The 51840-nt window shown below is 54.5% G+C and overlaps 2 protein-coding genes and 1 long non-coding RNA gene across 4 annotated transcripts in view; all 3 read left to right on the forward strand.

Annotated features, from left to right (window-relative positions):
- The first annotated feature begins 8229 nt into the window (after positions 1–8229).
- Positions 8230–37505, forward strand: PDXK (pyridoxal kinase). The gene is made up of 11 exons (XM_081088019.1): positions 8230–8450; positions 21700–21754; positions 25538–25642; positions 26205–26288; positions 26964–27010; positions 27583–27668; positions 28879–28924; positions 30164–30275; positions 31474–31610; positions 32931–32997; positions 33439–37505. The coding sequence occupies exons 1-11, from the start codon at positions 8364–8366 to the stop codon at positions 33549–33551; spliced, it is 939 nt and encodes a 312-aa protein (XP_080944145.1). The 5' UTR covers positions 8230–8363; the 3' UTR covers positions 33552–37505.
- Positions 37506–39400: 1895 nt separating this feature from the next.
- LOC308516649 (protein jagunal homolog 1-like) lies at positions 39401–39790 on the forward strand (the record flags this gene model as incomplete). The annotated part of the gene is made up of 1 exon (XM_081087698.1): positions 39401–39790. One exon carries the CDS (start codon positions 39401–39403, stop codon positions 39788–39790), a length of 390 nt encoding a protein of 129 aa, XP_080943824.1.
- Positions 39791–47750: 7960 nt separating this feature from the next.
- The window catches only part of LOC308516977, a 15998-nt gene continuing 11908 nt past the window's right edge, over positions 47751–51840 (forward strand). The window contains exons 1-2 of one of the 2 annotated variants that reach the window (XR_013995792.1): positions 47751–47970; positions 48286–48343. This is a non-coding gene — a long non-coding RNA (uncharacterized lncRNA). Of the gene's footprint in view, positions 47971–48279; positions 48344–51840 lie in introns of both variants that reach the window. The other variant, XR_013995793.1, reaches the window with a different exon arrangement.

Here is a 51840-nt window from a genome sequence, read left to right on the forward strand (position 1 = left end):
CCAAATGCTGCCACACGGTGGGGGGTGGGGGGTGGGGGGTGGGGGGTGGGGGGTGGGGGGTGGGGGAGAGTGAGGGCATGTGCCAGTGGGTAGGGGAGGCCGGGGTAAGGTCAATGGGGGAAAAAAGGAGGCATATGTACTACTATTTGTAATACTTTAAACAAGAAAATAAATTTTTTTAAAAAATGCTGCCACACTGGGAGTTAGGGCCTCAACATGTGGATTCAGGGGGGAACACAATTCAGTCCACAACAGTGGTTTGGTGTAAAACACCTTAAGTTCTAGATTGGGGTCATCATTAATAGGTTTTCACCCCCTTGAATGAATGCCAGCTCTTTTTGTACAAATCATCCCCGTACTTTGCTGGGTGGAAAGCCTGTCTCACCCAGCACACAAGCCACTAGAGCACCCTAACCCTGGGACAATCAAAGGTGGGCAGAGACCCGAATCACCCCAAGCTGTGGTCAACCAACTGAGGGCTACTGTCCCTGGAGGTCGCGGAGACCCTTTGTGGGAATGACATGTACTGGAGAGGATGTCAGCAGTTTTTCTAGGATGTGGCTCCAAAGAGTTTCCTTTATATTTGTCCTCCTTGGGAATCACTGTGTCTCTTCAGTTGGTGGGGTCTTTCGGAAGATTCTCAGCTACCACATCTTCAAATACCGTTTCAACCCCATTCTCTCTTTCCTCTCCACCTGGGACTCTAACTACACAGGCGTTAGAACTTCCATTATGTTCCAAGTGTCGTTTATGCTCTTTCTATGATTTTTTAAAATTCATTTTCTCTGTGGTTTGGTTTGCTATTTCTGATTAATCACTCTTCCAGTTCACTCATTCTGTCTGTGTCCAGTCTCCCATCAAACCCACCGCTGACTGGTTCATTTCAGATGTGTTTTTCTCCACATTCTCATACATTCTGGTAGGTGTTTCCCTGGCATACCTTTATACAAGCACCGTTTGACAATTTGCATCCAAATTCTTGGAAATGTGCCCACCCATTAGTCCCCAAATCCCACTGCTAGAAACCTGACCTTAGGAGATATTAGTAATTAGGTGAGTGTGTAGGTTGTGTACCAGAATGCACTCCCAGAGCTGTTCATAAGGCAGGAGTTGGGTCCCCAGTTACCCCAGAGGTGAATCTCAGGTAGAGCCAATTGCCAGCGGAGCTCCACCAGGCGCTCTGTCCAGTCCAATGAAACGGCTCTTGCCCCAGTGCTGGAACAGAGCACTGTTGCTCTGACTGAGCGCCAGAAAAAACACTGACTTGGGGTTAGAGGCCACATTGTTAAAAAAAAATGCCTGTGAGAACCAAGATGGCAGCATTGGTAAACACCGGAGAATGCTTCCTCGCACAACCACTTCAAAAATACAACTAAAAGACGGAACGGACATCACCCAGAACCACAGGAAAGCTGGCTGAGGGGAAATTCTTCAACTAGAAGGAAAGAGAACAGCATACCGAAACTCAGAGGAGGCGCAGGGCGGAAAATGCGGAGTGGGCTGGTGGCTGAGGGCGCGGTTGTCATTTTCAATTGGGAGGGAGGCTTAGGCCCTGAGCTCCAGTTCTTCTCCCAGACTCAATCGGGAGAAGCGGGACTGTCTGGCATCAGTCGGAACGCGAGCGCAGCTTTCTCTCCGAGGTTTGCAGCAGTTGCTGGGACTCTGAGAGGCAGAGCCTCTGGGGACGGGACTGAGAGCAGCCATAACTGCTCCCTCCTCCCACCCTGTTGATCCGTGCGACCCACCCCGCCCAAGCGCTACACAGAGCCATTTGCCGGATAGCCTCAGGCAAAGGCTAGATTAGCACCTCCCCAGAGGACAGAAGTTTTCCCACTGCAGACACAGCAGACTCTCACAGCCAGTTGGCCTGGAGGTCAAATCCCCCCAGTATTAACTACAACAATCAAGGATTAACTACAACAACACTGCACACAAAGACCACTAGGGGGTGCACCAAGAAAGCATAAAAAAAATGCGGAGACAAAGATACAGGACAAAATTGTCAATGGAAGATATAGAGTTCAGAACCACACTTTTAAGGTCTCTCAAGAACTGTCTAGAAGCCGCCGATAAACTTAATGAGATCTACAAGAAATCTAATGAGACCCTCGATGTTATGATAAAGAACCAACTAGAAATTAAGCATACACTGACTGAAATAAAGAATACTATACAGACTCCCAACAGCAGACCGGAGGAGCGCAAGAATCAAGTCAAAGATTTGAAATGCGAAGAAGCAAAAAACACCCAACTGGGAAAGCAAAATGAAAAAAAGAATCCAAAAATATGAAGATAGTGTAAGGAGCCTCTGGTACAGCTTCAAGCGTACCAACATCAGAATTATAGGGGTGCCAGAAGATGAGAGAGAGCAAGATATTGAAAACCTATTTGAAGAAATAATGACAGAAAACTTCCCCCACCTGGTGAAAGAAATAGACTTACAACTCCAGGAAGCACAGAGAACCCCAAACAAAAGGAATCCAAAGAGGACCACACCAAGACACATCATAATTAAAATGCCAAGAGCAAAAGACAAAGAGAGAATCTTAAAAGCAGCAAGAGAAAGAAACTCAGTTACCTACAAGAGAATACCCATACGACTGTCAGCTGATTTCTCAACAGAAACTTTGCAGGCCAGAAGGGAGTGGCAAGAAATATTCAAAGTAATGAATGCCAAGAACCTACAACCAAGATTACTTTATCCAGCAAAGCTATCATTCAGAATTGAAGGTCAGATAAAGAGCTTCACAGATAAGGAAAAGCTAAAGGAGTTCATCACCACCAAACCAGTATTATATGAAATGCTGAAACGTATCCTTTAAGAAGAGGAAGAAGAAGAAAAAGGTAAAGATACAAATTATGAACAACAAATATGCATCTATCAACAAGTGAATCTAAGAATCAAGTGAATAAATAATCTGATGAACAGAATGAACTGGTGATTATAATAGAATCAGGGACATAGAAAGGGAATGGACTGACTATTCTTGGGGGGGGAAGGGATGTGGGAGATGCGGGAAGAGACTGGACAAAAATTGTGCACCTATGGATGAGGACAGTGGGTGGGGAGTGAGGGCGGAGGGTGGGTTGGGAACTGGAAGGAGGGGAGTTATGGGGGGGAAAAAAGAGGAACAAATGTTATCATCTGAACAATAAAGATTTAATTAAAAAAAAAAATGCCTGTGAACATTGGAGGCTGGTTCATTTGACAGCACTCCAGCTACAAGCATAGAGAGTGAGCTGAGCTGAGCGGAGGAGCCAGTGAGCTTCCTTTCCATGGGAACCCTGATCCCCAATCCCACGCAACCAGCCCCACCTCAGCCAGTGGCGGTTAAATGAGACTCTGCTGTAGTGAAACATCCATTCACTGAAATAATCCACTCTTTAAGTTTTTATTTATTTTAGAGAGAGAGAAAGGGAGAGATAGGAACATCAATGATGAGAGAGAATCATTGATCTGCTGCCTCCTGCACGCCCCCTATTGGGGATGGAACCCACAACCCGGGTATGTGCCCTGACCGGGAATTGAACCATGACCTCCTGGTTCATAGGTCAACGCTCAACCACTGAGCCACACCGGTGGAGCTTTAGAAATAATTTTAATGAAAAATGAACTTAGAAAAAAATAAGTAAATTTCAACAGAAAATACACTGGCCCTCCTTTACTAGTATAATCCTAGTGTTGACCCAGTGCCCCCTTCTAGTTGCTGGATGAGAAGCTGCTTGATTCATAAATCAATTAATAAAGCTAATTAGGTCTTCAAATTTATTCGGTTGAATTTTGTTGTTTTTTTTTTAACAAGATTGCCCAAACTTGTAGAGCATTTTTATGACTTTATTTGAGCCAAACTAATAACAATTGCTGGAAAGTAAAATCCTAACAACTGAGAATATGCTCTGGAAAAGGGCAGCTCTACAGCTCATTTTACGCATTAGAATCAAATGAGACCTAAGGAGGCTCACACGAAATCCATTGGTGGCCAAGTGGCAAGATGGGAGGAAGCAAAGCCGGGAACTCTCTGGGATTGGATGAAGAGGGAAATTAAGAGACACATGCTTCTTTTATGTTGGTGGGTACGTGGTACGCAGTTAGACAGACTTGAGCAGAGCCAGGACGATGAATGGGCTGGGTACAAGAAGGTCACTAGAGCGGACAGCCTTGTGGGCCTATCAAAGGACAGTTGCAGGGCAGGACCTCGCCCCAGGGTGACCTTTCCTCCCCTAGCATATCACTGGTCACGTGGTTTGGAACCCCCCCACCTTTCCTCCCTAGAGATAACATCCAGGCCTCAGTTGTATTTCAGCTCCAGGCCCAGAAAAGCAGCAAAACCAGATAAGCAATGCCATGGCTGCCTCAGGACCAGCTGCATTGGATAACGACCATCAATCAGTGGAGACCTAGACCCTGAAAGGACATCCCTGGAAAGCTGCTGAACATTCTATTGAGATCTTCCCCTGGAACCTCCCCTAATAGCTCCCCTAAGGGCACCCTTAGGGTACCCTGGCCTTTCCCTTTCACCTCCCCCTCCCTATCCCCCCAGGTGCCTCAGCTTTACCGTCCCCACTTCAAGCTCCAAGGGCCCTTCCTTTGCCCCTATAACTTGTTTCCTAAGCCCACCTCTTCTACGAATCACTTCTTCTACCTCTGTAATTTTCCAAATAAACGTTTTCTTGTAGTTTGGGTCTTGGCTCTGAAGTCTTTCCTAGCCAGAACTCTAGTACCGAGGTTGCTGAACCCAGGTCCAGTCTGACCTCACAGGTCTGACCCCCATTGCTGTTCCAGCCGCCTACCACAGGTATAAGACAGTTAATAAATATTTACTGCACATAGAGATGATATTTGGGCAAGAAAATAACAATGAGGGGATCCTCATTGGTCTTGTGCTCTGGCGGTCTGGTGGGACATTGTGCTCTGAGGGGGTCTTGAAAAAAAGATTATTCTGACATTCCAAAGATATACTATCTTGGATGCAAATAAATAATAGACCGTCTCACTTAAGATCAAGATTGACTTTGCCCGGCCAGCAAGGCTCGGTGGTTGAGTGTCGAACCAGGAGGTCACGACCTATGAACCAGGAGGTCATGGTTCAATTCCCAGTTAAGGCATATGCTGGCTCTATCCCCAGTGTGGGGCATGCAGGAGGCAGCCAATCAATGATTCTCTCTCATCACTGATGTTTCTCTCTCTCCCTCTTCCTTCCTCTCTGAAATCAATTAAAAAAAAAAAAAAAAGTACTTTTTAAAAAGATAAAGATTGACCTTTGTCAAGGAAGCTACAGGCCTAAGCTGTAACTATCACCATGGCCTGCTTTTAGTTAAGAATTTTGTGTTGAGATCACTCTGTGTTGTTACTTGCAGTTTCTCTTTTCATTTTACTTTATTTTACTTTCAGTCTCTGAGTTTGCAGGGCCTGTCATGCTGGCCCCTCCTTAGCTTGTCAGGTTTAGTCTGTCGCTCCTTTTACAACTGAAATGTTACAGGACAAAAGGGGTCCCTTTGCCTGTGAGCATCAAAGCCCAGTAAGACATAAACAGGAGCTTGCAGCAAGGGAAGTAAGGGTTTATTTTCAGGAAGTGGTCCAGCCGGAGAAACACAGGTGAGCTAATGCTCAAAGGCCTGGCTCCCCGGGGGTGCGGTATGTAGAGGAAAAATCATGAATTATGGTGAGTAGGGAGCCCGGGTTGTGGTAGGATTATGGCCTCCACTGATTGGTCGGTGCTAGGCTGTACCGATGAGTGCGTCTGGTCCTGATGTCAGCCAGGGTGTTGCTTCCTCTGGTTCCCCCTTTTCTGGGCCTGCAGCTGAAACACAACTGAGGCCTAACTGTTATCTCCAGTTTGACTGAAACTCTGTCTCTGTGGCCAAGGGACCCGAGGCTCTGCTCCTAAGATTATTTGATGCGGGTGAGAGCCTCATGGTCCTGCCCTGGCTGGTGTGGCTCAGGGTTGGCCCATGCACCCAGAGGTCACCCGTTAGATTCCTGGTCTTTTTTTTAAAATTTAATATATTTTTATTGATTTCAGAGAGGAAGGGAGAGGGAGAGAAAGAGAAACATCAATGATGAGAGAGAGATTCCTGGTCTTATGGGCTGGATCCCAATCGATATTTTGCTCTCACATCAATATTTCTCTCCCTCTCTCCCACTGCTGTCCTCTCTCTCTAAAAATAATAAAAATATATATTTATTAAAAAAGAACCTTTGGGTGGTGGGCACACAGTGTAATATACAGATCTTGTAACATAGAAACCTACACCTGAAACCTGTATATTCATGCTGACCAATGCCACCCTATATGTATTCTCTCTTTACCGCGACCAGCACGGCTAGAGAGCAGACCGAGTCTCTGAGTGGGGGTGGCGGGGGATTGAGAAGAAGAAAGAGACACAGAGACAGTAGGGAAAGCTGGGACCGGGTGGGACGCTGCCCTCTGGAGGGACAGTGACCCAGAGCTGGTGCAGCGAGTTTATTATATACAGCATGATTCCAGGAAGTTTTATTAGAGTTTAAAACAAAGGGAATTATGTGAAATCATGGTTAAGGATCAAGCTGCAATTCTTCATTCTTGTGGCTTCTTTGTAATTGTCACTCCTGACTGAGCCCGGATAATTGAGTCTGTTCCTTGCACCTGGCTGAACTTGGATAATGAAACCCACCCCCTGCCACCTGAGCTAAGGGTCAGCCTGACAACATACCTGCCTCTGGCATGGTATGTTTCTAGGACGTGGCTCTGCCGACACCACTGGACTCAGCCGAAAATCAGCTCACGTGCTTTCCCAGGCGCTCTCTACATCACCCCAATACATTTAATAAATAAATTAAAAAAAACTCATTGTCATGAGGGCTTAATATTAAGGGAGTGGATGTGCAAGGGAGGAGGCAGGTGAGTCAGGGTGCTAGATGAGGCCAGGGTGAATCAAAAGAAAAGGAGAAAAGATCATATGAAAGAAATGAAGTTTCTATGTGGTTACAACAGGATTCAGCGTGTTAATGTGAGAAATGTGTTTAGCACATAGTAAGTGCTCAATAAACATGAGCTATTATTAATCAACTATTATTAACTTCCTCTTCAAAACCTGAACAGCTATGGCACTGCCCTTCTTCCTCATCATCCCAGCCCTTGCCAGTCACTGCTTACCAGGCTAGAGAGGTCTAAACATGTTGCCTTGAGTCCCCATGAGGGACCCAAATCACCACGTCTGATGGTCTGAAAGGGGGGTCTGGGGGAGGGGGGGGGAAGCTGTGACAAGGATGACAGTGGGGAGGTGAAGGGCAGAAGAGGGAAGGCCAGGCTGAGTCCCCACCCCATGGAAGACCGGTTTTGAAAGAGGAGACAGACCAAAAAAAAGCAAAGAAATAAAAAAAAAAAGAAGAAGAAGAAAGAAAGACAGGGCACGGGTGGTAGAGCCAGGACACCCTGAGGCTGAGAGCCTGCGACACGGCCAGGACTGAGGGTGGGCGCCCTGGTGTCTCCTGGCGTGGCGGAGATGTCTGCCCTAGTCGGCTCCTAGTCCCATGGGCAAGTGCGCCCCGGCGGCGAGGGGAGCTGGGCCTGGGACCTTGGTTCCAGGACGGGTGTGGAGCTCACGGGTCCTCTCGCGGGTCTGCGAGGCGAGACCAGGCGTGGATCGGACGCCGGTTCCCGGCCCTCCAGGGGGCTCGGCGGAACTGTCGCCACCGGAGCGCGGACCTGGCCCTGCAAGTGCCGCGGGGCAGTCCGGTCACTTCCAGCCCCGCCCGCCTCCGCGGTCACCGGGCCCGCGCCATCTCCCGTGGAGCTGCGCCCGCGCGTCGCCGGCGTGGCTGTTTCTGGCAGAGGCGCTGGTGGTCCCGGGGCGCCCGGAGCGCGGGGCCGGAGGTTGGCTGCGGGGCGCGAGCTGGCGGTCCGGATGAATGAGTCAATGAATGAATCGATGACTCGAATGAATGGGCGCCGCTCGGTGCCCTTCCTGGTAAAATTACTAGTAAAAGGGCAAACCCAGCATTTTGGGGGGGTAGTTGCCCCCCTCCACGAGGCAGGAGCGCGGAGTGACGTCGGTTGCCAAGATCCGGAGCGGGGAGTAGGAAAAAGGGAATGGCGGGGGGCCGGGTGGGAGTGCGGTTCCGCTTTTTCCTGTCCCAGGGGCGGGGCCTGAGGGGCCCTAGGGGCGGGGCCTGCCCGCAGCCCCGCCCCAGCCCCGCCCCCGCGCAGCGCCAGACCCGCGGGTTTCCAGCCGCGCTGAGGTCACAGGCAGGCGGCCTGGCGTCCGAGCCGAACGCCTGCGCCGAGCGGGGCCGCCGCGGAACCCGGACCGGAGGAGAGCCCGAGTCCCTCAAGCAGGGAGAGCCCGCCGCGCACGGCCCCGCGCCAACCCTGCAGGCCGGCATGGAGGAGGAATGCCGGGTGCTCTCCATCCAGAGCCATGTCGTCCGCGGCTACGTGGGGAACCGGGCGGCCACGTTCCCGCTGCAGGTACGCTTACGTAACCCGCGGTGTCCCGCGAGCCGCCGTGCGGACCGAGGCGGGTGACCACGGCCGGCCCGCGTGACCTTGGCGGGTCCCCGTCTGGCTAGGAGCGCCTGGTGGGTTCCTGCGGGTGGGCCGGCTCGGGCGCGCTGAGCTCGGCTGCAGCCTCCGTGCTTGGCTCGCGCACCCGGCGGTTCCCACCCCTTCCCGCCGCCTGACCGCAGCCGACGGGTTCTCCGGGGGCGAGAAGCTGCCGCGCCGTCGCCCGGACCATGCCCCAGGGGATGAGACAGGAAGGGCAGGTGTTTGCAGTGCTCACCTGCCGGGCGCTGTGTTCTGCCCTTGCCCGCGGTGGGGTCAGGTTGCCGGGATGGAGGAGGAGAAGGAAGCTCACAGTTAGTGAGGCCCCGCCAGCTAGGATGCCTCTTCTCCCCTAGTGAGCCCCCACCTTGCCGCTGACCATTCCGGGAGGTGGTCGCTGGAGGGAGATGGGGCAGGGAAGGGCTCCCTGCAGGTGCTGGCTCTGAAGACGAAGAGCCCACAGACCAGTTCAGGACCCGGCAGGGTTTGGCTTTAGAAGCTGCTCTTTCAACGTGTCCATCTTTCTATCTGGCTTTCCCCCTGGGCCGTTCTTGCTGAGGGGCTCACCATTTCCTGTGACTCACTGGGCATTCACTGCTTCATACTGCAGCCCTTGGAGGGCAGGAGGAGGCCTGGGTGCAGGGAGGTGTGCTGCTGGGCACCTGGCCTGTGGCCAAGCAGGAGCACTGGGCACCTTGGCAAGGTGGTGACTCTCCTGGACTGTCCGCCTTTGGCTTGATGTTTGAGCAAAGGAACAGGCATGGCAGGTCCCAGGGCTGGCCCCACAGGGCATAAAGGGCCACCTGCAGGGGTGCAGGCTGGCCAGAAAGACCATAGGAAGCGCCAGAGCTTCCGAGTAGAATGTGAGGCTGACCTGAGGCTGCCATACCTAAAGCCTGAATAGGAAATAGTGGAGCAAAAACTTGAAGGTGGAGAGGTACAAAGGTTCAAGTTCAAAGTGACCAGCCAGATCTGATGTGTAAGCAGCTCCACAGGTCTGGTCCTCATCCCTCCTGTTCTGGCCAGCAGAGGGCAGACTCGTGGGGTAGTCACCCTGCAAACTTGGGTGTGTCCCACTGTCCCCGCTCCTGGTCACTGCTCTGGAATGCCTCTTCACTCCTAGCTTGTGGGGGGATAGGGTGGGGAGACTTGGCAGGTAGGTGCAAGTCTGCATAGGGCCACTGGGGTGGGACGGGGGGGGGGGGGGGGCGGGGGCGAAGCTGCAGGGTCCCTGGGGCAGAGCAGGGGCAGCCCAGGGAGGTGGAAGCAGGATGGCTTTGAGAACAGGTTCTACTCGCTGTCCAAGGGCAGCAGCAGCTCCAGCCTGGCCTTGGCCGGGGAGCCATGGGAACCGCCCTTGGCAGAAAGTGTCCAGTGAGTTCCCTGCTGGCTTCTTTGTGCCCTCTGCCCCGTCCCACCTCCCTTCGTCTTTCCACAGGGCAGACTGTTCCCTTCCTCTGCTCAGCAGGGTCCTGCAGTGATGTCCCTTGTTCTTGAACTCCCAGGCACATGCCTCAACTTCCATACCAAAACCATGCTTTCCAAGTTATTCAAGAGAGGCTGCTCCTCCAGGCCACCAACCTGGAGAAGTGCCTCTTAAAGACAGAGCTGCGGTTTTTAACCCGGGGTTTCCTCAGGGCCCAGCATCTTCACTTATGGGCACGTGTTCTGGGGCTTATGGGACGTAGACTGGGGGGCAAGGGTCATGTCATTTCCTTCCTCCTGTCATGGGCGGGGGTTGCTGACACGTATCTCCCAGCCCTGCACTTCCTCCCCTTAAGATTTCTGAGGCTTAGGAGGAGCATGGCAGGATAGGGGTCATGGAAAGCAGGGACCGTTAGGTTAGTGACCTTGAAGAGGCAACCAAAGATGTGTGTCTCTCACATCGATGTTTCTTTCTCTCTTTCTTTTTAAAAAAATATATTTTATTGATTTTTTACAGAGAGGAAGGGAGGAGGATAGAGAGTTAGAAACATCGATGAGAGAGAAACATCGATCAGCTGCCTCCTGCACACCCACTACTGGGGATGTGCCTCAACCAAGGTACATGCCCTTGACCGGAATCAAACCTGGGACCCTTCAGTCCACAGGCCGATGCTCTAGCCACTGAGCCAAACTGGTCAGGGCTCTTTCTCTCTTTCTCTCCCTTCCTGCCTCCCTCTCTTCCACTCTCTAAAAAAAAAAAATCAATGGAAAAAAAATATCTTCGATTGAGGATTAACAACAACAAAAAATAAATAAAAAATAAAGAACATGCTCCCTGCACACCTGGAACTCAAACAGAACTGTGTTAGTTCAAGTGGCTGTAACAGATACCGCAGACTGGGGGGCTCAGGCACAGATGTCTCTTCTTTCCCAGTCCTGGAGGCTGGAAGTCTGAGATCAAAGTGTGGGAAGGGCTGGTTTCTCCCAAGGCCGCTCTCCTTGGCGTGTGGAGGGGGCCTTCTTCCTGTGTCCTCACGTGGTTGTCCCTCTGTGTGCCTGTGCCCTAATCTCTTTCTCTTATGAGCTTTCCAATCATGCTGGATCAGGGCCCACCCTTGTGGCTTTGTTTAACCTCAGTCACCTCTGTCATGGCTCCATCTATAGTATTAAAAGAGTAATATGCTAATTGGACCGGACGCCATTCCGGACGTCCTTCCTGACGAAGCCAGGGCTGGAGGGAAGCCAGCTGGGCCCCGGGTGCCTGCAGGTGGCTGGAGGGAAGCCAGTGCTGGCAGCCGGGGAAAGGAAGGCCTACCCTTAACGAATTTTCCTTCCAGACAAAGCCACAGCGGGTGGGGGCTGCAGCAGAGGCCCCCCCCCGCCCACGGCAGCGGCGGCGGGCGGGAGGCCAGGGCCACGGCCCATGCATGAATTTCGAGCCTCGGTCCTCTAGGCTCTAAATAATGTACCATTCTGAGATGTACCACATATGGATTTTGGGGGACACAGTTCAGCCCATGACAAGAACAGTTTCCAGAAATATCGTCGTTCATTGGACTCTCTCTGCACTTGCCCACTTAGTGCTTCTTTGAGCAGAGCCTGTGCAGGCCTGTTTTGGCCTCGGCTTAGCTCTTGTGGCTTGATCTGTTAGTGCTATGGGGTGCTCCCCACCCCCACACCCGAGCACCGCTGGAGCAGGGAGAAGCAGGGAGATGGGTGGGGATGGCCTACTGATGGGGCTTGAACCAGCCTTTGCCACCGCAGGACAGAGGCATCCCCTACTACCGACCCCTGGCAGCTAGAGACGCCAAACGCAGGCTCTTCCACAGCCGAGTGTGGAAAGACAACTTGGAAATGACTGGGGAAGGGTTGGCTCCGGCTGGGCCGCACAGATTTGCCCTCATGCCACTCAGAGACTGGAAAATGGGTGTGGCGGGGGCTGGAGAGGCTGCCTGTGGGGCCTGATTTGGTGTCCCCTGTCTCGCAGTTCTGGCCTTCTGAGCCTTCCTCAGCCTCACGTGCAGAGTGAGGCCAGCAGAACCTTTGTAGGTTTAAGCGTCGAGTTTCTCACTTGGGCCCAACTGAGGACGGGGAAGGGCAGCTGTGGACAGCAGTTCCAGGGGCTACACACGCCAAGGGCTCAGCTTTACGGCAGGTGGAGAACGTTCCGATACGGCGGGGGCATCAAGCTCCTGAGCCGGGAGTCATGGGAAGGTCTGGAAGCAGTTACTTCTACAGATTTACCGGGATGGAGGGAGAACAGGTATGCCTTCTCTCATCGCTGTCTTTTCCGTTGGAACTGCTGGAAATATAGGTGGCAGCCCCTCGGAGACCGCGGTCAGGCACTGGCTGTGCTCCCTGGGTTACTGATCAAGCTGGAGCAGCTTAGACACCCTTTCCTTTCTCCGCGAGAACAGTCCTCGTGGTGATCAGAGGGTGCCTGGCTCCCAGGGCGCCCCCTGGCCAGAGCTCGGCCCAGGTGCTCCTCGGTCGGCAGTCCGCCTGGTGCTGATTTGTGCCCGCTGGATGCCTGTGAGTCTTCGGGGCTGAGGTTCCCAGACCGCTTTTTGTCAGGGCCTGAAGCGCACCTCTCACAGTCTCAGGCAGGCCGGCCCATAGGCTGCACCTTCCACAGGCAGAGAAAAATGTTATAGAAGAAAGAGAAGGGCCCTGGCTGCTTTGGCTCAGTGGTTAGTTGGCCCTTGGACCAAGGGTCTTGGGTTTGATTCCCAGTCAAGGGCACATACATGGGTTGCAGGTTTGCTCATCACCCTGATAGGAGTGCGGTAGAGGTACGCGTAGGAGACAACCAGTCGATGTATCTCTCACATAGATGTCTCGCTCTCTCGCTCTCTCCCTCTCTCCTCCCTCCCTCTCTTCCACTCTTTCTGAAAAAGCAATGGAAAAAATGTCCTCTGGTGAGGATTAACAACAACAACAACAAAGGGGGGTGGGGAGAGAGAAGAGAACAGAACCTTGATCCTGCTTTTGGATTCGTTTCAGCACTCTGGTGCAGCAAGTCCATAGTGCATTTTAATATTGAGGGGAACATGTTAATGTGACCAGCAACAGAGGAGGTAGCCTTAGCTGAAAATCCATTTAAATGTGGTGTCACCGAAACAGGAAGGCAAGACCACAGGAGGCCCCAAAGACACTTTCTCTTCTTTTTCTTTTCTTTTTTTTATATATATATATATATTTTTAAATATATTTTATTGATTTTTTACAGAGAGGAAGGGAGAGAGAGATAGAGAGTCAGAAACATCGATGAGAGAGAAACATCGATCAGCTGCCTCCTGCATATCCCCCACTGGGGATATGCCCGCAACCCAGGTACATGCCCTTGACCGGAATCGAACCCGGGACCCCTCAGTCCGCAGACCGACACTCTATCCACTGAGCCAAACCGGTTTCGGCTTTTTTTTTTTTAATATTTTTATTGATTTCAGAGAGGAAGGGAGAGGGATAGAGAGATAGAAACATCAATGATGAGAGAGAATTATTGATTGGCTGCCTCCTGTACGCCCCCTCCTGGGGGGTGGGGGGATCGAGGCTGCAACCCAGGCATGTGTCCTTGGCTGGAATCAAACCTGGGACCCTTTAGTCCACAGGCCCATGCTCTATCCACTGAGCAAGACCAGCTAGGGCCCCAAAGACACTCTGGGGAGGCTGGGGGTGGTGACTCAGTTTGGGGCCTGCAGAAATCAGCCTCACTCTCTGGCTGTTCTGGCCCATCTGTGCAGGAGAGGTCAGCCGCAGGTGTGTTGCGAGGCACCGGCGGGGAAACCTGGATTCAGATTCCTTTGGCCACAATAGCTGGAGCAGAGGTTGGGGTTCCCAGGGGGCTGCTGGAGCCCAACAGAAGCTACAGAGCTACAGGGACCTGGGCGTGTGAGCCCACATGTTCCTGTGGGCGGCTCACTCCAGCTTCTCCTGGAGCCACCACTGGGTCCCCAGGGACCGCCACAGGGCCGCAAGGAGCCACGTCCACCTCTCACCTTTGGTGTCCTGGGGTGAACTTCAAGGGGTCTCTGATCAGTCCCTTGGAAGATCTTACATTTTTTCCTTAGAGTCCCCAGGATACAAGGGACCTTCTCCAGCAGAGTTGCATTTGGAAGATGCTGGAAGAATGGCATCCTACCCTTTAAAAAAAAAAAAAAGTTGCCGCTGTGACGAGGGTGGATCACAGAGCTGCGTCTGCCTCGCTGTTAGCACAGTGCGTGGATGATTCAGCCGCGAGGTGGGTATGCAGCCACTGGGGCCTGTGTCACCCACCGAGGCTGACACGGGAGCCCTGCTTCATGTCCCCAGCAGGTGCAGCTATCCCTGAGGAGGGGTGCTGTGTCCGGAAAGGTGGACTGAGGTCTGTGTTGGAGCAGGTTTTAGAAAGAGAGGAAGGGAGGGAGAGGGAGAGAAACATCAATCGCCTGCTTCCCATACCTGCCCCGACCCGGGATCGAATCGGCAACCTAGGTAGGTGCCCTGACCGGGAATCGAGCCTGCAACCTGTTTGATATACGAGAGGACTTTCCAACCAACTGAATGGGGCACCCTGCCCGTTCATAGACTTAGTTTCTGTCTGAACTGTTTTCGTGGTGACACATCCTTAGCAAACAGTACAAGAGCCGCCAACAAAAAGCACGCCTCCCTCCCACCCCATGCTGCAGCCATCCAGTCCCTGGGAGCGACCCGCCGGGTTTGAGACCTGGGCGTCCTCCAGGCATTGCCTCATGCCGCACAGACCTGCCGCGTTCCTCTGTGCTGTGTGACTCCCATTTCCTGCTGGAATCCCCGGTCTGATCCAGACGTGCTCCGGTCCTGGAACATGGATGTTGGTTTTGCTGTTTCTCCACGAAAGTCCAGAATTGCTTAATATCTTGATTTCCAACTTCCTTTCTTAGTTTGGGGATGAAGTTTCTGTTTCTCTTGGCCTGTCATGGAGAAAAGCAAGAATTTAATGGGTTCCATTTTCTGATCTTTTCCCCACCGTGTGTGCGCGTGCATGCATGTGAGGTGTGGGTATGCGTGTGCATGCATGTGCTGTGGGCATAGATGTGCATCTGTGTACATATGGGTGCATACGTGCTTGGACATGTGTATGTGCAATTTTGTTGTGTGGTGTTGCTGTTCTCTGCATGGTGGGGTCCTGTCTTCTGTTTAAGTGACCGCCCTCACAGGGCAGCGCTGCCCTCACGGGGAAGGAGAGGGAGCATCTGCCAGCAGGTGGCTTCCATGTGGTGGGGGCTGATTGGCTTTGCAGCTCATGGCGTGGTGGTCCCCTGTTGCACACCCCATGGAGCTTTTAATCAAGAATCAGCCCGTTCTATTCACAGAGTGATCTGGAAGAGTGACGCTGTGGGACCGAATCGGGGGGGGGGGGGGCGGTTCTCAAGGAGAAAGGAGGGAGGCCTGGGGACATGGGCCACCCAGAGCAGCCGCCCTGTTACCCATCTGTACCCAGGTGCCACCGGAGCTTGGGATGAGACCCTCTCTCTTAGGGCTTTGCAGTGCCACCCAGCAGACCCTGACCCTGTGCAGGGCCTGGCGGGAGGGTGGAACCCAGGGAGCAGGGTGCACTGCGCTGGTGTGCATGGGCGGAGGTGATGGGGTCCAGGGCTGTGACGGCTGAGTCAAGGGTGCACACAGGGGACAGAAGTGGCTAAGGCGGACCCAGGAGGCTGCTTCGTGGAAGACAGGGCTCTTTCCAATAGGAGTTCCCGTTGGAGACCAGAGGATGGTGGGTGGGGGACCAGCTGAATTGCAGGACTGGGCGGTAACCAGTGGTGGAAGGGACAAGACTGGTCAGGATGACAGCTGACATGACACTCATGTCCCCTCTTTCCTAATTCTGATTCCCTATGCAAGTGGCTAACAGTCTTGAAAAACAAGCCACAGTGAGGTTCTTGAAGACAGGCGCCTCCTGCTGCCCAACACGAACTTCTCCCCTAGAGGAACCAGGCGGTCTGGGCGGGGTGAGGAGCTGCCCTGGAACATGCCAGCGTTTCCCGCTGCCGCTGTGACGAGGGCGGATCGCAGAGCTGCGTCTGCCTCGCTGTTAGCACAGTGCGTGGATGATTCAGCCGCGAGGTGGGTGTGCAGCTGCTGGGGCCTGTGTCACCCACCGAGGCTGACACGGGAGCCCTGCTTCATGTCCCCAGCAGGTGCAGCTATCCCTGAGGAGGGGTGCTGTGTCCGGAAAGGCGGACTGAGGTCTGTGTTGGGGCAGGAGACGGGTGCCTGCGTGGATCGAAGACCCTGATTACGCCCTGTGTTCCTCTGTGGCTTGGAGACTGTGGAACATTGGAAAGCTCTCCCGGGCACACACGTGCTCTGATCATTGCAAATACTTCCCCCACACGCTGGCGGGGGTAGGAAGCTGGAGCCACTTCCAGGCCATCCCACTGGCCTGAGCTTGTTTTGACCCCTGGAGCAGGCAGTCTGAGTGGCCTTTCTGGGCAGGACCAGTGCCTCCTACATACCATGCACGTCTCCCCTTCGTTGCCACTTCTCTTCCTGCAGCAAGTCCAGGTCCCCTGCCACGTGCCAAGGGTGGATTAGCATTGACAGGCAGCGTGTCCTACCCGGGGACCTCGCCAGCAGTGCCCTGATTTCGACTGGCTCTGAATCTCTGTGGCTCCTCTTGGATCCGAGCCCTGGCTCCTCGGCTAAGCCCTGCTGATGTGGTCACGTGAAGCCGCCGCTCTCAGCAGCCAGAGTGGGAGTGGTGGCACGCTCAGTGCAGGCACCTCATCTTTCTGAAGTGGGAGTGCATTTGCTAGTGGTGCCTGAGGCTGGGGCTTTTGCTACCGCTGGCTTCATTCAGAGGCACCGGGGTGGCAGACTCATCCTGGGGGGCTCCCGGTTGGCGGGGCGTCCCTAAGCCATCAAAACCCCACCAAGTGCAGGTGCAGAGCAGAGAAGACAAGGTTCTAAACGGTCGGGGGGCTGAGTGTGTGATGGTCTGGGCTGCGGAGAGGAGCTCACAGGTTTCCGACGTTTCAGGGTCAGGAAGTGGCCACAGTGTGGAGTCCATGGAATTGGGTGTGGTGGGGGGGTGGGGGGGCACGCAGGAACTGGAGTGAGGAGCCCTTGAACAGCCTGCACTGGGCTGCCACAGCAGGGATGGGGCCCTAGGACGGGGAAATTCCAGGAGCACCCAGCCCCCTGCTGGTGGGACAGGGTTCCTGCTGCAGCCAGAGTGGGCAGAGGTGGTGGTATCCCTTCTCTCGAAAGGCCTTCCCCTGACCCCACCCTCGGCCGAACTAGTCAGTTGTTGTTGTTGTTGATCTTCTTCTTCTTTAATATTTATTGATTTTTTTTCTTTTTAGAGAGAAAGAAAAAGAGAAGCATCAGGTTGTTGTTCCAGTTATGTGTGCATTCATTGGCTGATTCTTGTATGTGCCCTGACCCAGGATCAAGCCCACAGCCTTGGTATCGGGATGACACTTGAACCACTGGGCTACCCGGCCTGGGCTTTCTCTTTTCTCTTTTCCCTTTTTTTTTTTTTTTTAATTCAAACATAGTATCTTTATTTTTGTAAATTCAAACATAGTATTTTTTTTCTTTATTGTTTAAAGTATTACATAGTCTCCTTTTCCCCCCATTGCCCTCTCCCCAGTTGCCCCCACCCCCCTCTTTTTTCTTAAAATGACAGTTTGTATCTTTTTACTGTGTGCTAGCAACTGTTAAACTGGCTTGGCCCTGGCTGGTTTGGCTCCGTGGATAGAGCGTCAGCCTGTGGACTGAAGGGTCGTCGGGTGGATTCTGGTCAAGGGCACATGCCTCAGTTGCAGGCTCGATCCCTGGCCCCAGTTGGGGGCCGTGTGGGAACTAATTGCCGTGTCTCTCTCACATCGATGTTTCTCTCTCTGTGTGTCTCTCCCTCTCCCTTCCTCTCTCTCTAAAAATCATTGGAAAAATATCCTCGGGTGAGGATTAACAACAGAAAACCGGCTTGGGGTGGGGAGGGTGTGTGCTAGTCTCTGTGGTGTCAGCTCTGCCACTGGCTGCTCGACACCCACTCGCGGGGGAGGTGGGAGGGAGGCACAGCACCTGCCTCGTGAGATCCACGGCGTGGAAAGCTCCAGAGCCCAGAACTGGGGAGGGGGAGGGTAAGATAGCCACAGCATTTGCATTTAACGGTTCACTAAGTGTGTGTTCTGACTCAGCTCTCAGTGGTGGCTGATATAGCACTGACGCACACAGTTGTGTGGCTCATCACGTGGCCTCGGTCTTTGAAGCCAGCGACGTGCGTGGGGTCCCCTCACCCAGATCGCTCTCATTTTCTGCCCATCAGCCTGCAACTCCCTGCTGCTGAAGGACGCGTGTAATTAGATCAGACTCACGTGGATACGCTGCCTTTTGCTGCAGAACATAGTCACATTCACGCGTTCCACCCGCACTCGGATGGGGTTGTGCACAGGTGCGCAGGGCCATGGGGCCCTGACACGCTGCTCCCCACGGGGCCCCGCAGCTGTGTGAGCTCCGGCTCTGCTATAAAACCACCTGGCTCTCACCCACAGGACCAGCACTCTGTCCTGTCAGCTGCTCTCTTATGCGGTGGTCCTGTCAGTCAGCAGGGCCCACAGGCGTCTTGGTCTGTTCCCACGTCCTGTGACTTATGTGCAGGCTGTCGAGGGTGGGAACTCAGATCTGCCCCCCCTGCTGAAGCTGAATGCCGGGGAGCACCCAGCAGCTCACCGTGTGTATGTGAGTGTGAGTGTGTGTGTGTGTGTGTGTGTGAGGTCTGCTCTGACCCCTGGGCCAGGAATCAGCCTGTCTCTGGCTCCCCTGGGGCTGGAGGAGATGAGGTGTAGCAGGCTGGGGCCAGTCCAGAAACAGAAACCACAGCAATTATGTTCACAGAGAGTTTAATAGAGACAGTTGTTATCAGGAGAACGGAAAAGGGCAACACAGGTATGGTGTGGGAGGCCCTGCCAGCAGCCCAGCACCCGCCTTCGGTAGCTGATGTGGGATCACAAGAGAAGAGGTTGGGGAGTTGGAACTTAACGCTGGGAGAAGGGGGTGTGCAGGGGAGAAGGGGGAGGGGCTGGCTGTGCTGAGAGTGCTGGGAAGCCACAGTGTGGATGTCACCGCCAGGGCTCGGAGGACAGAGCTGCTGGGGCACAGCCCTTCCCTCCCCCAGCCTCTCCTTGTTGGCCATGCCCAGAGGCGGCCACTGGCTGAGCTGGGTGCGAGTCCCCGCGCTCAGCCCCCGCTCCACGGGGCCCAGCACAGGGGGGGGCTGAACTGAAGCCGGGATTTGAGCAACAGGAGGTCCTTTCTCCAGGGCCCAAGGCCTGAACCCCGCAGGTCGTCCCTCTGTGCTGACTTCCTTCTGGGTCTGCCTCAGCCCTGCACCGGGCTTTGCCAGGTGCCCTCAGAGGAGCCTGGGATCCTGGCGAACACGCCCGCGTCACTGGCATCTGAGAGGGCGATGGCAACCAGGGGCTTAGCGCTCGCTGTCATTGCAAAGCAGGAAACAGCGACTTCGCCTTTGCCAGCTCCGAGGATGGAGCATCCGCACCCAGAAGCGCTGGAGAGGGGACTTTTGGCAGGTTTGTCAGGGTTGGTGTCGCTTCCAATCTGATTCTTCAGGATTTGAAAGACTGCAAACTGTATGTGTGTCCAGGAGGCCATCACATCAGGCAAGGAAATTGCAAAGCTCCCATTTAACTTTTTACTTTAATAAGACTTGACCTTTTATCGCTTTAAGTTCTGATAATACCGGCTGAAAATGTTTAAATAGACATCCTAAGCACGTCACTCAGTGAATTCACCAAGTGAATGCGCCTGTGTAACTGCCACCCCCGTGAAGACGTGGACCCGCCCCCTGTCACTGCCGCACTGTACCCACCCGGGGCAGCCGCTCCCGACTGCCGGCAGCAGAGGCCCTTTTGTCTATTTTGAACGTTAAGAAGAGACTTGGAGGTTGTCGGTGCACAGAAGGCGGGGGGGGGGGGGTTGCTAGAGCAGAATGGCAGATGGAGGGGAGGGAGGCCCCAGGGCCAGCAGGTCCCTGCACTTCTGTCCTCTCTGTCGTTTCTTCCGTACACACTTTCTGTTTCTTGCTGCCTGTCTCACACTGTCTGTCTCTCAGTCTCTGTTTTTTAAAAATATATTTTTATTGAATTCAGAGAGGAAGGGAGAGAGTGAGAGAGAGAGAAACATTAATGATGAGATAAAATCATTGATTGGCTGCCTCCTGCACACCCTCTACTGGGGATCGAGCCCCACCCCGAGCATGTGCCCTGACCGGGAATTGAACCATGACCTCCTGGTTCATAGGTCAACGCTCAAACTCTGAGCCACACCAGCCGGGCTCTCAGTCTCTCAGTCTTTTTGTGTGTGTGTGTGTGTGTGTGTGTGTGTGTGTTTTTTATGTGGTCTCTCTCTTGCCCTGTCTCTCTGGGAGAGTGTACAGATGATGGGCCCACTTCCTCCCTGTGCCCCCAGGAAGCACCGAGATTTTAATTTAACTAGAGGCCCACTGCATGAATTCGTGCACCATTGGGGTTCCCTCGACCTGGCCTGCAGGATCGGGCTGAAACCAGCTCTCCAACATCCCCCGAGGGGTCCTGGATTGCGAGAGGGTGCAGGCCAGGCTGAGGGATCCCACTGGTGCACGATCGTGGCTGGGGAGGGACATGGGAGGGCTCCAGGGCATGTCTGGCCTGTCTTGCTCAGTCCTGATGGGCCAGACCCCAGCAGCAAGCTAACCTGCCGGTCGGAGTGTCTGCTCCCTGTGGTCAGTGCATGTCATAGCGACTAGTTGACCGGTCGACTGTCTGCCCCCTGGTGGTCAGTGCACATCATAGCGAGTGGTTGAGCAGCCTTAGCATATCATTAGCATATTACTCTTTGATTGGTTGAACAGGCAACTGAATGACCAGACACTTTGCATATTAGGCTTTTATTATATAGAATGGCATGGGAAGTGTGTGTTTCAGCTACTCCACAGTTTGTTGAAATCTCTCGTCTGCTCCCTTTCTTTGTCTTGTGGATCAGTGTTACAAAAAGATCCTTGTTGCCCTAACTGGTTTGGCTCAGTGGATAGAGCATCGGCCTGCGGACTCAAGGGTCCCAGGTTTGATTCTGGTGAAGGGCATGCACCTTGGTTGCAGGTACATCCCCAGTAGTGGGTGTGCAGGAGGCAGCTGATCAATGTTTCTCTCTCATTGATGTTTCTAACTCTCTATCCCTTTCCCTTCCTCTCTGTAAAAAATCAATAAAATATATTTAAAAAACAAAAACAAAAAACAAAAAGATCCTTGTTCTCCTGTTGAGCTCGGGGAAGGGAAAGGAGAAAAGTCAGTGGAGCAGGCCAGCCAGAAGGCCTGGAGCTGTCCTCGAGGGCCTTCCTGCTCCTGGGCCTCTTGTCCTTATTCGCCGGCCTGGTCAGTCAGGTCTCCTGCGTCAGAGTTGAGCTTGTGGGCATGTCCCCTCGTCACCCTGGGCAGGGCATTGGCCTCACACTTCCCTGGTGGCTTCCGCTTGCCACTGCTTGTATGTGGCTCATGGGTGTGGTCTTGGTTGGTGGCCTCACGGATTTCTCTGCGAGCTCCATCAGTGGGATCTCCAGGAGTGATCCGGAGGCGTTGAGTCCCAGCTGTGGCGAGTGGCCTCTGTGTCTCAGCCCTTCCGGCTGGCTGCTTCCCAACAGCATGCGTGGGCTCCCCTCCTCCGGGCCAGGGGGTCACTGCCAGCCCCAGGCTCTCTCACACCTGGTCCTTCTCTGTCTGTCTTGCAGGTTTTGGGGTTTGAGATCGACGCTGTGAACTCTGTCCAGTTTTCAAACCACACAGGTAAGGCACAGGCTCAGCTGAGTGTGGGTGTGAGAAATGTCCCTTTAGAAATGTGGGTCTTGTGCCCCCACCTGACAGAGCTGGGGGGTGGCCCTGTGTGAGGGTGGAGGGCTGGGGTCTCCCATCTGCAGGGTGGACTTCCCCCCTGAGTCTTAGCCCTGCGGCTTTGCGCTGGCTGGCCAGGCAGATGCGGTAACCAGGGGAGGTGGTGCCTCAGTTTCCTCCTGAAAAACAAGGACGGTGATCCTAGCACCTACTCTTACACGAGTGTGCTCATGCCCCCCGTGCTGCCGTGGCTGCGTGGAGGGCCTCCCATGCTGTAGGTGGACGTGTGGGTGGACCCTGACTGTCTCTATTAGAGACCGGTGCCTGGCAGAGCACACGCACGGGGACCTCACGGGTTTCTGGACAAGCCTTGAAGTGGAGTTGCTGGGTGGAGGGTGTGTGAGGGGCAGTGCCCCTTGACCCCACGCTCCCCACGGCCGCAGAGGCAGGAGGACAAAGCCTCCTCGGTTCTTGGAACGGTCCCCACATTGCGTCTCGTGAGATTGCTCTGAATCCAGGAAGAACCTCCGGGCACAGACGTCTCCGACCGCCTGGCAGGGCACCGTGGGACCCGTGGGTGGTGCCTTGGCCTCAGCCCTCGGGAAGGATTTCTTGTAATTCTCCTGGGTTCAATTTTTCCTGGAAGGGGAGAGGGTATGATAGGTCATAAGCAAGGAGGGAGGAATTCTGTGTGGGTTTGGATGAAAAGGCTACAGTTCACCCTGAAAATCCTTTCCTGCTTTCACTTTGCGGAGTGTGCTGCACGCTCTGAAATTTGAAGAAGTCCCAAAAAGTTTGAGTCAATCCAGCGAACTTCTCTGAATCCCACATGTTTTTACTGGCTGTTTCAACCACCTCCCTTTTTTTTCTTTTTCTTTCTTTTCTTTTAAAAAATATATTTGTATTGATTTCAGAGGGGAAGGGAGAGGGAGGTAGAAACATCAATGATGAGAGAGAATCATCGATCAGCTCCCTCCTGCATGCCCCACGCTGGGGATCGAGCCCGAAGCCAGGGCCTGTGCCCTCACAGGGAATTGAATCGAACCCCTGAGCCTCGGGCTTTTTCTTCCTTTCTTTCTTTTTTAAAAGCACATGAGCCAAACTGGCTTAGGCACTAAATGATGGAATTAAACTTATTGGTGAATATTATATTGTGCCATAATGACATTAGCTCAACATAAGCAAGGATTCGGTTCAGAAACTCCTGCTGCCCTTTGCAGGGGCGAGGGGAGGGGCCTTCCAGCCTCGGTGGGGACGGCTCCTCCTGCCTCCTGTGGACCCTCTCAGGGGATGGTGCGCTGGCTCTCCCCACGGGTCTGAAGCAGGGAGGCCTCTGCCCGCCCCGGGCGGGATGGATGAGGAACAGACCACAGTTTGCCTTAGAGCCTACGCAGGTGTGGGCATGGGTAGGGCTGGGATGGGGCTTCTCTCCCAGGGAGGCACCTCTGGTTCCCGGATGGGCCTCCTCACCCAAGGAGAAGAGCCTCCTGCTCCAATCCAGCCTTAGATGCCGTGTGGGGCCCACCTGATGAGAGGATCCCTCAGGCAGCTCCCCCTGGGGGTGACTTTGAGCACCTTGTCTCTGCAGGCTAATCCAAGGGCCTACAGGGGGAGGTCTCCCCAAGGCCACCTCTGCGGCTCAGGTGCCAACCCCTCGACTTGGAGTAGCCAGGTGATGCCTCGCTGTGCCCCGAGCCCATCTCTTCCCCTCACCCCTGCCCACGCCCTGCTGCTCAGAAATGAGGCTGGTCTGTTTCTCAGACCCGTGCCCTGTGGTAGTGTGGCATGTGCCACCTGGCACCTGAGGCTGCGGAGCTAGTGCTTCAGCCACAGGCTGGTTAGGAAACTGGCCTCACAGAGGCTGTGCTCTGCCGTGGTGCCCGGTGTCTGAGGCCTGGTGGGGGGCTGTGTGTCTCACCATCATGGCTGCTCTGATGGGCTGAATTGTGTCCCCTCCAATTCACGTGTTGAAGCCCTGACCCCCAGCACCTCAGAGAATGACTGTATTTGGAGACGGAATCTCTAGAGAGGTGATAAGCTTAAATGAGGTCATTGGGATGGGTCCTAATCCAACATGATGGTCGTCCCCATACGAAGAGATCAGGGCACAGACAGGCATAGAGGGACAACCATGTTTGGACACAGGGAAAAGGGGTCATCTAGTCCCAGGAGAGAGGCCTTGGGAGGGACCAGCCCTGCCCACACCTGGACCTCGGCCTCCAGGGCTGTGTTGGAGCCGCCCAGTCTGTGGTACTCCAGGACTCGACTATGCTACACGTGCAATGGGAATAAACCAACCCTGGTCGGAAGGACCACTGTTCTTCCCTCTCTGGGACTACAGCATTTTTGTGGCCGCCCAGCCTTCCTTGAGCAAACACCTGCCCGGGACACAGCCAGAGGCTGCCAGCATTTGGTGAACGCGAGAGCCGGTGGGGGCAGTCCTGCACTGGGGAGCTCTTGGACTCTCCCTGCCTGGCCCTCCTGACCCGGCTGACCCCGAGGGCATCTGATGAATGGGGTCAATCAGGTTCTTCTACTAAGACTCACCCTCCCGTGTCAGTTCACGCTGGTGTCTCTCAAGGGACATACAGATGATTTGCCGCAGCTGGTGTCCCAGGGCCACGCTGCCTGCAGAATCGCGTTGACAACTGGAGTTGTCCCAGAATCAGGTTGACTCCTGCTCATGCACACAGGCTGCCAGCAGAGGGCGCCGTCGCCCTTCTCCTCCTCCAGGCTGAGCAGCCTGGCTCTGGGCGGTCTGAGTTAGTGCAGATCACCACCCGGTGGTCCATGGGGAGGGTTGTAGGGATAACGCTCCCGTGGTTTTTACTGAAGCACATACTTTAAGGGCCTCCCGTTGCCATAAAGGACACCAAGAGGCGTTCTCATGGGTGAAGTGTGGGGTGTCCATGGCCCTGCCCCTGGTGAACTGGGAGCCCTTGGCCTCTCCCCACCTGAGCCTCTGTGGGCAGGGGCTCCACATGGCAGGCGGGTCCCCTCAGGATGCTCACGTGTCTGTCTGCACCTGCGTGTCTGTCGGGGACGAGAGCAGGTTGAGCATCTGGGCCTATTTCTGATTCACGTTTGGCTCTTGGTCACGATTTGATCCAAGACTTGCTTTGGCTGCATTTCAACCTTATGTGGGGGGGGGGGGGGGAGCTGGGATATGACAAGCCCTTACCTGCCAGGGTGCCCAGATGACAGCGATTGAGCAACTCAGCCTGGATGGGGAAACATGCACAGTAGAAGCTGGCAAAGGAAGTGACTGTGACATGTAGGGACACATCCCCAGGGGCCCCCTCGAAAGACAGGGAGAAGTGACCAGTTGTGTGAGCCTGGCGTGTCCTCTTTGGAGTGTCCCTCCCCATCCTGTCAGTGTGACGCAGGTTCCACAGGTGTCCGTGGGCCAGCCTGGAGAGCTGATGCCCTCCCTGCCTTGGATTCATTCAGAGGGAACTGGCGGTGGGAGGTGTGACCCCTGATGCCAGTAATTACAACCACAGACAGTGTCAGCCAGGGTGCCGTGAGGGGCGCTTTGAGGCTGCTGGGCACCCACAGGGATCAGCCCCCTAAGAGACCATGCCTGGGAGGTCTCAGTCAGTCCCCGCGTCAGCCCCTGGGAAGGGGACCATTCACCCCACCAGTGTCATCGGGGTTGTCTGGCTGTGCTGGGCCATCAGGTGAAGCTGTCTCACCGTGTGCCATGTGCGCAGGCCCTGACTGCTCTGCTCTCCCCAGGCTACGCACACTGGAAGGGTCAGGTGCTGAACGCAGACGAGCTCCACGAGGTGTACGAAGGTCTGAAGCTGAACAACGTGAATAAATATGACTACGTGCTCACGGGTAAGGGCCCTGCGGGAGCAGGCGCTGGTACCTGCGAGCCTTGCTCCAGCTGGGATGGACTCGCGAAGTCCCAGAGCACCCACACCCGGCTGGTCCCTGGTCCCTGCCTCCTTCAAGGGGGGGTGGTGCATGCCCCCGACCACTTGGTCCTCCTGTCCAGGCCAAGTCACACTTCTGGGCCCACATCGGGGTTGCAGTGCACATGGGGTGGGGCCAAGCGGGGTGTTGGGAAGAAGTTGGGGTAAAACACCCAAGTAGGCAACACGCTGCCGCCTGGTTCGTTGGTCTCATATTTACCCATTCTTGGTTAAAAAAAAGAGTACCTGTCTGTGTTTATATACGTGGTTAAAAGTGAGTGTGTTTGTTGAAATGGACAGAACAGAACATCCCCTGAACACCCATCACCGAGGCTTCCTTTTGGGAAGTGCCCGGCGACCCTCGCGGGCTGCGTTTGTTGGGGGACACTTGGTCCTCACCCTGGCCGCAGGATGGTTTCCCTTGGCCACGGTTGGTCGCTGTGAGCCTTCTGTTTTATGCGGGTGGCCTGCTCTCCCTCCCACAGGGTACACGAGGGACAAGTCCTTCCTGGCCATGGTGGTGGACATCGTGCGGGAGCTGAAGCAGCAGAACTCTCGGCTGGTGTATGGTAGGCGCTGGGCTGTCACCTGCGGGAGTGGGGGCCCCTGGGGCCTGTGCCTGGGTGGAAGCCTCCCTCTTGCATCCCAACTTCATGGTCCACCTCCCAGCCTGTACGCACTGAACTCAGGGGGTAGACACACCTTCACCGCGAACCTGGCATCTTTGTGGGGAGGCAAGCTGGCTGTGAACTGGCTTCATCAGTGTCAGTGTGCATAGGTCACTGCATTTGAGGTTTGTGACACCCCAGGTGGCCCGGATGACAAAGTGGGGAATTCCAGATAATGCGTAAATGAGAATGGAGGCCATGCTTCCCCAAGCTTTTAGGTGCAGGTGACGTTTCACAACAAATATCATGTGAAAGGCCTTGGCCGGTTTGGCTCAATGGATAGAGCGTTGTCCCGGGGACTGAAGGGCCCCGGGTTTGATTCTGGCCAAGAGCACATACCTGGGTTGCAGTCTCGATCCTTGACCCCGGTCGGGGCATGTGTGAGAGGCAATCAATCTGTGTGTCTCACATCAATGTTTCTCTCTCTGTCTCTCCCCCACCCCCAACATTCTCGTTAAAAATCAATGGAAAAATATCCTCAAGTGAGGATTAAAAAAATTAAAAAAAATCCTGTGAAAGGCTCTTTGTTCCCCGGCTGCAGCCCTTGCTGATACAATGCCCTTTGTGTCTCCGCAGTGTGCGACCCGGTGATGGGTGACAAGTGGGAAGGCGAAGGCTCCATGGTGAGTAATGTCACGCCCGTGTGAGTGCGGTGAGCACACCTATTGCTCATCCGAAAGCAGGACACGACCTCTGATGGACGGGGCGCTGCTCTGGGGGAGGCGGGGCCCTCAGTCGGAGGAGGCAGGGCTGGCAGAGAGGTTTCCCATAAAAGGGCCAGAGAGTCAGTATCTTAGGGCCACGCATCCCTGTTGTAGCCAAAGCAGCCAATTTGCAGACCAACAGACATGGCTGTTTTCTAGTAAAATTTCATGTACGGACACAGACTTGAATTTTCTGTCTTTCCATGTGTCACAAAGCATTACTCTTCTTTTGGCTTTTCCCCCCAACATTAAAAAAATGTTAAAATTGCTGTCGGCCCCTGAGCCGGACACAGACAGGCAGTGGGACCGGCCGCGGCTCACTGTCCCGTGTGGAGCCCTTTGGGTCACCACGCGCTGTCTGTCTCCACGGGGGGGGTGGGGGGGGTGGGGGGAGCCCGGTGTCACGTGGGGTCCCCGAGCTGGACTCGAATGTTCTGGTTTCGTCTCCTCCTCTGTGTGCATCAGCCTGTCCCTCTCTCCTTTGCCTTCAGTACGTTCCAGAGGATCTCCTTCCTGTCTACAAAGAAAAGGTGGTGCCGGTTGCAGACATTATAACCCCCAACCAGTTCGAGGCTGAGTAAGTGACTAGAAATGGCCAAAGCTTTCAGACCTCCCCACAGGACAGTGACAGACACAGCGCAGGGCGTGTCCCCCACATCCCTTCTGTGGGCTCGGCTCCCCGGAAGGTCCTGCCCCAGGGGAGTGGATCTGGCACTGGGGTGGGGGCAGGCCCTCCCCGAGTCAGAGCCCCCTGCCCCCTGCGTGCCAGAGTGACGAGACACCCAGGGCCGATCTGGCTTCTTTCTAGCCGTCAGCAGTGGCGTGTGGTTATTTTATTTTATTTTTAAATTTTTTAAAAAATAATTTTTATTGATTTTTTACAGAGAGGAAGGGAGAGGGATAGAGAGTTAGAAACATCAATGAGAGAGAAACATCGATCAGCTGCCTCCTGCACACCCGCTACTGGGGATGTGCCCGCAACCAAGGTACATGTCCTTGACCGGAATCGAACCTGGGACTCTTCAGTCTGCAGGCCGACGCTCTATCCACTGGGCCAAACCGGTCAGGGCGCGTGTGGTTATTTTACTCCTGAACAGCGAGAGTCTTGGGGACAGAGAGAGGGAAGAGGTGCTCTGGCATGTGCTGCCACAAGGAAGGGAGTCCATGCAGCTGACACGGGCACAACCCTGAGCTCTGAAACCCACTTCCCAGATCTGCTCGTGAGGTGGAAAGGTGTGTGCAGCCCTCTGCCCAGTGTCAAAGGGCCTTCCTTGGGCTGCACGGCCCTACCTCACACATTGAAGAACCAGGCACTGAGGGTGTGAGGGGCGTTTCCCAGTGCCAGGGGTGTGCAGCTAGTTCCCATTTAAAACTAAAGTTGACTCTTTTTAAAAATACATTTTTATTGATTTCAGAGAGGAAGGCAGAAGGAGAAAAAGTTAGAAACATCCATGATTGAGAGAGAATCCTTGATCTGCTGCCTCCTGCACGCCCCCTAATGGGAACTGAGCCCACAACATGGGCATGCGCCCTGACCATGACCTCCTGGTTCATAGGTTGACGCCCAACCACTGAACCACCCCAGCTCGGCCTAAAGTTTACTCTTGACCGGTCCCCAGACACATCATGGTGGCCACTTGGTCCGTGATGGCCTGTGATGGCCAGCAGGCTCCGAGTTAGTTCCCTGTGGGGGTTGGGGGTGGGGGTACCAGTGCCGCTGTCGCTTTGGGAATGTTCCAGGCAGGACCCAGCAAGCAGCGTCTCACCTGTGCCTGCCTGTCTTTCAGGTTACTGACTGGCAGGAAGATCCACAGCCAGGAAGAAGCCTTAGCGGTAAGGAGGCCTTCCAGGTCCTGGCATGGGACCGGCAGCCTGCTCCCTGGGGAGGGGACGCTGCACACCTGGGAGATGGGAGACAGACCCCCCAGGGGCCAGCATCCGACTGCCTGTCACCTAGCCCGAGGGCCAGGGGGCTGCATTGTCATTTTCCTTTCTGCCCGCCCCCTGTCCCCTATGTGCACGTGTGTGTGTGCGCGCGAGGTGGGGGACACGTCTCCCACAGCTCACACTCAGCTCTAGAGCAGGGAGTGCCCGCTCGCACGATCACAGGCACTGCTCTGAGGCAGTTGCACAGGAAGGCAGGGCCTCCTACAGCTCCTAGAGAAAAGCCGAGTTAGAGAGTGGCCGCTCCTTGTGGCTCTGTGACCCCAAGCCCGAGGCCCTGGGCTGAGAGGAGGGACACGGCTGCCGGGCTGTGACAGGGAGAGCTGAACCCTGGCCCAAGGGTCTGTGACTTGGAGTCCACACCAGTCCCCAGCACGAGAAGTCCCGAATGTGTGTGCACGATTCACGGTCACAGGAGCCTTCCCAGGCCCTCCGCGTGACCCCATGAGATGGTGTGGCTCCGCTGGCCGGCGCTGCCCACGGGAGGCAGGTGATGCGCCTCTGCCTGCGATGAGGCCCTCTGCCTCCGCCCAGGTCTCTCCAGGCCCGGCCCCCGCTCGGTTCAGCTGGTTCGCTCTCCTGAGGCCCGAGTGGACCTCGGTGGGTATTTTGTCACAGGCCTGTGCCCTCGAGGGCAGGGAGCCTCCAGCCCCCAGCATGTTGCTGGACACACACACAGTAGACGTTTGTTGAAAACATAAGGGAGTGAGTGGTGGCTTCCCAGAGCGGACAGGTGGGGGGAGCCCAGCCTTGCTTGGTGTGTGCTGTGTGTGGAGCCCAGATGAGGAAGGACAGCTGGCCCAGCTGGTGGGCACCTTCCTCCAGAAGGTGGGCACCTATAGGGTGCAGATGGGGGCCGGCAGGCACGTGCCCTCAGACTTCAAGCCGAGTGAAAGGGGACGGTAGCTCTAACCTGGCAAAGCTGTCACTGGACGGGCAGGGGCCGGTCAGGGTGGGTTCCGGTTCTCAGCTTCTCTTGTCTCCCCTCTTCCTGCCCTTAAGCCAAACCCCGCCAGAGTGTGTGGGGGTGTGCGGGCCGCTGTGTGTGGCTGTTTGGGCTCAGGGCTGAGGGGCAGGAGTGATGGCTTTCGGGAGTTCCCTGGCTCACGTGCTCCCTGTGCCTGGCAGGTGATGGACGTGCTGCACTCCATGGGCCCCGACACCGTGGTCATCACCAGCTCCGACCTCTCTTCCCCGCGGGGCAGTGACTACCTGATTGTGCTGGGAAGCCAGAGGATCCGTGAGTCCCAGACGCCCCGCCCTGCCCCGCCCTGCCCCTCCCTGCCCCACCCCAGCACTGAGCTCCCTTCCTGAGGGGCAGTGACTACCTGATTGTGCACCCCTTCCCCGAGGGGCAGTGACTATCTGATTGTGCTGCCCTGAGTCCCATGTGCCCACCCCACCCCACCTCGCCTTACCCCACCCACCCCAGCACTGAGCTCCCTTCCCCGAGGGGCAGTGACTACCTGATTGTGCAGCCCTGAGTCCCATGCCCGCCCCACCCTGCCCTGCCCTACCCCACCTCACTCCAGCACTGAGCTTCCTTCCACACCATTACTCCACATGCTCCTGAGGCTTCTGAGAAGGTTTGCAATTTCCTGAAGTCCTGTCACCCCCACCCCTAATCCTGAGAAAGATGAGACTAAATCAGAATGAGGAAGGATTCCATGAATCAGGTGCAGTGGAGCATGGGGAGCTGCCACCTCCCCCATGGCCGCCAAGCAGCCCTCGACATCCAGATGGGGCCGGCAGCTTGAGGATAAGGTCCCGACTTACCTCTGGGGTCATCGGGAACAGCCCTGATGGAGCCAGGCTCTCGGGGAACCAGGGGTCCACACGCCTGACCTCCCGCAGAGCCGGGGCTGGGCTGAGCTCACGTCGTGCTCTGCTTGTTCATTGTTTCATCCTGCGAGTGCCACCGGGTTGGTGGCTCTGCACAGCGTTAAAATGGCACAGGGGGCTGGGTCACTCCCACTGCCCCAGAGAGCAGCTTCTCCCGGCTCCCTCTGCATCTGTGTGCAGGAGCACATGCACTCACACATGCATTCACACACTTGCACACGCTCATTCACAAACTCACACTCAGGCTTGCACACATGCTCACACACTTCAGTAAGTTCACATAGCCCCTACAGCTCTAGGCGCCATGGTGACTCAGGCTCCCTCCACAGATCACACGGTCCGGCCCCTCATCAGCTGCGCACGCCATCCTGACGGTGGTCAGCTGGGGCTCCCATCTTTCACTTTCTCCGCTGTGGGGTATTGGGGGCACCGGGTGGGCCCTGAGCCCAGGGGTCAGCCGGACTGAGCCTCCGTGGGTGCCATGACCCTTCCGCGTGTGGTGCAGGGGCTGAGCGGGCAGGAGGGCAGGCTGGGGCCCTGGGCTGGCCCTCTGCTGGTGAGGGTCTGGGGTCCCACCGGGCCATGCTGTCCCCCAGGGCACCCTGATGGCTCCGTGGCGATAGAGCGCATCCGCATGGACATTCACAAGGTGGACGCCGTCTTTGTGGGCACCGGGGACCTGTTTGCCGCCATGCTCCTGGCGTGGACACACAAGCACCCCAATAACCTCAAGGTCAGCAGGGCGTGCCCCTCCTGCCCCTGTTGATCCCGTCATCTCTGTGGGGGAGTGGTTGTCATGTCCCTCTAAAGAGCTGGAGGGTGTGAGGGTTCCCTAGCTTTGGCTGCCACCTCATGCCCCACATCTGGCTGAGTCCCAGCCCCACCCCTGCTCAGTGTCTCGTTCCCAAGTAGGGTGCCAGGCCCAGCCCGGGGAGGCCTGTGTCAGCAGAAATCTGAGGGCTCTGGCTCAGGACTGAGGTGTGCAGCCTCGGCACGGGGTAGCCTCTGTCAGCAGAGCAGTCAGTGCGAGTGTGTCCTCAAATGTAGCCACTGGGCTGGTTGGGTAAACTGGGGTGCGGGGTTTTCTGTGTGCTTTGTGGTCCCGCTCAGGACTCCGGGGGTGTTCTTTGACCTCCTGCTGTCAGCCCGGGGCATCTTGTCACATTGTTCTGTCTGATGCCCCATCAGCTGACAGCCAGGCCTGTCCTCCATCAGCATTAGAGAAACTTCGTCAGGTGGGTGAGGCCTGCTGCCCCTGAGTGTGGGAAGGCAGACTTCGGAGCTCAGGATCTGGAAATGGATTCCTCTAAAGCTGTCGGCAGAGCCCCTGGAGGGACCCCATCTCCCCCGGGGCCCAGGCCTCCCCAACACATCTGGGCTCTGTGTTTGTGCAATGCCAGGCTTGCTCTGGGGTTCCTCCCCTCTCACCTACCCACCGAAGCCAAAATGTGCCTCCCCTGGCTGGTTTCACATCCTCCTGCCCACCCTGAAGGCCAACCTGCCGAGAGTGCAAACCTGCCAGTCTAATTGGCAGCAGCGGGAGCGCCATCTGTCCAGGTGGTGGCATCGTGGTGCCCAGAGGAGGGCTCGCTGCTGTGTCTCCGAAGGCCGAGTTGGTTTAGGAGGGGCCCTGGGTCCCGGAGTCGGGGAGGCAGTTCTGTTTGCTGAGCCCCAAGTCTGACTGTGAGACTGACTGTGAGCAATGACTTTGGCCGACCTTGGGGCATGAGTTCTTTCCCGTGTAGATTCTTTATACTTAATTCATCCCAGAAACACTAAGCATCTACGACGTGCCAGGCAACACGGATGGTCCTGTGTCACAGCCCCTCCCCAGAGCTGTCTGGCCCAGAGGGGGGCAGGCTAGTGATGCAGGCACCTGCTCAGCTCTGTTAGTCTCCGGGGGGAAGGCCCAGCTGGTTGGGGGAGCATGTGCTGGCCAAGCCAGCGCCCTGGTGACTCCGGGTGGAGACAGTGCCCACGCAGGCAGCTGTGGGCAGCACAGTGAGTGGACGGTCTCGAGGTGGCCGGTCACAGTGGTCCCTCCTCCCCGCAGGTGGCCTGTGAGAAGACTGTGTCAGCCATGCACCACGTTCTGCAGCGGACCATCAAGTGTGCGAAAGGTACCACCGCAGGCCCGCGGGCGCCTTCGCGATCCCGAGAGCCTCCTGCTTTGGGGCCTCAGGCAGAGCGGTGGGCGGGGGAGAGGTGGCACCTGCGCGACTGTGAATGGGGTCCCCGGGGCTCCCGCTGTCCCCCTGGCCTGGCCTGTAGGAATGGGGTCCCTGGGGCTCCCACTGTCCCCCTGGCCTGGCCTGTAGGAATGGGGTCACTGGGGCTCCCACTGTCCCGCTGGCCTGGCCTGTAGGAATGGGGTCCCCAGGGCTCCTGCTGTCCCCCTGGCCTGGCCTTTAGGAATGGGGTCCCCGGGGCTCCCGCTGTCCCCGTGGCCTGGCGGGTAGGAATGGGGGCAGCGGGCTGTAGCCCGGAGCTCCCTTCCGACTGGGAGCGCCAAGGCGATCTCCCTGCTCTGCCCCGAGGCTCACGCCCTGCCTGTTCCGTAGCCCAGGCCGGGGAAGGACAGAAGCCCAGCCCAGCGCTGCTGGAGCTGAGGATGGTCCAGAGCAAAAGGGACATCGAGAACCCGGAGATCGTCGTCCAGGCCACGGTGCTGTGAGGGCCGCTGCGCCCACCTGCTCACGCAGCGCCGGTGTCTCCGTCGTCGTCCCTGTGAAAAACGTAACGTCTGCCTTAGAGCTGTGACCGAAACTTGGTATTTTTTTCCTTTTGTGAGTGTCCAGCATCCACTGGTCTTAATTGTGAAAATGTGCCAGTCGTGCTTTTTAAAAATAACACAGTGATCGCAGAAATGTGTGACTTGGAGACCCAGCCCCCCTTCCCCACGAAGGCTCCTGGGCCTCCCTGATAACCAGCTCTGTGGTCACCCCCTGGGGGGCGTCCTCCCCAGCTGGGGGCAGGGGGCATGGCGGGAGGGGCTGCTGCCCCAGAGGGTCAGGTGAGCTCCCGCCACTGAGGTGCCCCCTATGGCAGGGCCGGGCCGTGGCTGTGTCTGTGTGTCTCTGAGGACGAGTTACGCCAAGTACCTTTCTTGTCGTTCTGACCGCTCCCTCTTGGCTCCTGCCTCAGGAGTTTGTTTGTGACGTTGCTGCTCGGTAGGTCCCTGGGCATTTCCAATCCCGCTCTGTTGCACCATATGGACAGGTCAGTGCCAGTGGCCAGACACACACAGGTGTGCACAGTCACTTTGGCAGGGACCTTCCAGGACCCCGAAAATGCAAGTCCACAGATCTCACCAGTATCAGCGGGACCGCCCCGTAACCCATGAGTGTCTTTAGGGACCAGCTGCATGAGGCGCAGAGATGCCAGGAAAGGGAAGGCTGGTGCGGGGCTGGGGGGTGGGGCGATGCCACATGGGCTCCTTTGGGAAAACTCACCGAGTTGGTGACACAACAGCATAAGCACCGCGTGTGTGCCCCCGGCTGCTGGTGACGAGGGCCCCGCGCCAGGGAGTGAGCGTGCAGACAGGTGCGGGGGCAGAGCTGGCTCCTGCTCCACAGCTGACACGTTTCAGCCCCAGGCCCTGACACCAGTCCAGTTGTCCACTGCCAGCGAGACCTCCTTGGCTCCACTTGTCCAGAGTTTTGGGGTACCCCAGGCTTGGCTACAGGCAGGGGTGCCCATCTTGAAGACTCAGCCTGCCTGGATCTCTGCCCCCTGCCCTCTAGTCTGGGAGCCCACAGCCTGGAGGGGAGACAGGACATGGGGCCCACGTGGCTCCTGGGAAAGCAAACTCCGAGGCCAGCCCTTGTGCCCTGGGTCCCCTGCCCACAGGTGGGGCCCACACAGCTCCTCAGTAGCACATTCTTCTGTTTGTAGAAAATGCCCGGAAAGGAAGAGGGGCCCCGGCACCATGGCACGGTCTTTCTTCCCCACTGTGACCTCTGAATGTCTAACTCTCACGCTGTCGTGCTGGCGGTGGCCTGTGCACAGGGTCAGGGCGCTGTGTCCCGGTTCCTGGTTCCAAGCACCAGGCTCCTCTGAGCCCCGGGGAGGAGCCCGGCCTCCTGGTCCCTGCAGGGCCCGAAGGACCAGGAGGAGGAAGGAGGGCCCGCAGCCTGGCGGGGGGCAGCCTCCCCAACAGGGTGCTCACAGGGACCAGCCCACGTCACCCGGGGCCCTGGGTGCGTGCAGCACATTTAATGGAAAATACTGCCACTGCCAAGTAGAGCTGGGGAGAGGGCCAACGAGAAGCTTTTTTATTTCAATATTGAGAGCCAGTATAGGGCTGGGCAGGGAACCAGGTGTGTCTGTCCTCCAGGAGATGGTGAAACCCACCGGGAAGGCACGGTGTGGGGTGCCGGGCTTATTCCTTGAGCACCGGGAACTTGAAGGGAAGTTCACGCTCTGCAAACGCTGTTCGGTCCTTGGCTCCCGGTTTTATTTCAGAGGCCTGGCCCCGTGCTAGGTCTCGCTCTCTTACTCCCCTGCGTTCTACAGAGAATGATGGGGTTTATTCCTCCTTGAAGCTTCTGTGGAGCCAGGGACTCGGGTGCCACCTGAGGCTTTCTCTTCCCTGCGCTTCGGCTGGAAGGCCCTGACCCCGGGCAGGCAGGGAGCCCCGACCACGAGGAGACGGAGACGGGCTGAGCTGTCTCTACTGAGAGAAGGAACTGGGGGACCCCGAGAGCCTCTGCGGAGTGTGGGCTCCTGTGGAAACGTGAGCTCTCGTGGGAGGCCGAGCCCCACATTCCCAGGCCCGTGTTGCCGCGCCTGTGCTGTCTGGGCTCGTCTCCACACGCACACGCTCCATGGCGCGCCGACAGCAGAGGCCCCGGGCTGCCCACGTGTAGAATTTCCCAGCCTTGGTTCCTGGCAGTAGTTTTTTGATACAAGTTGGGTCCAAATTAGAACTGATCTTCGTTCTTACCTTACATAGCTTAGCAACATGCACCAGGATGGTAATTTATGGTAACGTGGAAGATGGTTGTCGGAGTGCAGGTTTCAAGACTTTCCGGTGTTTTAAACCCTCTCCTGTAGACCTTAAAGATGAATTCCAAACGATGATTCCCTTTTCGAATCAGTCTTCAGTCATTGCCAAGTCCTGCTGAGGTGGCTGTGTTAGTCTGCGTTACTTTTGCAATATATGTCCGTGATTGTAAAACGATGCTTTGTTTGTCGTCCTCTTCTTACACTTGTTAGAACCAATTTTTAAAATGTTTAATTTTCCAATGGCCTGTGCCTGGCCTGGCGCACCTGCTCTGCGTAAGAGGAGGGTGTTGTAGTGTTGAGCCCAGGCCAGAGGGTGGGGCAGGCGGGGATTACGGGATGTCCAGGGACCACTCTTGTCCCTGCTTGAACCTCATGTTCACTCCTCCGGTGACATGTGCACAAGAGGAGGGAAGCCTGTTCTGACCACTGGACCGCCACTGCACGCACGCCCTCTCCTTGTCCTTCTGCCCTTGGATGGGATCACCTACCTGCCTGGGGCGTCAGGTCCACACCTGTGTGAGTCAGGGACACCATGTGACTGTACTGTACTCGGGAGCATAGCCAGGAAGCCCTGTCTTCCTTCTCTGCCGCCCACCTATCCTTCACCCACCTCTCTCCCTGGGGCCCGCCGCCAGTCCCTACCTGGGCTAGAAGGAGGGGAGGGGAGTTGGTGACTGAGCAGATGGGGACCCTGTGAGTGTGGTCTGGCTCTCTGAGTCTGGGTGGGAGCCAGGTGGCCCTGGACTCAATTTTGCCCACCAGCAGAGCAGTGGGATGGAGCCCACCTGTTTTTATGCCACATTGGGGTTCCTTTCTCATCATCCTCTGAGGCCCTGTGTTAGGGCTCCCTGGAGAGCCAGCTCCTGTGTCCCCGGAGGCAGCGTGTCAGGTGTACAACCTGAGTGGCCCCTCAGAAGGACCCCAAGCCCTGGAGAAGGTGGCTCTGGGAGGCCAGGCTCATTGCCCGAGGCCAGGGAAGCCGTAAACTGTGGCCCAGTTGGTCTGGATGGACGTCATTTCCCCAGGAGACCTCCTCCTGCCTGCAGTTCTCCCATGAGCAGTGGTTGAGGGCCGGCACATGTGCGCCTTGGCCTGTGGCAGCGTTGGTGTGTGTGCGGTCGGCCGTTTTGCGACAGGTGCAGAATTCGGTAGCCGGCAGGTGTGTCGGTGAGAAGAACATCATGAGAGCCTGTGTTTTTACAGAGACCCCTGTCCTGGTGATGGGAGGTGTAGATTCTGGTTTCAGAATCCAGCCACGCACTTCCAGTCTCTGCCAGCAGGGGGACACAGCGAGGGCAGATGGGCTGGGAGGGGTCTTGGCCCCACCTTGGTAGATGGCAAACATCAGCTCTGCTTCTGGGGAGTGTTCCTTCAGTGTATGAATCTCTGTCCGGTGATGGGAACCAGGCTTTGCGTTCTGTGGTGATGCACAGGAGGGAGGCCCTGTGTGTGTCCCATCCCCACTGTGCTCAGCGGCTCCTCCCAGCATCACCCATCACCCAGTCTGGAAGGCCCCACCCGGGGTGCTCGTAGCGCATGCGTCTTCTTGTGGACGTCTGCACTTGATTCTCGGTGCAAAGTGTTTTCTCTAAATGATTAAAAAACAATGTCTTGCCAACCACATTCCTGCCTTTCATTCGAGATTTGAGCTCACCACACAATGTGCTCGTTCTGTTTGTAAGACAGAGCTCTGTGAATACTGTTAGGTCTGACTTGGGGGATATTTTAAAGCTCTGTTAGTGGGGGGCTCTTCCTAGAATTTTCTTTTTAAATGCTGGCAGAGTAAACAGGTCTTTTAAAAGCGTTTTCACTGTCCAAGCCAAGTGGAGCCTGTACTACAGCCAGACTTCCTGCCCACCTCCAACCCTGCTTCAGAGGAGGGGGCTCCCCTCCGCCCCAGCCCACCACCACGACGGGCAAGTTCTCATCTTCCTGTGACAGGAAGCCCATTCTGCAGGAGGCTCCTTTCCGAGGCTGTGGGGCGCTCGCTGTGACTGGGACATCGTGGCCTGCAGGTCAGCTGCTGGAGAGTGAGGACCAGCCCTTCCCAGTGCACCACCGGAGCCCGCACTGCAACCCCTGTCCTGGTGATGGGAGGTGTAGATGTTACCATTCAGGGAACTGGAAAGGAATTCCCGATCTCCATGTAGACCGGGTGGTGTTTTGAGTGTTTTAACCTTATAGCTGTGCACCTGCTAATCTAGAGTTGTAGTTGGCATTTCAATCAATTGCAAAACTGGCCCAGCAGGATGGAGCTACTGACTGGGAGCCCAGCCGAAGCTGCCCTAGGCCTTCCAGGACAGGAGCTGGGATCTGGAGGCTTCTCAGGGGGGGTGTCAGCCTGGGAACAAAGCTGTGAGGGGACGATCTCTGTGAGATTCAGACAATGGTTGCATTGGCCCCGCGGTGACCAGCCCTGCCCACTGTGAGTGGGAACGTGTTTGTAAATGTAAAACGCAGCTCACCATTGTAGAGGCCTGTCTGTGTGCTGCTCCTGTTGACTTATGATTCTCCACAAATAAATATTTTCATGGCAATCGTGGTGAAGCGTGAGGAATTCTTTCTCCACAGGATTCCCTTTTGTTAATCATCTGTGCAGTGCCTACACTGCATTAACCAAGCCGTGGTCACTGCTCTCCCTTCAACATCTCCCTCTTTAAAAAAATAAAAAAATATAATAAAAGGTAATATGGTAATTAGACTGGACATCATTCCAGATGTCCTTCCTGACGAAGCCAGGGCCAGAGGGAAGCCAGCCTGGGTCCCAGGTGCTGGAGGGAAGCCTGTGCCGGCAGCAGGGGAAGGAAGGCCTACTCTTACAGGAATTTTCATGCATTGGGCCTCTAGTATACATTATATACACATATTTTATATATATACATACATATATTTTTTTTATTGATTTCAGAGAGGGAGAGAGAAACATCAATGATGAGAATCATCGATTGGCTGCCTCCTACACGCCCCCCCCCCTCACCCCCCCGACTGGGGATTCAGCCTGAAACCTGGGCATGTGTCCTGACCGAGAATCAGACTGACCTCCTGGTTCATAGGTCGATGCTCAACCACTGAACCATGCTGGCTGGGCAAATATCTCCCTCTTAAAGACAGGGCCTGCCCTGCCCTGCCCTGCTCTGCTCACCTTGGCCACCGACTCAAAATTTAAATTTTAAGAGCCTTTATTAAGCTGGCCAGCTGACTACAGCCACATCCCTCCCGTAGGAGTATCACAGCTTGCAGTGCTGACCCTAATTCTCCAGCTGTCCAGGCAGGGACAGCTAAGCAGCACAGGGCGGTCAGAGTGGGTTTGAGAGGCAGAATCAGGTGCTTCAGACACAAAGCAGATCCCGCGGCCTCCCGCCCTCTCCTTGCCTTTCTCACAAAGCCTGTTACTTGGGGATGACCTGAGGAGTTATCTACAAAATGTGGGAGGGTGTATAGTGTGCTAGGGGCAGGGGCCTGGCAGAGAAGCTGATCTACGTGCATCTGGTCCTATGGCTGCTGCTGGTTGCCAAGATGAGTGTGGGACACCTGAGGCTGTTGTCACATGATCAGGTGGCCATGCTCTATCAGTGGGAATACCCATATTTGCTGAGTATTGTGCCCTCCCTCTTGGGTCTCCTCTCCTTCCCCCGCAACAACATTAGCTACCTGGTGCTCTCCATGATCAGCATGGGGCTCTTTTCCATCGCCCCCCTCATTTACGGCAGCAGGGAGATGTTCCCTGCCGAACAGCAGCTCTTTCGCCATGGCAAGGCCTACCGCTTCCTCTTTGGGTTTTCTGCCGTCTCCGTCATGTACCTGGTGTTGGTGCTGGCGGTGCAAGTGCATGCCTGGCCGTTACACTACAGCAAGAAGCTCCTAGACTCTTGGTTCGCCAGCACACAGGAGAAGAAGCGGAAATGAAGGCTGCAGATGGACTGATCCCTGGGGTTAAGCCCAGCCCTCCCGAGGAGAAGAGTGAGAGGGTAGAAGAGCTGTTCTAAAATCTCTGTTGTAATTTTGGCAGCTGTGGTGTTGGCAACTGGTGCAAACTAGGCTCAAATTCTGGAAACCTGCTACTGTTGTCATTAGCTGAGGTGGCAAAATGATACTTAACTTATTCCTGGTTGGCTGGAACTGGGTGAAGAACAGCGTAAAACAAACTTCGGCTGGTTTAAGTTGAAGCCCTTCAGGATTTTTCTGTTTTAAGACTGACCCTCACCCTTGCCTCTCAGTCATTCTCTCCATTTCCATCCATTACCCCTTAGCCACTGAAACTGGAGATGAGGAATCAACCAAATTCTACTTCTATTTATGGGTGGTTGGCAGGAAACATTAGGAGGCTGCTTTCCCTGCAGACTGTGGTCTCTACTCTGAAGCATTTAATTACAAAGAACCTCAATAAAGTTATAACTGCCCTGTCAAGAAAAAAGAAATTATTTGGAAATATTGGGGAGCCAGGTGGGCAAGTCCAACTCAAGGGGAAGGACTTCCACTGGTGCTCAGGCCTCACCAACCTTTTATTGGTTTGGGATACACCCATAGCCCTTAGGCAGACAATTTCCAGTAACAGGCAGACTGGCCCAGGGGTGGGCAAACTTTTTGACTCAAGGGCCACAATGGGTTCTTAAACTGGACCGGAGGGCCGGAACAAAAGCATGGATGGAGTGTTTGTGTGAACTAATATAAACTCAAAGTAAACATCATTACATAAAAGGGTACGGTCTTTTTTTTTTATTTCAATAGTTTTACTCATTTCAAACATTTTAACAAGAAGAATGTAGTCCTGACAGGTTTGGCTCAGTGGATAGGGCGTCGGCCTGTGGACTCAAGGGTCCCAGGTTCGATTCCGGTCAAGGGCATGTACCTTGGTTGTGGGCACATCCCCAGTGGGGAGTGTGCAGGAGGCAGCTGATCGATGTTTCTAACTCTCTATCCCTCTCCCTTCCTCTCTGTAAAAAAAAATCAATAAAATATATTTTTAAAAAAAAGAGAAGAAGAATATAAACACTTAATCTTACCTCAGAAAGGCTCTGATACTGTGCTCTCCAGGGGCGTGTCTCCCTACATCACCACGATAATGTGTCTACGCATTCCCAGGGTGATGTCCGGAGACGCGTCCGCAGGCATTACAAGGAGCCTCTGGAAGATTGAGAGGTTGTTCCTTCTACTGAATGGGCAGATTTCCGCCCACTCAGAAGAAGGAGCTTCGGCCTTGTTTCCGTTGTTGCCATGTTAACACTGCTGCTGGTGAAGGAGCGGAGGAGAGAGCAAGAGAACCCTCCACTCTTTTGGCTCCGTGGGCGGGATAGAACAGCCAAACCGGCAGGATCCTGCCCAAAGGCCATAGTTTGCTCACGGCTGGACTAGCCCATCAGCAAGGATTTACATAATAATAAATGGGGAAGTTGCTTCAGCTCCCATTGTCTGGACTAACAGTGGGTGCACTGAAAGAAAAGTCCTTTAGAATTTATGTAAATTTGAAGAGGATAAAAAAAAAACAAAAAAGAACATCTGATTATCAATAAAGGATCCATTGCTTTCCAGCTACACAGCACCCGTGGGCAAAGCTACTTAGGGAAGTAGAGGTCCTTGGTGAGCATGGAGACCATACACGGGATCTGCTTCTTCTCCTGGAATTGCGGGTCGTTGCACTGAGACTCAAAGTGCCTGGCCACCTTGTAGTTCACCCTGGTCAGGATCTTCAAGAGGTCCAGGCTTTTCCCGTGCTCGTTCAGGGTGGCACAGAGGGCCTGCACAAACCAGGAGCCGCATCCTGGGTTCCTCCACGAGTAATAGCCTGACACTGTGGAATAGGCGAAGAGAAAGTCGGCCTCGACGGGGATCTTCTGTCGAGGGCTGGCATCTGTGTCACCGATAGGCCCCGAGTCGGCCTGGATCCCGTCATCAAACTGGTGGCCTGCCTGCGCCTTCAGGGAGGGGCCCTAACCAGGGATAAGAATGGAGGGAGAATGGAGTCAGCAGCTGAGGTTGGGAGGGTCAGGAAGGGAGAAGGCAGGTCCCTCCTGCTGCTCCTGTGCCTCGGCATGGGGCCGGCACGGTTCTCACTGCAGGCCTACCTGTGTCTCAGTGCTCACCTGTCGTGCAAGGTGCCATGTCGTGCAAGGTGCCATGTCTGGTCCGCAGGGATCTGACCCTGCGGACGGTGGACAAGCCTACGGGGATGAGTGACACACACAAACGCACACTAGATTCTGGGAAGGAATGACCTCCCTCTTGGCCTGTTTCAGGAGTGGAGGCAGGAAAGCAGGAATGGTGAGAAGACCCAAATGCAGGCGATGGGACTGGGCATGTGGCAGCCTCCAGGCACTGCCCGTGGTGACAGTTCACTGATAGTACTGTGGACAGGGAGAATGCTGGGCTGAACTAGAGACAGGGGGAGCAGGAAAGGCCTGGGGATGGTGAGGAAGTTGCCAGTTACCACCCTCAAGGGGCCAGGAGATGGCAGAGGCCAGGGAAGGCCCAGGTCAGACTGGTGGGTACTACCTGAGGAGGCTGAGCCCAAATTTGAGGCTTTGACATCCTCTGGCCAGGGCTCCCTCTCTGGCCTGTTCTCCACACCTGCAGCCCAGAGAGCGGGGGGAGGATCAGTAACCTAGGCAGCAAGAGGGTGTCCCTGCCCTGTCCTCTAGGAGCCACAGGCAAGCCCCGCCCTCAGAATTGCCTCCCAGGGGCCATGGTGACCGCCCTCTTACTTGTCACTTTCAAGTGACCAGCACCACATCAGGGAGCCCTGAGACAGCCACTCCTCTCTCCTGAGCTGATGCGCATTCACAGTTCACTCAGCAAGTGAGGAATTCCTTAGGCCTGGGACTTGGGAACCTCGGGAGTGGCTGGGCTCCGGAGCCACGTGGAAGAGGAACCTCCCCCACTGGCTCACCACGCAGTCCCTACACATTCCTCATTTTCAAAGTCTCATGGGACTGATTCACCATCCTTTATTGTGGTCAGATGGTCTAAACCACCTGAGCAAATGGGGTGCAGTTGCGCAGTGGGGTTCTATCAGGTTAGGGAAGCAGCAGGTTTGTTAGACTTTGTGTCTTCTCAGAACCTGAGCCTTCCTATGGCCCCACCATCCCACCTTCCCCAGAACCTTCGGTGAAGGCCCCCCAGTGATACCCACTTTACAGACGAGGAAACTGAGGCACAGGAGTCAAGCGCTGCCCAGGTCTGAACCAGGCTCTGCCTCTGCATCCCAGCCTGGTGTCTGTTTTTGTGTTACTTGCACAAGGAGCACTGGAATAAGGCAGGGCGGAAGTTAGGACCCCTGCATACCCTTCCCCAGCTTCACTGACAGGAACCACCCCAGGACAAGCACACCAGGCCCTTCCCTCCAGAAGCCGAGGCCCAGGGTCCCTGTCCCAGCGTCCATACCCTCCGCGTCCCTGCGGGCGCTGCCCCTGTGCGGACAGGGCAGGACTCCACCCGGGCTCAGTAGGACCGGGCCGCCTACCTTGTCCGCGATGGCCTGGATCTCGGCAGTGGCAGCCCGGGTTTCGGATGTCCCACCAAGCCGCACCACGGGAGCGCTCATGGCGGAGGAGCGGGCAGGGAGCTGCAGACACAGAAGGGAAGAGCAGTGGACACAGAGTGAGATTAGCAGCGAAGGCAGAGCGAGGGGTTTTGACTGTGACCAGGGCCCTCCCTCTGTCCTAAGTCTTGGGCTCAGGTGACACAGGGCTGAAACACGGGGGGCGGGGAGGGTGGTCTGGTTGGAGGGCCCCAGCGCCAACTCTGGTTAGGGTTGGGGTGGGGTGGGGCGGGGCAGGTTGCGGGCCACGAGTCTGGTAGGGCGGGGGGATCTGGGCGAGGCCGGGCTTCTTGCACAACCTGGTCCCGCGGAGGGCGCCGCCGGGGAACCACTGGCGTGAGCTGCAGTGCGTGTGCCCTGTTTGGTGTTGGTCTTATTGGCCGCGGAGTCACGCGGGGGGTGGTATCCAGCTCTGTGCGCCTCCAAAATGTGCCACTTTCACTTGTTGATTATGTTAAGCGGAGGGCGATCAAGACCTGATAAGGGGAGGGCTATGCCCTCTATCTTACCCTGGATCCTCCATGTTGGGGCAGAGGCCATGTGCTCAGAAGAGTGCCTTCTTCCCCGAAGCCCAGGCCCCTGCTGGCCACGCCCAGGATGTCTTTGAACTAACCAATGACAAGCAAGGGATGTGCGCGTCATAGAGATGACCACATCCTGTGTAACAAGACCCGATTTGCGCCTGGCCAATCGGCAGGGCCCACAGTCAGCTCCCCTCCCCTCACTATTAAAGCCCTGATTTTCTCATGGGTGGCACTTGGTTTCCGGTCACTGCGTAGACTGGAGGCCCGGGTCGGGTTACCTAACTCAATAAAGGACCTTCTGCTTTTGCATCAGACTGGCTCCCTGGCGTGGTTTCTTGGGGATCTTGAATTCTGGGCATAACAGACCCAGCCAAGGGGTGGGGAGGACTCCCAACTCTCCCTCATGGCATTCAGGGAAGGTCCTGGCCGGGGTGGTCAGTCCTTTGCAGCTTTCTCCTGTGCACCAAAGGGTGGTGGGTTCAACTTCGGCTTCCATATCCCCCGGGGCCCTAAACTGGAGACAACTGATCAATGTTTCTCTCTCACGTTGATGTTTCTCTCTTGCTCTCCCTCTCCCCTCCTCTCTCTAAAATAAAGGGGGGAACAAAAATCAAATGATTATATTAAAATCATTTAGGTAGGGAGCCTGGTCCAGAAAGAGAGCAAAGATCAGAGAAACTTTTTTTAATCTGAGACTCACCTGCATGGCAGGGCAGACAGCTGGTTACCAAACATCTGCTCTTCCCATCCTCCTGTGATTTGTCCTCCTCCCTGTGAAGCTGCAAACCCACATCCCAGGCCTTAGCTCTGGAAGCTATGACCTCCGCTGGCACACCCCCTGCAGGGCAGGTTCCAGGTGGGAGAGACCCAGAGATGAGTGGGAGCTGGACCTGAGAGTCCCCAAGAGCAGGAGGGAGAGAAGTGTGTGCCCACTGGGCTCCAGAAGTAGCTGGGGGACAGAGACTGCCAGGGCATCTTGGAGTCCAGGACCAGGCCTGCCTGGCCTCACTCCCCAGCGCATGGGACTGCTTTGCACTTCTCATCTGCAAGACCTGGTCCTGCACCCACCTTGCACCAGCCACTCTGGATGTCACCAGCGTGTGACCCAGGGACATAATGAAGGGCTGAGGTGTGTGAGCAGAGGAGGCACAAAGGAGTCCAGTGATGAGATGCCTCCCAGGGCCTCAGGTTGGGGTGGAAGTGGCATTCCAGCTGCACCCCCTCCCCCATCCAGGGCTGCACCTCAGGGGATGCTGGGCCTCTCCCACCACTGGGTGCTGACTGCAGGAGCAGGCCCAGCCTTGCCTTCTGTAGGCTCCGTGCAGAACCCCGATGGGAGTGGCCCATGAGCAGGTAAGTGGGAGAGGCCCACTTTTCCTGTACCTGCCAGGGAAGAGCCTGGTTTGTAATTCAAGGAAGGGTGGGAGGCCACGTGTGGAGGGGGAGAGACCCCTACAATTCAGTCATAATTGAATGACTGAATGAGTGAATAAGGGGCTACATAGCAAACCTGACAAGCTCTGGGCGCTACTTGGTGAGCCTGAAAGTAACCGCAAAGGTGATTCGATCATAAATACCTAGCTGGGCAGGTCATGCAGGTAATCACATCCTAGGCATATAGCAGGAGTGGGCAACCCCAGGCACGTGTGCCAAACATGGCACGCCAGTAACTTTTGCTGACATGCGAAACCCTCTCTTATAATTTTCCATTAACAATTTTTTTCTTAATATGGACTTTCTTTTATTTTTCAGATAAATTCAGTGTAAGTGCATCTTAGATGAATAAATAATTTTACATAACAAGTTATCTTAAAGACCATAGACATGGATTGCCGAGAGAGGGGAAGAGTAACTTCATGCCTCTGCCTTAACTCTCCCTGCCTTCCTAGATCCGACCAGTGTTTTCGTTTCATCCACATATGCTTGTGAATCTTTGTTCTCAGTGATGAATTTTGTTAAGTCTCATAATTGGAGTAGCCTGATGGATGAAAGTCGTAGCTCATTTATTCCTCTGAATGTCACGAAATATAAACCTGATGTAAAATCTCTGTCATCAGTGATGCAGTAGCAGAAGTCCCACTGATAATATCAAATGGAGTCATAAAGTCTTCTGTCGGACTATCAGTGTACATGTATACATTCAAAAATAAATATATTTTTCATCATCATAACCTGTATTTGTGTCGCTCCAATGAATTTTATTATTTCTTCAAGGTTCTTCACAGACATACCAAGAGATACCAAGAGATACCAAGGAGGTGTAGCATGTTCTCAAAAAATTAGGGTTGGCAAGCAGAAGCATTTTGAGTCAGAGATTTTGCCAGTTTTGGCACGCACTCACAAAAAGGTTGCCCACCCCTGTTCTAGGACTATAGCTTCCTTAGTGAAAGGCCAATCTTTCCCGAAAGCAGCCCTGCCCATTGTTCTTATGCATCTAGGATCAGATACCTTTGACAAGTCCGGGTGAATTTCTTTTCCAAACCCCTTGGAGGCAAAACCACATTGGCACCAGTAATGCTGATGCCCATATACCATCTCTACTTACTGGAAATGTTAACTATCCTGTAGTCACTAATGTAAAGGAAGTGGGTGCTTCTCCATTGTGCTTCCTGGTAGTCGACATTGTACACGTGTTGTCCCAGCTCCTTGCTGGGTGGTAAGTGTGGCCTGTGTGTCTCCACCTGGAGAGGATTCTGGAAGCCTCCTCCCGGTGTCTCCTGGAGTCCCTCTGAATGACCTTTCCCTGTGCTGATTTGCTTTGTGTCCCTTTTCCATAATAAATCATAGCCTTCCATCCTCGTAGCCTAGTAGATCCACAGGCTTGGGGTTCTCTGACACGTGGCCCTTCACAGAAAAAATCTGCTGAGTCCATTCTGCATGAACATAAACACTACATTGTCACACCTAAGAAAATAAACAATTATTCTGCACTATAATCCAACATCCAGTCCATGTGCAAGCTCTCCCAATTGACCCCCAAGTGACATTGAGCTTTTTCTTTGAACCGGGATCCAATCAAGATTTGTATATGCAGCTGAAACCGGTTTGGCTCAGTGGATAGAGCGTCTGCCTGCGGACTGAAGGGTCCCAGGTTCGATTCCGGTCAAGGGCATGTACCTGGGTTGCGGGCACATCCCCAGTAGGAGATGTGCAGGAGGCAGCTGATCGATGTTTCTCTCATCGATGTTTCTAACTATCTCTCTCCCTTCCTCTCTGTAAAAAATCAATAAAATATATTTTTAAGAAAAGATTTGTATATGCAAATATGTAAAGGAGTATATCCTCTCCTTTATACAGGCGTTCATTCCTTCCTTCATCCATGACTTTAAGTCTGTGAAGATGTCTGGATGATTGTCTTGTGAACTGTCCCAGACTAGGGTGGTGACTGTCTTCTGTGCACCCTGCTCAGCCTTCCTGTGTCCTGACAGCTGGGTGCAGCCCTGAAGGCTGGATGAGGGTCAGGTTTGACTGCCCACAGGTGCGGCTGCTGCGTGGGAGGCCCAACGCCCACGCCCGCCCACAGTGTCCGTCTCTTGGGGCGGGGACTGATAGCTTGGACCACCTTCCTTTAGCCCTTGTGCCATTTTCTGATGACTTTCGCCCTGAATCAAAGATTCACTGGGGGCCGCACAGCGTTTTCTCCAATCCTTCCATTTCCTTCTATCTGTGCTCGTTGGCTTTCTTTGCTAAAGAACTTCTGTCCTCAACCAGGTTCAACTACCGCCCCCCTAAAGGCGGGCACACGTTTAGTGACCTTTGAATTACAACTGTCTAGAGCTGTCATTGCGGTCTCCGGCCACTACGGGGCGATGGCGTGCGGCCGGGGCGAGTTCCTCCCAGGCGCCTGTGGTCTGAGAGCGCGCCCGGACAAGGTCGGCCCGGCCGTGTGACGTCACCCCGCGCGACCAGGCGAAGCGCACTGGAGCTGTCCCTGGTACCAGGGTCTCTCAGTGGCGATCGCCATGGTACAGCGGGCTCAGCACCCCCCTGAGATCCAGCTGGCCCAGCGCCTGGCGGGGAACGAGCAGGTGACCCGGGCCCGGGCGGTGAGGAAGCTCCCTGCTCTGGCCTGCCCTCTCTTATTCTCTCCTTCGATGGCCAGCCTCTGTGCTCAGGGCTCAGCCGGATCATGAGGGCAGTGACTCCCTGTTGCAAGGTTCTGCGGGCCCAGCTGTAGAGGGAAGCCCTTCGCAGCAGGGATGCAGCTTGCAGGCCTCATGCACACGGGGCTGCAGCAGCCAGTGAAGCCTGTCTCATGCCGGGTGGGCCGCTGAGTGTGTTGCTAGTTGTGAGGCCTCATTTCTTCAGGGGCCAAAGGAGATTTTTTACTGTTTCAGGCACAGGAGGAACTAGGAAGGACCATCTCCCAGCTCGTCCATGCTTTTCAAACCACAGAGGCACGTGAGTATCCTTACCCCTTGGGAGGCCAGAACCACCGAGTCAGTAGCTTCCACACACAGAAGCCTGGGTTCTAAGATCTAGAGCAAGAGAGAAGTCCCCATGGTAGCTGGTGTCTGCTGGTGCTTATGTGTGAGACACTTCAACTCCTATTAACTCATTTACCTAAAATACACTCAGCTCAAAAGTCCAAAGGGCTAATACCCTACATTTTATTTATTTATTTATTTACTTACTTATATAAAATATATTTTTATTGATTTCAGACAGGAAAGGAGAGGGAAATAGAGAGAAACATCAATGATAGAGAGAATCACTGGACAGCTGCCTCCCGCTCGCCCCCTACTGGGGATCAAGCCCAAACCCTGGCATGTGCTCTTGACTAGAATCAAACCACAGGCCGATTCTCTATCCACTGAGCCAAACCCAATGGGGCAATACCCTACATTTTAAAATTAAAGTGGCAAGCTGGTGTGGTGTTACCAAGCTGCTGCACTGACTCTCATCTGATTGTTGTGAAGTTTGTCAGTGAGCTTTTCCTCTTCTGACCACGATCAGCAGTTCTCAACACTGCCGCTAGCCCATGGGGTCACTTGGGGGTCTTTAGAGTCATTTTTAAATTAAATCTTTATTGTTTACTTTATTACACTTGTTCCTCTTCCCCCCCCCCTAGCTCCCCTCCACCCGGTTCCCACCACCCTCTGCCCTTACCCCCCCCCACTGTCCTCATCCATATGTGTACGATTTTTTCCAGTCTCTTCCCGCACCCCCACACCCCTTTCCCCCATGAGAATAGTCAGTCCACTTTCTTTCTATGCCCTGATTCTATTCTATTCACCAGTTTATTCTGTTCATCAGATTATTTATTCACTTGATTTTTAGATTCACTTGTTGATAGATGTGTATTTGTTGTTCATAATTTGTATCTTTACCTTTTTCTTCTTCCTCTTCTAAAAGGATACCTTTCAGCATTTCATATAATACGGGTTTGGTTGTGATGAACTCCTTTAGCTTTTCCTTATCTGTGAAGCTCTTTATTTGACCTTCAATTCTGAATGATAGCTTTGCTGGATAAAGTAATCTTGGTTGTAGGTTCTTGGTATTCATCACTTTGAATATTTCTTGCTACTCCCTTCTGGCCTTATAGTTTCTGTTGAGAAATCAGCTTACAGTCAAATGGGTACTCCCTTGTAGGTAACTCACTATTTATCTCTTGCTGCTTTGAAGATTCTCTCTTTGTCTTTTGCTCTTGGCATTTCAATTATGATGTGTCTTCATGTGGTCCTGTTTGGATTCCTTTTGTTTGGGGTTCTCTGTGCTTCCTGGACTTGTAAGTCTATTTCTTTCACCAGGTAGGGGAAGTTTTCTGTAATTATTTCTTCAAATAGGTTTTCAATATCTTGCTCTCTCTCTCCTTCTGGCACCTCCATAATTCGGATGTGGGTACACTTGAAGTTGTCCCAGAGGCTCCTTACACTATCTTCATATTTTTGGATTCTTTTTTCTTTTTGTTTTTCTGGTTGGGTGTTTTTTGCTTCTTCCTATTTCAGATCTTTGACTTGATTCTTGCGATCCTCTAGTCTGCTGTTGGAACTCTGTATAATATTCTTTATTTCAGTCAGTGTATGCTTAATTTCTAGTTGGTCCTTTTTCATAACCTCAAGGGTCTCACAAGATTTCTCGAGGGTCTCACTAAATTTATTGGCGGTTTCTAGAAAATCTTGAAAAACTTATAAGTGTGGTTTTGAACTCTATATCCAGTAGTTTGCTTTCCTCCATTTCTGTCATTTGTGTCCTGTTTCTTTGTCTCCGCATTTTTTATACTTCCCTGTGATGATAGAGTGGCTTTCTGTGCTAGGTTTCCTATAGGGCCCAGTGGCTCAGCCTCTCCAATTACCTGAGGTGGGCACTCTTGGTGCACCCCTTAGTGGGCTTTGTGCACAGTCTTGTAGTTAAGCCTTGATTGTTGTAGGTGTATCACTGGGAGGAATTGACCTCCAGGCCAATTGTCTGTGAGAATCAGCTGTGTCTGCAGTGGGAGAACTTCTGTGCTGGAGACACCCTTCTGGGGCAAGACTTACTTCAGTGGGGCTTTGGTGCTCACTGAGTCTGCCCCCTGAGTGTGTCCCTTATGGATCTGAGGAGTTGTAATTGGATGGTCCCACTCTGAACACTGGGTACACTGGCTCTTGGATCTCTAAGGCGGTGCTAATTTAGCTTCTGCCTGAGGCTACCCAGCAGGAGAGATCTGCAGATTCCTCTTCTTTGCTTGGGGTTTGGAGGTGCCCAGATGAGGCCCACCAGTGAAGAAATGCAAGCTTCTGTGGGTCCTTGGGCCTTCTTTTGGAAGTTCTGGGTCTCTCTGACCCAGCTGCAGTTTGTTAGGTGATTTTCAGATTGCAAAGGGCCATGCTTTTCATATGCAAAAGCCTCTGCGAACAGCTTGGGTGCGGCGGGGTCTCAGGGGATCAACAGGGCAGAGCAAACAACTATGGTTGCTCCTCAGGCCTACCCTAAGAGGCCCCACGTCTCAGTGTCCTGGTAATCGCTGCAAGCACCTTGAGAAAGCCGCCCTCGAGTTACGGCCGATGCCAGACAGTCCAGTTTCTCCCCTATGAGTCTGGGTCCCTAGAGACTCACCTGGAACTGGAATTCAGAGCAGTCAGGAGCTTCAGACTCCCTCCTGATTGAAAAAGACAACCACGTCCTCTGTTACCAGCCCTTTCCATGTGAGCCTCCGTACCTCTGCACTTTACTTCCACACCTCCTCTGAGTCTCAGTGTGCTTTTCTCTTCTCTTCTAGTTGTAGAATTTCTACTCAGCCAGCCTTCCTGTGGTTCTGGATGATGTCCGTTTTGTCTTTTAGTTGTATTTTTGAAGTGGTGTGCAAGGCAGCAATTTCCAGTGTTTACCTATGTGGCCATCTGGGTTTAGTCTCTTTAGAGTCTTTTTTTTTCCCCCATTTTTTTAATTAAATCTTTATTGTTCAGATTATTACATTTGTTCCTCTTTTTTCCCCCCATAACTCCCCTCCTCCCAGTTCCCGCCTCACCCTCCGCACTCACTCCCCACCCACTGTCCTCATCCATAGGTGCACGATTTTTGTCCAGTCTCTTCCCGCATCTCCCACACCCCTTTCCCCACCAAGAATAGGCAGTCCATCCCCTTTCTATGTACCTGATTCTATTATAATCACCAGTTCATTCTGTTCATCAGATTATTTATTCACTTGATTCTTAGATTCACTTGTTGATAGATGCATATTTGTTGTTCATAATTTGTATCTTTACCTTTTTCTTCCTCTTCCTCTTCTTAAAGGATACCTTTCAGCATTTCATATAATCCTGGTTTGGTGGTGATGAACTCCTTTAGCTTTTCCTTATCTGTGAAGCTCTTTATCTGACCTTCAATTCTGAATGATAGCTTTGCTGGATAAAGTAATCTTGGTTGTAGGTTCTTGGCATTCATCACTTTGAATATTTCTTTTTTTTTTTTTTTCA

This window comes from Myotis nattereri (assembly GCF_964212035.1).
Source record: "Myotis nattereri genome assembly, chromosome: 3".
Classification (NCBI taxonomy): domain Eukaryota; kingdom Metazoa; phylum Chordata; class Mammalia; order Chiroptera; family Vespertilionidae; genus Myotis; species Myotis nattereri.

What these genes read in the sequence shown, in the direction of transcription:
- PDXK (XM_081088019.1), top strand. Translation starts at nt 8,364, where the DNA reads ATGGAGGAGGAATGCCGGGTGCTCTCCATCCAGAGCCATGTCGTCCGC. An exon ending in CCCAACCAGTTCGAGGCTGA is followed by an intron (nt 27,669 to 28,878) that starts GTAAGTGACTAG and finishes CCTGTCTTTCAG; the next exon opens with GTTACTGACTGGCAGGAAGA. An exon ending in AGCACCCCAATAACCTCAAG is followed by an intron (nt 31,611 to 32,930) that starts GTCAGCAGGGCG and finishes TCCTCCCCGCAG; the next exon opens with GTGGCCTGTGAGAAGACTGT.